This window comes from Oncorhynchus gorbuscha, linkage group LG16 (genome assembly GCF_021184085.1).
Source record: "Oncorhynchus gorbuscha isolate QuinsamMale2020 ecotype Even-year linkage group LG16, OgorEven_v1.0, whole genome shotgun sequence".
Taxonomy (NCBI): Eukaryota; Metazoa; Chordata; class Actinopteri; order Salmoniformes; family Salmonidae; genus Oncorhynchus; species Oncorhynchus gorbuscha.
The window spans coordinates 76,447,952-76,520,040 of NC_060188.1; the positions used below are offsets into that span (position 1 = coordinate 76,447,952).

Sequence of the window (72,089 nt, forward strand, 5' to 3'; positions counted from 1 at the left end):
AAATGTATTTAGATTAATCTTCTCTACAGCAACTAAAACATGACAACTTTATTCTAGTATTTAGATCAGGGTATTTTGTTTTAAGCATCTTAATTTATCATTTTACTGCAGTTGGCTAAATCAGGGTCAAACAGTGTTTCTTGGTAGTATACACCTCACACACATTAAGCCATTGTTAATGGCTTAAACAAGAAGACACCTGTACCATGTCAGATGTGCAGTATAGTTGGAATGTGTTAAATGTTGAGTTTGCATCACCATATTTGACACTTTATATACATTAAATAACATTTGACACAGAAATACTGGATTTTCTGCAGCTTTTCAAAAATAATGTTTATTAATTATTAAAACATAGAATGCCCACTCAGATCACACCCTAACCAAACAAAACATACAAACATACAAAGCAAACTATGGTCATGGTGTGACACCAATCTGGTCAGAGTCGTTGTCAGCCCATGAGGAAACTAGCATGTCACGTTGAGACATTAACTTTGGAGTTCCTTAACGGAGTTGCTCCATCATATGGTGCTGTGTTTTTGTTTTCTTCGCAGTTGCAGTAAAACAAAAACAAAAAAACACATAGATCAAATCCATTACCTGGTTGCTGTTTTTTTTGTCTGCCTTTTTTCCCACATGGGTCTCCCTCTGTGTTTGCAGAGGTACTGGGTAATTTATCCCTCACCGGGTTCCTATTCCTCCAACCGGGTCACAACATAGCTCTCCCAGGGAGTTGTACCCCTGCTCCGTGGCCTTGTTGGCTTGGCTGAGTTTAGGGCTTCCCTTTGTGACAGGTGTGATGGTGTCAACCGTCACCACCATAGGGACGTGCCTGGGGGACCCATGCGCTTGGGGCGACAGAGGAGAGACAGGCCCTGGCAGGTCCCCTGACACACCCTTCCCCGGCCTCGGTCGCTTCTCCTGGTCTCAAAGGACTAGGTGGGGGGCGTGTGTGGAGTCCACAATTGTGCTGTCCTCAATGCTTGAGGAATACTGACTCCAATTCCGGTACCGGTCTCCATTCTTCAGGGGCCTTCGTGTGACCACGGTGACAGACCCCCGGAAGAAAACCCTGCGGCTGGAGATTTCCTCACTCCTGGACAAGGGTGTCATCCACAGGATTGAGACATCAGAACGGCTAGATGGGTTCTACTCCCCTTATTTTGTGGTCCCAAAAGGAGATGGAGGGTTTCTACCTATTCTAGACCTCCTCAACCTCAATGAGGTGCGGACACGGTCAGTGAGAACACTTGAAGGTACTGAGGTTCCACATGCTGACCCCAGCCCACGTGTTGCAGGCCGTGTCCAGGGACCAGTGGTTTGTGACGCTGGACCTGATGGATGCATTCTTCCATGTTCCTGTTCACCCAGCTCATTAGCAGGGAGGGCTTACGAATTCATGGTTCTTCCCTTCAGCCTCTCCTTGGCACCCCACACTCTCACAAAGTGCATGGACGCAGTCCTGGCACTTCTCACGTTCCGAAGGTTGTTGATTTTCAATTACCTGGACGATTGGCTAATTGTGCCACGATCTGGACCCAGGTCCTGTTAGACAGAGATGTGCTCCTGACCCACAACGGTGGGCTGGGCATTACTGTAAATATCAGGAGTCATCTAAAGCCCACCCAGAGGGTGGCCTTCATTGGCATGGAACTGGACTCAGTCCTCATGAGAGCACACCTGCCCACCAGAAGGGTTCAGGCGATCTTATCTTGCCTCGACTACTTTCGGCAGGGGCAGGTGGTATCCGCCTGTTCGGCTGTTTGGCTTGCTGCTGACGGCAGCCTCATTGTTGATTCCCCTGGGCCTGCTCCATCTCCAGCCTCTTCAATGGTGGTTCAACTCCCACCAGCTGCATGCAAAGCGTCACCATCACCGCTAGCTGCAGGTGACTTCACAGTGCCTCAGGGCATTGTTGAGGTGGAGCTGTCACTCTTTTCTCTCAGATGGGGTAGAGATGTTGAGGATGTGCCGCCGAGAGCTGGTCAGCACAGACATCTCCCAGATTGGCTGGGGGGGGGGGGTGTGACCAAGGGCAGGTTGGCCAGCGGCTGTTGGCAACACCTTGGAGCGGCAGGCACATCAATACACTATTTCTCCGAGCTGTACTGCTGGCACTGCAGTCTTTCCTTCCACATCTGAAGGGAAGATATGTCCTGGTGAGAACGGACAACACCACAGTGGTGGCTTACATCAACCATCAGGGTGGACTGAGGTCCCACTGCCTCAGGGGAGCTCCTTCTCTGGGCTGAGGGACATCTAGCGTCTCTATGCGCAGCACACATACCTGGCATCCTAAATGTGGCAGTGAATATGCTCTTGAAGGAGGGCCCGCCACCTTGGGACTGGAGCCTACATCCCCAGGTGGTGCAGCACCTGTGGGACAAGTTTGGGAGGGTGCAGGTGGACCTGTTTGCCTCCCTGGACAATGCACACTGCCCCCTGTGGTACTCCATGTCGGAGCCACGAGGGCCTCTGGGCTTGGATGCTCTGGCTCACGATTGACTAAGGCTGGAGCTTATGCATTCCCCCCTTTTCCCCTGAACCAGGCTGTGCTGGACAGGACCAGGATGGGAGAGAATCATCTGCTTCTGGTGGCCCCATACTGGCCTTCATCAACCCTGGTTCAGCCTTCTCCTGTCCCTGTTGTCTGGGACACCTTGGCAACTTCCCCTGAGACCGGACCTGCTGTCTCAGGTCAGGGAAACTCTGTGGTATCTGAGGCTGCACCGCCTCAGTCTGTGAGCTTGGACACTGAACGGCACCAATGGTTCAGGTCAAGACTACAGGAGGGTGTAAAGAACATCATGCAGAGTGCAAGGGCGCTGGTTACAACCACGACATACCAGTTGCGCTGGTGGTTGTTCTGCTTTTGGTGCACTGGTATTGAGGTTGAGCCCGAGTCATGTGGGGTGCAGTATGTCCTCCAATGCCTGCAGTCTTGCTTGGATGAGGGCTTGGCAGCCTCTACACTGAGAGGGTATTTGTCCGCTTTATCTGCTTGCCATGCAGGGTGGATGAACAGGCCAGTGGGGCGCCATCCCTTGGTCTCCAGGTTTATGAAGGGCGTTCATCGCCTGAGTCCAGCTAGGACCCACTCAATGGCGAGCTGGGATCTGGATGTGGTCTTGGCAGCTTTGGCAAAGCCGCCTTTCAAACAGTTGGAGTCTGCCTTCCTGAAACACCTCTCTATGAAGGTGGTCCCTGTGAGGGCACTGGCTGTGAGGGCACTGGGCCCTGGCTGTGAGGGCACTGGCTGCCTATGTGGAGCGGACACGGTCAGTGAAAACAACAGACCAGCTCTTTGTCTCACTGGATCGTGGAAACGATTACGACGACATACCTTCTGGCTTGCAGTTCAGTCCTGGGATCTGTGGTGGCACATTCAACACAAGGTGTGGCTGCATCCTGGGATCTACTGAGAGGAGTGCCCCTCGCTGATATCTGTGCTGCGGCCAGCTGGCGCTTCCTCTTGTACCCTTGCTAGGTACTATTGGTTAAATGTGGTAACTCCCTCTGCGGTTGATTCAGCGGTCCTGGGCGTTGCCTCCCCTTCCGGGGGCTGTGCCGGGACCCCCCTTCCACATCCCTGCATCTCGGTCCCGCGCTGGGACTTTGCCGCTGGCTGGCCAGATCCCTCTAGCACCTACTAATCTGGTACAGGTATACCAATATATTGGAGTAATCCTATATACAGAAACATAGCGAAGGTTACGTATGTAACTATGGTTATGTGAGCTGTATGGATCAAGCCAATCCTCTACGGTGCTAGAGGCGCCTCAAAAATTATGTAGAGAATGTGTTGCTGCCATGGGGTTTGTATATAGGGGTGGACCCCAGCCGTGACACAGGTGTACATGGGAGTTAATCTGTAAATCCTCACCTCAGATGTATCCCTCCGCCGTGGAGTGATACCAATATATTGGAGTGATCCATATACAGTGCCTTGGGAAAGTATTCGGCTCCCTTGAACTTTGCGACCTTTTGCCACATTTCAGGCTTCAAACATAAAGATATAAAACTGTATTTTTTGTGAAGAATCAACAACAAGTGGGACACAATCATGCACTGGAACGACATTTATTGGATATTTCAAACTTTTTTAACAAATCAAAAACTGAAAAATTGGCTGTGCAAAATTATTCAGCCCCTTTACTTTCAGTGTAGCAAACTCTCTCCAGAAGTTCAGTGAGGATCTCTGAATGATCCAATGTTGACCTAAATGACTAATGATGATAAATACAATCCACCTGTGTGTAATCAAGTCTCCGTATAAATGCACCTGCACTGTGATAGACTCAGAGGTCCGTTAAAAGCGCAGAGAGCATCATGAAGAACAAAGAACACACCAGGCAGGTCCGAGATACTGTTGTGAAGAAGTTTAAAGCCGGATTTGGATACAAAAAGATTTCCCAAGCTTTAAACATCCCAAGGAGCACTGTGCAAGCGATAATATTGAAATGGAAGGAGTATCAGACCACTGCAAATCTACCAAGACCTGGCCGTCCCTCTAAACTTTCAGCTCATACAAGGAGAAGACTGATCAGAGATGCAGCCAAGAGGCCCATGATCACTCTGGATGAACTGCAGAGATCTACAGCTGAGGTGGGAGACTCTGTCCATAGGACAACAATCAGTCGTATATTGCACAAATCTGGCCTTTATGGAAGAGTGGCAAGAAGAAAGTAATTTCTTATAGATATCCATAAAAAGTGTCGTTTAAAGTTTGCCACAAGCCACCTGGGAGACACACCAAACATGTGGAAGAAGGTGCTCTCTTTGGCAACAATGCAAAACGTTATGTTTGGCGTAAAAGCAACACAGCTCATCACCCTGAACACACCATCCCCACTGTCAAACATGGTGGTGGCAGCATCATGGTTTGGGCCTGCTTTTCCTCAGCAGGGACAGGGAAGATGGTTAAAATTGATGGGAAGATGGATGGAGCCAAATACAGGACCATTCTGGAAGAGAACCTGATGGAGTCTGCAAAAGACCTGAGACTGGGACGGAGATTTGTCTTCCAACAAGACAATGATCCAAAACATAAAGCAAAATCTACAATGGAATGGTTCAAAAATAAACATATCCAGGTGTTAGAATGGCCAAGTCAAAGTCCAGACCAGAATCCAATCGAGAATCTGTGGAAAGAACTGAAAACTGCTGTTCACAAATGCTCTCCATCCAACCTCACTGAGCTCGAGCTGTTTTGCAAGGAGGAATGGGAAAACATTTCAGTCTCTCGATGTGCAAAACTGATAGAGACATACCGCAAGTGACTTACAGCTGTAATCGCAGCAAAAGGTGGCGCTACAAAGTATTAACTTAAGGGGGCTGAATAATTTTGCACGCCCGATTTGTCTGTTTTTGATTTGTTAAAAAAGTTTGAAATATCCAATAAATGTCGTTCCACATCATGATTGTGTCCCACTTGTTGTTGATTCGTCACAAAAAAATACAGTTTTATATCTTTATGTTTGAAGCCTGAAATGTGGCAAAAGGTCGCAAAGTTCAAGGGGGCCGAATACTTTCGCAAGGCACTCTAGCTCACATAACCGGGGTTACTTACAAAACCTTGACTGGAATAAAGTTTGACAAGAAACGCTGTTTTCTATAAAATGTGTAGACATTTCCGAGACTACTATAGAAGGCTAATTTGTTAGAGATGTATATGAGGATTGGAAGCACCTTTGCGATGCATGTTTCAAGCACCTGGCCAGGCTAGAAAACCTTGGAAGGCAGGCATGATATTATGTATAATAATTTCATTATTTTCATGCCTGAATTCCAATACAGTAGCATTTGTTCATTCAAAGTGAGCTATTCATTTCACACATGCTATCCAGTTCTGTATATAGACATATCGTGTTCACTGATAAAAGTAGGCCTACTGTATATCAACGGAAAGCATATTCCAGTGTCGAGTTGGTGTCTGGTCGATGCTTTGACCATGGTCCTGAATCGACCTGTTGTGCCTGTACTGTACTGTAGATCACTGCTTTAAGTAGGGGGCGTCGATCTGATATGATAATGTTGATTATTTCATGAGGTTGGACTGTCAGACTGAACACTTCATCCATTAGCCTAGTAGTTGGAGCGTTGGACTAGTAACAGGAAGGTTGCAAGTTCAAATCCCCAAGCTGACAATGTACAAATCTGTCGTTCTGCCCCTGAACAGGCATTTAACCCACTGTTCATAGGCCATCATTGAAAATAAGAATTTGTTCTTAACTGACTTGCCTAGTTAATTAAAGGTAAAATAAAAAATAAATAGTCTTATATTGTGACAGTATCATTTTTCCAATTGTATCACTGCACTTGCCTGCTGCTGTAGATTCTCTCTCACTCTTTCTCTCTTTTCTCATGTCCAGCCACACATACATTTCTGCCTGTGACACTGCTTATACCTATAGTAATGTAAAGCCATATGAAATACTGATGATCCATGAGAATTAGGTATGCCACAAGGATACTCTATCTGCTCTAGTTTTTTACTCCACCTCTCCTCAGTACATTCAGACAAATATCAAACGTAAGAGATGGGGATTGCGTTCCCCAAGTGCCCTGAGCGTTTTGGTCTGGGTCTTGGGTTGTGGACATGCCTCCTTCTGATTGGACAATCCCTTGGTAATGGTGTCATGCTTTATTAGCTCAAAGCAGCAGAGATTTGCATACTATTAAAGCCATTGGGGTTTTAGGATGGGTGTCTGTACAGCACTTTGAGATATCAGCTGATATAAGAAGGGCTTTATAAATACATTTGATTTGATTTGTTAAATTTCCTCCAATTAAAATAGGCCACTACAATGAAGGTGAGTAGACCACCACTACAATTTTAAACAAATATTTATGAAAAAACTACAATGAAGGTGAGTAGACCACCAGTACAATTTTAAACAAATATATATATATATATTTTTTTTAATCTAATCAAATTACACAACAATAACGAGGCTATATACAGGGGGTACCAGTACGTGTGGGAGTACAGGTTAGTCAAGGTAATTTGTGAAGTTACTATACATCGATAATAAACAGCGAGTAGCAGCAGCAGTGTAAAAACAGAGGGGGGTCAATGTAAATAGTCAGTGTGGCCATTTATTTGATTTTTCAGCAGTCTTATGGCTTGGGGCTAGAAGCTGTTACGGAGCCTTTTGGTCATAGACTTAGCATTCCAGTACCGCTTGCCATGCAGTAGCAGAGAGTCTCTATGACTCTATGACAGTCTATGATTTGTGAGTAGAGTCTTTTTTGGGGGCCTTTCTCTGCCTAGTATACAGGTCCTGGATGTCAGGAAGCTTGGCCCCAGTGAAGTCCTGGGCCGTACGCACTACCCTCTGTAGAGCCTTACAGTCAGATGCCGAGCAGTTTCCATACCAGGTGCTGATGCAACCGGTCAGAATGCTCTCGATGGTGCATCTGTAGAACCTTTTGAGGATCTGGGGACTCATGCCAAATCTTTTCAGAATCCTCTTCACAACTGTCTTGGTGTGTTTGGACCATGATAGTTCGTTGGTGATGTGGACACCAAGGAACTTGAAACTCTCGACCCGCTCCACTACAGCCCCATCGATGTTAATGGGGGCCTGTTTGGCCCTCCTTTCCTTATAGTTCACGATCAGATCCTTTGTCTTGCTCACATTGAGGGAGATGTTGCTTTAAGAAGTTAAGAAGAAAAATGTGTTAAGATTGTACTTGTGTGGCTGGATAATAGAATATAGCAGCCATGCCGGGTAAAGATCCTAATAAGCCGAAGGGAAAGACTTCTTCCTATGCGTTCTTTGTTGCGACGTGCCGGAAAGAACACAAGAAAAAACACTCAGGAACTTCAGTGAACTTTTCCGAGTTCTCAAAGAAATGCTCAGAGAGGTGGAGGACCATGTCTGCAAATTAGAAGGGGAAGTTTGAGGACATGGCCAAGGGTGACAAAGTCCATTATGACAAGGACATGAAGGGTTATGTGCCCCCTAAGGGATCTAAGGCAGCAGGAAAGAGAAAGAAGGACCCCAATGCCCCCAAAAGGCCACATTCTGCATTTTTTGTGTTCTGTGCTGAACACCGTGGAAGAATCAAGGCTGATAACCCAGGCATGGGCATTGGCGACATCGCCAAGCAGCTGGGTCTGCTGTGGGGCAAGTTCTTTTCCGCCCTATATTGATATTGTTTCCACTGCCGTTTTTAAGAAATACAAGAAAATGTGTAGACGTTTGCGACCCATTTTTAACGTGGAGTTTCAGTGTAGAATGATTTCTTTTTATAATAAAATGTTGTTTTGTATATTAAAAAAAAGAAGAAGAAAAAAATAAAATGTGTTAAGTAAAGAATAGATAAGTTTTAAAAAATTGAAAATAAAAGTAACAAATAATTAAACAGCAGCAGTAAAATAACAATAGCGAGGCTGTATACAGGGGGTAACAGTACAGACTCAATGTGCGTCTGCACCGGTTAGTCAAGGTAATATGTACATGTAGGTAGAATTAAGGTGACCATACATAAATAACAATGCCAGGTCTCTGACCTCTTCCCTATAGGCTGGCTCATTGTTGTTGGTGATCAGATCTACCACTGTTTTGTCGTTAGCAAACTTAATGATTGTGTTGGAGTCGTGCTTGGCCACACAGTTTTGGGTGAACAGGGAGTACAGCAGGGGACACCCCTGAGGGCCCCAGTGTTGAGGATCAGCGTGGCAGATGTGTTGTTGCCTACCCTTACCACCTGGGGGGCGGCCTGTCAGGAAGTCCAGGATCCAGTTGCAGTGGGAGGTGTTTAGTCCCAGAGTCCTTAGCTTAGTAATGAGCTTTGTTGGCACTATGGTGTTGAATGCTAAGCTGTAGTCAATGAACAGCATTCTCACATAGGTGTTCCTTTTGTCCAGGTGTGAAAGGGCAGTGTGGAGTGCGATTGAGATTGTGTCATCTGTGGATCTGTTGGGGCGGTATGCGAATTGGAGTGAGTTCATAAATTCCGGCATGAGGGTGTTGATGTGAGCCATGACCAGCCTTTCAAATCATTTCATGGCTACTGACGTGAGTGCTACGGGACGGTAATCATTTAGGTAGGTTACCTTCACTTTCTTGGGTACAGGGACAATGGTGGACAGTTCTAAACATGTAGGTATTACAGACTCGGTCAGGGAGAGGTTGAAAATGTCAGTGAAGACACTTTCCAGTAGGTCTGCGCATGCTTTGAGGACACGTCCTGGTAATCCGTCTGGCCCAGCGGTTTTGTGAATGTTGACCCATTCAAAAGGTCATTCTCACATCGGCTACAGCGAGCGTGATCAGACATTAGTCCGGAACAGCTGGTGCTCTCATGCATGCTTCAGTGTCGCTTGCCTCGACGCGAGCATAAAAGGCATTTAGATAGTCTGGTAGGCTCACGTCACTGGGCAGCTCGCGGTTTGGTTTCCCTTTGTAGTCCATAATATCTTTCAAGCCCTGCCACATCCATCGAGCATCAGAGCCAGTGCAGTAGGATTCAATCTTAGTCCTGTATTGACACTTTGCCTGTTTGATGGTTCATCTGAGGGTACAGCGAGATTTCTTATAAGCGTCCGGTGTCCCGCTCCTTGAAAGCGGCAGCACCTAGCTCGGTGCAGATGTTGCCTGTAGTCAATGGCTTCTGGAAGGGAAATGTGCATACGGTCACTGTGGGGTTGATGTTGTTGATGCCCTTATTGATGAAGCCGGTGACTGAGGTGGTATACTGATCATTACCCTTGGATGAATCCCGGAACATATTTCAGTCTGTGCTAGCAAAACAGACCTTTGGCGTAGCCTCCGCTGTCACTCCCTGACCTTAGAGAACCGTTTTATTTCTCTATTTGGTTAGGTCAAGGTGTGATTTGGGGTGGGCATTCTATGTTCTCTATTTCTTTGTGTTTGGCCGAGTGTGGTTCCCAATCAGAGGCAGCTGTCTTTCATTGTCTCTGATTGGAGATCATACTTAGGCAGCCCTTTGCCCTCCTTCTGTGTGGGATCTTGTCTTTGTTTGAGTGCATGCAGTTTGCACGACAAAGATTTTCGTTCATTGAATTGTTTATTGTTTTTTAAATAAAAGAATGTGCGCCTACCACACTGCACCTTGGTCTCCTTCCAACGACAAACGTTACATCCGCGTAATCTGACCAGTTCTGTATTGAGCGAGTCACGGGTACTTCTTGCTTTAGTTTTTGCTTGTAAGCAGGAATCAGGAGGATATAATTATGGTCACATTTGCTAATTGGAGGGCGAGGGAGATCTTTATGTGCATCTCTGTTTGTGGGGTAAAGGTGGTCTAGAGATTTAAGTTTGTTAAAACCTCACTGACGCTGTGCCACAGAATAAAAAGCTATGCGTTTGCATGATTAATGCCTAAACAAATACATTTCCCCGTGTCTTATCTGTGCTTGGAGTTCAAAACAGTTAACCTAAGTTAAGTGTTATTAAAAGTCTTACTGAAACAATCATTCAGTTTAAGTTAAGGAAGTTATTCATAAACCTCCAGATGACCTATTATTTCCGCTCTGAAGTCATTAATAAAACCTCCCAGTATAACTTTCAGTAAACCATATTAAAACGTTCTCTGAATCTCCCTGCAACCTAAAAATGTGCGTTCCCAGAACAAATGTGCTAGCTGGGATATGTATTGTAAAAACAAAAAATCCTGAGCTGAATTTAAACCATAGCTGTTGATGACTTCCAAATGCTATATAGGCCTAAATAGCATCATTGATAATATATGATTGCATGGTTACATTTGATTTGCTCTGTTGAACCTACCTTGTGGAATGGCTTCGATAGCAACAGGGAATCTATTCAAGTGGAGATTTCTCAATATTCATTCTCACAATAACTCATGGTTATAGTCAGTGACAAATATCAAAGCTAAGCAGGCATAAGTTTGGTTAAACCCCTGGACAAATTCAACATGTTTTATACAAGGTTAGTCCATGTTGAAAATTGGTTACCTTGATGACATAATCCTGTGGTTTAAATTTGACCCTCAAAACAACAACATTAAAAAATCCTATGTATTTTCCATGTCACAATATGATAACAAATGAAGTTGAAACTATGTTGATTAACCAGTTTGTGCCCAGTGGGATAGCGCATGTTCCTGCAGCCCCCCACATGATATAGTATTATTGCGACTCGCTGAGTCTGTGTGGCTGGGACAGATGTGCTGCAGTGCTCTGAATGCAGAACAACATTGATCAAAGAGAGCCTAGCACATCTGATAACATGAAAAACAACACCCACACAATCAATACCCAGAACCTGCTTCATGTCACGAACAAGCAATGACATCAACATACTGTGCACACCTCATGTTATAAGGATTATTGAATGAATGAGAGCTTGATTTCTATACCTGACGAAAAGCTGGATTTATTTGATCTGTTTATTTCTAATGGTGAAGAGGGGTAATTAAGCATTTGTATATCTTACCCCCGCTCTGCCCCACCCCCTGGCATCAGTGATTAGGAAACACCACCTCACTCTACTTGCTATTCCACTCACAAACACTTATATTTGAACTTTCACTTTGTATAAACAAACCCCCAGCGCCCATCTCATTTTATAATTCACGTCTAGCGATAATGATTAACTGCTGCCTCTCTCTCCTCTTTTTCTCCCCTCTCGTTCTTAATCCCCCTCTATCTCTCTCTCTCCCCCATCCTATATATCTCCATATCTCTCTCTCCTTTCATCTCTCTCTCCCCCCATTCTATATCTGTCCCAATCTCACTCTCCCTCCATTTCACATCTGTCCCTATCTCTCTCTTTCCCTTCCTCTCTCTCCCCCCATTCTATATATGTCCCTATCGCTCTCCCTCTCCCTTCCTCTCTCTCTCTCTCTCTCTCTCTCCCCCACATTTTATATCTGTCCCTATCTCTCTCCATTCCCTCTTTCCTTTCTCCTCTTCCTATCTTGTGACAGTTCTAGCCAACAGCAACCTTTCCAATGAATCCTCTCCCTTTTAACACTGCAAGCCCAGGCTGGACTTTCACAGCTTAATAAACATGAGTGTGATTCAAGGGGTTTCATATTTGTCACCTCCCTCTTCTACTGAGCCATGGTTTTTCCCAGTTCCCCAGGGCTAGTTAAGATGAGAGAATAGAGGAACTTCTTCAGTTGTTTCTAGGCAGCAGAGCCGCAGGTTCTGTGATGTTGGCATGGCCATGAAATCTATCTGAAAGAAGAACCAGAGGATGTCTGGAGGGAAGTGGACAGTGTTTAAGACCTAACACTGTCTTTGATCTAGATTTCCTTCATGAGCATGTTACAGTACCAGTCCAAAATGTGTACATACCTACTCATTCAAGGATTTTTCTTTATTTGTACTACTTTCTCATTTGTAGAATAATAGTGTAGACATCAAAACTATGAAATAACACATATGGAATCATGTCGTTAGCAAAAAAGTGTTCAACAAATCTAAATATATTTTATATGAGATTCTTCAAAGTAGCCACCCTTTGTCTTGATGACAGCTTTGCATACTCTTTCACACTTTCAACCAGCTTCATGAGGTAGTCACCTGGAAAGCATTTCAATTAACAGGTGTGCCTTGTTATAAGTTAATTTGTGTATATGAGCCAATTCATTTTGTTGTGACAAGGTAGGGGTGGTATACAGGATATAGCCCTCATTCCTAAAAGACCAAGTCCATATTATGGCAAGAACAGCTCAAATAAGCAAAGAGAAACAACAGTCCGTAATTACTTTAAGACATGAAGGTCAGTCAATATGGAACATTTCAAGAACTGAACTGTGTTTTTGCAGTCGCAACAACCATCAAGCGCTATGATGAAACTGGCTCTCATGAGGACCACCACAGGAAAGGAAGACCCAGAGTTACCTCTGTTGCAGAGGATAAGTTCTGAATTACCAGCATCAGAAATTGCAGCCCAAATAAATGCTTCAGAGTTTCAACCGCTTTGTCTTTGTGAGACGCAGAGTGTGGTAACGCATGAGCTCCACATGCGTGGTTCCCACCATGAAGCATGGAGAAAGTGTGATGGTGTGGGGGTGCTTTGCTGGTGATACTGTCAGTGATTTATTTAGAATTCAAGAAACATTTAACCAGCATGGCTACCAAAGCATTCTGCAGCGATACGCCATCCCATCTGGTTGGCGCTTAGAGGGACTATCATTTGTTTTTCAACAGGACAATGAACCAACACACCTCCAGGCTTTGTATGGGCTATTTGACCAAGAAGGAGAGTGATGTAGTGCTGCATCAGATGACCTGGCCTCCACAATCACCCGACTTCAACCCAATTGAGATGGTTTGGGATGAGTTGGACCGCAGAGTCAAGGAAAAGCAGCCAACAAGTGCTCAGCATATATGGGAACTCCTTCAAGACTGTTTGAAAAGCATTCCAGGCGAAGCTGGTTGAGAGGATGCGAAGAGTGTGCAAAGCTGTCATCAAGGCAAAGGGTGGCTACTTATATATTTGGATATTTGGATTTGTTTAACACTTTTTTGGTTACAATATTATTTCATATGTGTTATTTCATAGTTTTGATGTCTTCACTATTATTGTACAATATAGAAAATAGTAAAAATAAAGAAAAACCCTTGAATGAGTAGGTTGGTCCTAAGTTTTGACTGGTACTGTACATGGGTGGCAATGTCAGCTTTTTGTCTGAAGGCCATCATTGGTAAAAAGTATTAAAAACATTATACTGTATAGCAGCAGTGGTTGCGCTTATGCAACTTGCGACACTCTTGTTGTTTGGTCATAAATTATTTATAGAAGAGAGATAATGAAAGAGTGTTCTCACCTTCAATCTTATAGAAGATGTCCATAGCTCTCTAAATAGCACCCCCTCAGGGTGGGAATTGATTAACTTCAACACCTGACATCTCAATGGATACCAGGTCTGGCGAAGGGACATACATGTAGGATCTTAATTTGACCAGTATTGACATAGAAAAATAATTCTGCAGCAACAGTATTTGAACGATTAGTCCATAATATTGCTTGATCGGTGGTTAGGCTATTAGCTGGGCTACATGAAAATAGGATACATGAAAAGTGCACTACTGTTAAATTAACTGTGTGTTAGTGCGGGGTTTTCAGTTAATTTAAATCACAAGCACAACTTAAAAGTTATCAAATTAACATCCTATATCTACACTTAATGCAGAAAAAATGTGCGTGTCAATCTTATTTGAAACACAAAATGAAATCCTTTCTAAACCACCAACATGTAAAATGTTTGACAAAAACACCTCTGCCCATTGTGAACTTGTGACATCACAAGTGGTCCAGCATGAGAAAACATGTCAATTCTAGGAAGGGCAGAAGCCCTTAAGGAACAGCTTCTCTGAATTCAGCATAACACCAAGTAGGTAAGTAGGCACAATTTTATTTTATTTATTTATTTAACCTTTATTTAACTAGGCAAGTCAGTTAAGAACAAATTCTTATTTACAATTGACGGCCTACCAAAAGGCAAAAGACCTCCTGCGGGGGCTGGGATTAAAATGAAATACAAATGTAGGATAAAACACACATCACGACAAGAGAGACAACACAACACTACATAAAGAGAGACCAAAGACAACAACAAACAGTAGCATGGTAGCAACACATGACAACACAGCATGGTAGCAACACAACATGACAACAACATGGTAGCAACACAACATGGCAACAGCACAACATGGTAGCAGCACAAAACAGGGCACAAACATTATTGGGCACAGACAACAGCACAAAGGTCAAGAAGGTGGACAACAATACATCATGCAAAGCAGCCACAACTGTCAGTAATGTCCATGATTGAGTCTTTAAATGAAGAGATTGAGGTAAAACTGTCCAGGTTGAGTGTTTGTTGCAGCTCATTCCAGTTGCTAGCTGCAGCGAACTGAAAAGACGAGTGACCCAAGGATGTGTGTGCTTTGGGGACCTTTAACAGAATGTGACTGGCAGAACAGGTGTTGTATGTGAAGGATGACGGCCTTTAACTTCCCAAGAGACACAGACAATTAATTCGTTCTGCTTATATTTTCAGTAACAGCTTAACCAATAACTTTTACTTTTCATACCATAACATAATAGTATTAGAATAAATGGTTCTAATCAATAATGTATACATAATTAATAATCTCAACCACAATTTCCTCTAACAGTCTGCTACCTGGCTTAGTACCACACCTCGTCTGCCCCCCCCCAAAAAAATAATTTGGGTCTGCCTCTCGTACCCGTCGCACTGCCGTGCTGGCTTCGCCAACCTCATTCTCCTGTAACCTTCCTTGCACTGCTCCATCGAATCCCAGGCGGGCTCCAGCACTCTCCCTGGGTCGACCGCCCACCTGTCTATCTCCTCCCAAGTTGTGTAGTCCAGATTCTGCTCCCATGTCCCGAAATCCTGACCTCGCTGTTGCTGTTCCTTCACCTGCTGCTGCTTTTGCTGCAGCTGCTGTTTACCACGCCGCTTGGTCCAGTTGTGGTGGGTGATTCTGTAAGGGTTTTCCTGTGGTGAAGTAGAGGAGGACCAAAACGCATCGTGGTTATATTGATTCATGTTTAATAAAAACAGATAAACATGAACACTACAAAACAATAAACGTGGAAAACCAAAAACAGCCCTATTTTTTAAATATTTTTTTTATAAAAAATAATTTATTATCTTCAATACCATTCATTCTTTACAACTCATAATTTACATACATACACAAATAATGGTATTTTAAATAAACAAATTAAACTAAACATAAACCCCAAACAAAACCTCAGGGGAGCATCTTCCCTCCCCGTCACCCTACAAAATACCTCTCCCTATCTCCCCGTCCCTAATCTATCCTCTTACAAATCTAAATAACACCCAGCCCTAAACCCCCCCTTCCACCTCTCCCGAGCAGCATGCTGCCCCCACTTCCTCTCCTCCCTCTTCATCCTCCCCCTCAAATCTCCTTCCACCCTCATCACTATCCCTTCCACCCCCCCAATCTCTCCCTGTCTTCACCATGTTCTGCCTTGCTTCCCACAGCCCCCGTTTAAAGAGACTCATGAGAAGCCAGAGCAGAAACCTGTCCCTATCCGTCCCTCTCGCTCTCCCTACACCCCTCTCTAACCTGGCCCACGTCAATACAAAATCCCCCTTTACCAAACCTAACAACACCCGTGCCCTAGCCCATACTACTCCGGCAAAGGCACAGTCCCAAAAGACATGGCGCACAGTCTCCTCCCTGCCACAAGAGGATCTTGGACAGGTGGGGGATTGCACCAAATTATACCGGTACAAGATGGAACGTACCAGCAAACACTTATGAAGGCTCAACCAATTCAGGTCCTTGAGCCTGTTGTCCAGACCCCGCGCCTGCACTCCCTCCCAGACCAGGCGCCGGACTCCCTGCCTTTCTGACCTCCTCGTACAGGTGCCTATGATCTAAACCTACTCAGGCAACTTCAACCTCAGGGTGCGCACGCAGCCACTTGGCCGCATGACCAAAGTGCCACGGCAGCTGTTCCGCCCGAGGACCCGTGTTAGACCACACCATTATGCTTCTCGCCTGATACGAGAAAAACACCCGCAGGAGGTAAACGGACGGGTGTATCACTGGCTGAGCAAGCTCCGTTAACAAGAAAGAAACAAAAATTGTGTCCAGCTTGAGGGGGAAATGTGGTACCCCCCTACCTCCCTCCCCGATGGGACAGATCATGCGTGCCCTGGCGACCCACTCGCACCTGCCACTCCACATAAACTGAAACACAAGCCTCACTAGAGGCCTCCTCAGACAAGCCGGCAATGGGTAGATGTATGCCAAATACAAAAGAGACGGCAACACATCCACCTTTAGGACCAGGACTTTGCCCATAAAAGACAAATACCTAGCTTACCACATTGCTAGCTTCCTCTGTACCACTGCGATACGCATGTTCCAGTTTAGCGTCGCTGAGCCAGAGGTCTCAAAATGGAACCCGAGAATTCTCAGGGCCCCCTCACAGAGAGATAACCCCGCAGGCACATCCGTTCTACCGCGCCATCTTCCGAAAAACTTGACGGAAAACTTTGCATGGTTCAGAACTGCTCCCGACGCTCGGGTGAAATCCCCAAAGATGGCAAGGGACCTTGTCAGGCACGAGTCCTTGCACAACAGCAAGGAAGTGTCGTCGGCGTACTGCGTCATCTTTACACGCAGCCCACCACTTCCAGGGATCAGCAAACATTCCACCCCTGTGTCTGCCCTAATGGCAGCCCCCAGAGGCTCCATGTACAGAACGAAGAGGAGAGCCGAGAGTGGGCACCCCTGCCTGACCCCAGACGAGAGGTCAAAAACGTCACCCAAGTGACTATTTACACTAACTCGGCACCCCGGTCCGACATATAATGTACGAATCCATCCTATAAACTTCTCCCCAAATCCTAATCGACCTAACACTCTGGATAAAAAGGATCTATTCACGGGATCGAAGGCTTTCGCCTGATCTAGCGCTGCTACCATTAAAGGCAGTCCTCTATCTTCAACCCAAGCGATGGAGTCCCTGATTAACTGTAGGTTCCATCTAATAGAGCGGCCCTCTACCCCGCACGTCTGATCCTCATGAACGACGTAGGGAAGGGCTGTGCGCAACCGGTCTGCTAAAACCTTTGCAAGTAGCTTGTAATCTACACACAGCATGGTCAACGGCCGCCTGTTGCCAAGGTCTGTTACTTCCCCCTTCTTATATAAAAGTGACAGCACACCAACAGCCATTGATCCCCCCAGGACCCCCGTCTCAAGGATGGCCTTCAAGACTTCGAGGACCACTGGTCCAAGTATACCCCAAAACTTGAGATAAAACTCAGCCGGCAGCCCATCCATCCCAGGCACCTTCCCTTTTCCCATCCTCCTAAGAGCGCTCTCAACCTCTTCTAGTGAGATCTGGGCCTCCATCACTTCTCTAAAGTCCTCCGGCAACCGCCTGGACAAGTGTTCTAAAAACACATTTCCCTGCTCTACATCTATTTCCCTTTCCTTAAATAAACCTCAGAAATAATCAGTTGTCACCCTGACCATATCCTCTGGTTCTCTAACTATACTACCATTTTCTTCCCTAACACCATGCATTACCTTCCTACTCTGTCTTGCCCTAACCAACTTAAAGAACATAGCAGAACAAGTCTCATTATGTTCTAGAAAGCCACTATGCGCACGCTCCAGGAAAGCTCGAGCCTTCCGCTCCTGCAACTCCCTGAGCTGCGCCTTTAGGGTTGCGGATCTCTCCCAGTCAAACGACCCGCCGAGGTTGCCTGCCTCGTATTCGAGTTCAATTAACCTTTGGATACGATCCACCTCCCTCCTCTCCTCCCTTTTTTTCCTCTTGCAATACCCTATTATAAAAGCCTTAATCCTCACCTTAACTAATTCCCACCACTCTAACACCCCCTCGCACATGGACCGGAGGCCCTCAAGCCTCCAAAAGAAACCATAAAACCCGTCAACAAAAGCCTGCTCCTCCAGCACATCCCGATCTAGCTTCCAGTACCCCCTACCAAAGAGGCAGACTGGTGACCCCCCTGCAGGAGCACCCTGTCGTGATCCGAAAAGAAAAACAGGCAACAGCCGCCCAGACAACTTACCCAAAGACCTGGGTACAAAAATATAGTCGAGCCTCCGCTCAACCCCCCTGGAGTTGTGCCATGTAGGACCGTCCATTTTCGGAGTAGTGTGCAGACCACCATCTACCAGACCATGGCAAGCCATTAGCCTGGCAATGGCGCCTGCACTGCTATCCCCCCTCTTCCTAAATCTGTATTAAAATCCCCCCCTATCACTAATTTCCTATTTGTGACACACAGGGGCGTCAGACAGTCCACCATCTCCCTCCTGTCTGCCACCACCTGTGGCCCATACACCACCACTAATTTAAATTTACAATCCCTTATCGTGACATCCACCCCTATAACCCTCCCCTGCATTACCACAAAAGAATCCTCCACTTTTACCTCCCTGTGCCCACACAAAATCCCTACCCCGATGAGTGCACCCCCAACACCCCAAACCGACTCCCCCTTGTCCCACTCCCTCTTAAACCTACTAACATCCCCTCCATCCCTCAGGTGAACCTCCTGTAAAAAAACAAAAATCAAACCCCACACCCTCCAAATAACTAAAAACCGCCCTCCTCTTAACAAAATCCCTTAAACTCCTTACATTTAAACTAACAAAAGTAAAATTAGACTCCATTAAAAAATAAAAACATGTAATACACTCAAATTCTAAACCCAGACAGAAAAAAAGACTCACCCGATGCTCCCCTGCTCCATATCTACCGGTGAGAACACCATCCGTAATCCCGACATCCCCCCCTCTTCCTCCATCACACCATCCCAGGATGCAGGAATAGTGTTTGGCTCCGGGGTGCCCTGCACCCCTCCCCCCGCCAGCTCCTCCACCATACCCCTCATCTCTTCCACCAGGGCACTTTCCCCCCAGTCCACTTGATCTTCCACCGTCTCCTTCTCCACCACTCCTCCCTCGCTTTCTTCTCTCTCATGCTCATCCACTCGGTTGCCTTCTTCCGCCGCTTTTCTTGGTTCTCCTACTCCCGTGCCTTCCGTTTCCTTCTCTCTTCCATCTGCCACTTCTGGCTCCTCCTCCTTCCTTGTGGCCTTCCCCTCTGGACCTGTACTCTGGTCATGAGGCGTGCTTCCTTCCCCTCCTCTTCTTCCCCCATCCCCCGCTCCTGCTCCCCCCCCAGCCGCAGACGCATATGACCTCTGACGGGGCGGGCACCCCCGCCACAGGTGTGCTGACGAGCCACACCCATGGCACGTCTTAGGCTTGTCACAATCTCTCGCCTCGTGATCCTCAAAATCTGCATTTTCTTGTACTGCACGAGGCGAATATGTGACCGTAGGCCATACAGCGCCTGCAAAATGGGGGCTGACGTGCATAAAACAACGTCCCCCTGTCAGCCCCTAGTGAGAACATAGCAGGAGGATGGAGGTAGCCACCATGTCCCTTTGGGTCCTCTCTGAGGAGGGTCTGGAAGCCTCTCCTCCCATTCCAAAACCCAAGGGAGTCTTTGAGGTGCCTTGCTGAGGAGACGTTATCCATGTATCTCCGCAGAAAAGCTCTCACCTCTTTGTCCTTAACGTAAGGGTTGTAAATGTTGACAGTTACAACCCTAAAGTTATTCTTCGCCAAGCTTGTTATATCGTAGTGGCACATCGGCCTCTCACCTCCCACTGCTCTTGCCCTTCTCAGGATATCATTGTGTTTTTCCTCTGTATATAGTGCCACGTCGTATGCTCCTTCCAACGAGTTGCCTTGGAAACAAAACACGTCCTTCACCGTCAGCTTTAGAATCCCCATCAATATTATCCTTCCAAAAGATTCCTGTCCTAAAGGCTCCAACTCCTTTTCCTTCCAAGCAAACCGGATCGTGTTGGCCAGCCCAATCCCAGGGACCGACCGTGTTGATGTATTTAGCACCATCTCCGCAAGGAGAATGGAGCTCGTTCTCTTCTTCCAAAACAAGTAAAAAAGAAAAACCAAAGTGACCGAGCCTATCTGGTGAAACTACACAGAGACAGGAACAATCACCCACAAACACACAGTGAAACCCAGGCTACCTAAGTATGATTCTCAATCAGAGACAACTAATGACACCTGCCTCTGATTGAGAACCATACTAGGCCAAAACATAGAAATACCCAAATCATAGAAAAACAAACATAGACTGCCCACCCAACTCATGGCCTGACCATACTAAATAATGACAAAACAAAGGAAGTAAAGGTCAGAACGTGACATTGGTGTTCAAAACAATTAACCTAAGCTAGCAGTGTTATTCAGGAAAAGCTTAAGGAAGTTATTAAAACAACTCGAAATTACATATAATTTCTGTTCTCAGAACATTAATAAAACCTCCCAAAAAAACTTTCAGGGAACCATAGTAAAACCTTATCAAGAACCTCCCTGCAACCTAAAAATGAAAGTTCCCAGAACAGGACCTGAGAGACTCACCAGTTCCCATTTGGGAACGCGCCCCCACCCCCCCAAGTAAAATAGCTCAAATGAAAGATAAACAAGTTGTTTATCTAGCCAGCAAGTCAGATTTCTAAAATGTTTTACGGCGAAAACATAGCACATATTTACGTCAAACCACCACCGCAGACATAGCTCATTAGCATAGCCAAGTAGGAAAAAATATGCAATCAACAAAAGCAGGATTAAAAGAAAAATCATTTCACTAACCTTTTGAAATCTTCATCAGATGACAGTAATATAACATGTTACACAGTACATTCATTCTTTTTCAATAATATGCTATATATATCCATAAATCTCTGTTTACAATGATGCATCGTTCAAAAAATGCTACCCAAATGTCCTGAGAAATGACGATAGCCCCGGCAGATAACGTCAGCTAACAAGGAATACACATCATAAACTTTGACTAAATATGCATGTTTTACATATGTATAGCAAGATACACTTCTTCTAAATGCAATTGCATTGTTACATTTAATTTTAACGTTACATTTTGCGTTCACTTCGCTATAATATGGAGTCGGCGCTCCCACAGTAGCATAATGACTCCTCTATCTTGGAGTCGACAGAAACCCAAAATTAATACATTAAATATTCCCTTACCTTTGTTGTTCTTCCATCAAACGACCTGGAAGGGATTATACTTACCAAACCAGCGTTTAGTTTTCAAGTCTACGTCTTTCGGTTCTCAAAATACCCACATTTCGGTCTAAATTTACGCAAAATTGAAGTGATTGCGCACCAAAACGTTGAAATTATATATTATATGTCTAGTTAACTTGTCAAACTAACTTCATAATCAAGCTTTAACATGTTATAAAGGTGTACAGCAATTTTGAGAACAAACAGAAACACAGGCACCGTTCAATCGATCTTGGAAGAAAGAGAGGACTTGACCACTGCGCACAGAAAAGTGACAGCTGTTTTTGATTGACTGGGAGCTTACCGCGTGCTCAAACTCTCTCGAGCGGGCGATTCTCACAATGACAAGCCCTATTGAAAGCTGAGATCACGCTGAACACGTGGAGACTGTTCCGGGAGCTGTAACTGTTTGGGGAGGGTGTTTGTGATGACGTCAAAGGTGGCCCAAGTTTTCAGATGAGAAGAGATAGTTTGGGAGAATGCATATTTTGAGAGTTCTGCTTTACACAGAGACACAATTTAAACGGTTTTAAAAGCTTTAGAGTGTTTTCTATTCAATAATATTTTTTATTTGCATATATTAGCAACTTTTGACAAAAAATAATTATGTTTACCATGGGCACGCAATTACTCCAGCGGGGGCAGTAGACAGCCCTATCCCTAAAAGGTTAAATGTTCACTTCCATTCTCAGAATGCTCAGTTTTACCAATCAGGAAACGTATGGCTTAACCAATGGGAAACCAAGACGTACGTTCCCACAACTTCCAAGTGTCACGCCTTGGTCATTGTATTTTGTGTTTTTGTTATATGTTTGGGTAGGCCAGGGTGTGACATGGGTTTATATGTTGTTTTCGTATTGGGGTTTGTATTATTTGGGATCGTGGCTGATTAGGGGTGTTGTTAGGCTTGGCTGCCTGAGGCGATTCTCAATCAGAGTCAGGTGCTTATCGTTGTCTCTGATTGGGAACCGTATTTAGGGAGCCATAGTTTCGCTTTGTATTTCGTGGGTGATTGTCCCTGTCTTTGTGTAGTATTCACCAGATAGGCTGTAATAAGTTTCACGTTCCGTTTGTTGTTTTCGTCTTTATAAGTTATTTCATGTACCGCGATTCATTTCATTAAAGTCTTGAGTAACCAACACGCTGCATTTCGGTCCGACTCTCTTCTTTCAACAGACGAACGCCGTTACACCAAGGATCCAAATGTACTAACTGGAAACCTATGTAGTTTAGGTTATTGTTATCTTTGCGCTGATAAAAATGGTGTTTTACCGGAATAAAAGTAATCTACCGGAGACACAACTCTCATCTGGCTATACCTCCTGAACAGGGCTAACAATATATTTCTCGGTTCATCATCAGCAAAAATGTTGGTAGTTTTGCTTTAAACAATCAGTGTACATGGTCATTTTTACTTATACAGGGTAAAGTTGATCATTTCATAACGAGGACACAAATCCCTTTTGTGAGGCGCACTTGCATAGACGAAGCGAGAGGAGAAGAGAAGATCTCTACCTAAAAACTTCCAAACGGTCAAAACCATTTAATTTTGAGATGGGGGGTGAAATCCAAGGTATTGCTATATATTAATTGGTTATGTCGTAGTTAATTTGTAAACAAAACATTTTGATATATTACTGTGTAACGGATGTGAAACGGCTAGCTTAGTCAGCGGTGCGCGCTAAATAGCATTTCAATCGGTGACGTCACTTGCTCTGAGACCTTGAAGTAGTAGTTCCCCTTGCTCTGCAAGGGACGCAGCTTTTGTGGAGCGATGGGTAAAGATGCTTCGTGGGTGACTGTTGTTGATGTTGTGCAGAGGGTCCCTGGTTCGCGCCCGGGTATGGGCGAGGGGACGGTCTAAAGTTATACTGTTACATTGGTGCTGTTGACCCAGATCACTGGTTGCTGCGGAAAAGGAGGAGGTCAAATGGGGGGTGAGTGTAACAGATGTGAAACAGTTAGCGGTGCACGCTAAATAGCGTTTCAATCGGTGACATCACTTGCTCTGAGACCTTGAAGTAGTGGTTCCCCTTGCTCTGCAAGGGCCGCGGCTTTTGTGGAGCGATGGGTAATGATGCTTCGTGGGTGACTGTTGTTGATGTGTGCAGAGGGTCCCTGGTTCGCGCCCGGGTATGGGCGAGGGGACGGTCTAAAGTTATACTGTTACACTAGCTCAATCACTTAATCTGCAAAAATGACAAGTTAATTAGCAGGTGATGGTAATTTCTGAACAAAATTGGAGGGACAAAACATAGGCTACATTGAATTGTATAGCATCGAACCAAATCACATCGACTCGTTTTCTAATCAAACTGAATCACACTGAATCGTTTCAAACTAAAACTTATTGTAAAAATGATCGTTCCATGTACAGTATGTTATACCCATGTATCATATTCCACGTATCGATTCGTCTTGAAAGGGAAAGATGCACATTCCTAGTCCCTAGATTGGGAGTTCCAAAGGGCGGCGCACAATTCATTGTAAATAAGAATTCGTTCTTAATTAACTGACGTGCCTAGTTAAATTAAAGAAATATTTAAAAAATGGCATGATCTCTTTATTACCACCAATAAAATAGCCCCATAGATACAATACTTATAGGGTACTATTTAATTCTGTGAACACTCCATCATCAACACAAAGCTGTGGTCAATGTGAGTCTGACCAGTGAACACCCATCAATAATATACATTTCACTATGGCTTGGCAGATTACAGTTCCTTCAGGTGTTATTTACACACACTTCAAGGGAATCAACAATATCTGCAAGTGTCGGAATTGAAATGAACTGGTTTTGCAGAGGCAAGTCATCAGTGACTCTGTCAGGGAATCTTCTTATTTGTGTCACTCACCCGGCGCACGTTCCCTGTCTCTCTTCTCTGAGCAAAGGATCACAGCCACCCATCAACAGCCCTGTGTTACCTGCAGCTCTGTGTTACCAGCAACAGATACAATTCTTATTTACCTAACTGACATAACAAAATGGCACTTGTATGGCGTTTCAGTAGAACTTCCAATATTACCAAACAGAAAGAGTTACAGTATATGAATATCAAGGTCCATGGACATGAAGGAGTATACACAAGATAATACAGAGATAGATATTGATATAGAGATTCTAGAATTAGACGTAAATGTGAACTGAATAGATATGACCACTAGAGAATAGAGGGAATAGGTGTGAATGCTGGAATGAGGTGAGATACGAGTGCAAACTGAATAGATACAGATGTAGGATCTTAATTTGAGTCAGTTTGCTACAGCAGGAAAATAATCCTGCAGCAACAGGATATGTGATTTATTGTGTGGATTATTATTAATGGACATTTATTGTAGGGCTTGATAACATTTTCGTTAGGGCAAATCAAGTCTGACATTTTAAAGTGGAAATTGCAAACTTCAGAAGCCTTTTTCAATCCTTGTATACACAAGTTTGCATTTCCTGCTGTGCAGAAATATTCTCATCAACAAAATAGTGGTGAAATTAAGATCCTATATCTGTATGAGCACCAGTGTTCTGGAATAGATCTGAACGAAGAGATGCAGGAGTGATTTCTGCCACTATAATGCAGTGACGAATATTAAAAACAACATCCACAGAGAGAGCAAACATTGTGGGCTCTCTCACCCACTCAACAGCTTCACCAATTTCGCTCATTTAATCAAATTGTTTTTTATCCGCCTCTCCAGCTTGAGCCACTAAGTTCAGCTTCACAGCTCTTTAAGGAGCATCTATTAACCAAAATAAAAGGAACCCGCGAGTCATGTCATCCAGAGAAAAAAATGGGAATAGTAATTTGTTGAAAAGCCGAGAATTAACTCAATTTACTACAAAAAAAGAGACCCTGATGCATAACGAATGCAGGCATAAAATTAACCTATAGTGACTCATTTGAAACAAATAACTCTTAATAAATGTAAAATGAGTGTGATTATTTGGTTGTCCCCTTTTAGATTTGATAATCTGTTGCAAATTGTGTGCTGTGTCTAATTGATCGATGTTGGCAATTAAGCAGGTCTTTCTAGGGCTGTCAGTTGATCCATGTCCTCCATTTATTTTCTGCCTGATACAGTTTAATGCAACAACAAAGGAATATGGCGGAAGGCCAGCCTTTTCTCAGGTAACATGTTAAGAGCGGAGTACAGTGCATTCTGAAAGTATTCAGAACCCTTGACTTTTTCTACATTTTGTTATGTTACAGCCTTATTCTAAAATGGATTAAATAATGTTTTCCCTCATCATTTTACACACAATACCCCATAATGAAAAAAGCGGGGAAAAAATGGAAATACCTTATTTAGGTAAGTATTCAGACCCTTTGATATGAGATTCAAAATGTTGCTCATCTGCATCCTGTTTTCATGGATCATCCTTGAGATGTTTCTACAACTTGATTGAAGTCCACCTGTGGTAAATTCAATCGAGTGGTCTTCATTTGGAAAGGCACACACCTGTCTATATAAAGTCCCACAGTTGACAGTGCATTTCAGATAAAAAATCAAGCCATGAGGTCAAAGGAGCTGTCCGTAGAGCCCCGATACAGAATTGTGTCGAGGCACAGATCTGGGCAAGGTTACCAAAACATTTCTGCAGCATTGAAGGTACCCGAGAACATAGTGGCCTCCATCATTCTTAAATGGATTGAACTCTCTGAATGCCAAGGTTGAACTCTCTGAATGCCAAGTGTCACGTGTGGAGGAAACCTGGCACCATCCCTACGGTGAAGCATGGTGGTGGCAGTATCATACTGTGGGGATGTTGTTCAGCAGAAGGGACTGGGAGACTAGTCAGGATCGAGGGAAAAATGAACAGAGCAAAGTACAGAGAGATCCTTGATGAAAATCTGCTCCAGAGTGCTCACAACCTCAGACTGGGGTGAAGGTTCACCTTCCAACAGGACAATGACCCTAAGCACACAGCCAAGACAACGCAGGAGTGGCTTCAGAACAAGTCTCTGAATGTCCTTGAGTGACTCAGCCAGAGCCCAGACTTGAACCCGACTGAACATCGTTGGAGAGACCTGAAAATAGCTGTGCAGCGACGCTCCCTATCCAACAAGACAGAGCTTGAGAGGATCTGCAGAGAAGAATGGGAGAAACTCGACAAATACAGGTGTATCTAGCTTGTAGCAACATATGCCAAAATACTCAAGGCTGTAATTGCTGCCAAAGGTGCTTCAACAAGGTACTGAGTAAAGGGTCTGAATAACTACAGTACCAGTCAAACGTTTGGACACACCTACTCATTCAAGCATTTTTATTTCTTTGTGCTATTTTCTACATTGTTGTCACACCAGCCTTAGCTTTGGCTCCCCCTCCTGTCCAGCTCAGACATTTCCCGCGTCGCTGGCCTTCTAGCTGCAAACGCTCTTCACTCATCAACCCCGGACTTGTCTCGTCATCATTACACACACCTGGTTCCAATCCCCACTCTATCATTGTATGTATATATTTACTCGCTCTGCCAATTGTTTTTGTTGGTCATTGTAAGGGGTGTCTCCTGCAGTGTGACCTCCACCTGGCCCGTCATGCAGGGACGGCCTCCAAGAAGGACAAGGTGGCCTTGGTGATCTCGGTGCTGACAGGCAGGGCTCTGGAGTGGGCGTACACCCTCTGGGAAAGGGACGGACCAGAAGTGCAGTCCTATGAGAACTTCATCCATCTCTTCGACCACCCTACAGAGGGCCGAGAGGGAGGTGAGCGTCTCCTCCGTCTACGCCAGATGTCCAGGATCACGTTGGAGTACGCTCTGGATTTCCGGACGTTGGCTGCGTCCACTGGCTGGAACGACCAGGCCCTGTTGATGAATTTCCGCAGCGGGCTACAGGCGGACGTCCAGACCGAGCTGGCCTGTCGTGGCCCATACTGGAGATTCGGGTCTCTCCCAGGAACCTCAGCGAGACTGAGCCCATGGAGGTGGGCACGACGCGTCTTCCCCCTGAGGAAAGTCAATGCCGCTATCAACAGGGTCTCTGCTCCTACTGCATGGAGTCGGACCACCCCTGGAACACCTGTCCCAGAAGAAGAACCAGGAGAGGAAGCGACAGGAGCGCTCCTGCACCTTCCCAGGTAGGCAAGATGAGCCTTGCTCCTCTCTGACCACCAAGCCCGTCCGCCTCCCTGTCACCCTCCCTGACTATCCTGGCCCCCCACTGAGTCCTGCCCTAGTGGACGCAGGTGCTGCAGGCAATTTCCTAGAGCGGTCAGTGGTCTTATCATTACACATTCCTCTAGTCCCTTTACAACCCCCTATCCCAGTTCTTGCCCTAGACAACCGTCCCTAGGATCAGGACTGGTGCGCCAGACCACGATTCCCATTTCCCTCACAGTTGCTCACAACCACCATGAACGCATCACTTTCCTCCATCTTAGACTCTCCAGCACACCCCATAGTTTTAGGTTTCCCCTGGCTAAAGTTGCATAACCGCAGTATATTGTGGACAGAACAGAGGTTGTTGGGTTGGTCACAGGAGTGTCAGGGGAGGTGTCTCTCTGTGTCAATCTGTGCCACAACCGTGGAAAGTCTGGAGCAGGCCATCCACGTCCCAATCCCAGAGGAGTACCGGGACCTACAGTTGGCCTTTGCTTGCCCCCTCATCTCCCATGGGACTGCACTATCGGCCTACTGCCTGGTTGTACCCTCCCGCGAGGGCACATCTACCCTCTCTCGCATGCAGAGACCGAATCCATGGAGGTCTATGTCCAGGAGGTGCTGGCCCAAGGATTCCTCCATCCGTCCACCTCTCCGGCCGCCTACAGGTTCTTTCTCGTGAAGGAGGGAGGTCTCCACCCCTGTATCGATTACCGGACACTGAATAAGACAACTGTTAAATTCAGTTTTCCCTTACCTCTCATACCCACTGTGATCGAACAGATGCACGATTCTAAGTACTTTACTAAATTGGATTTACACAGTGCCTAGAACCTGGTGTGCATCAGAGGGGGGGATGAATGGAAGACCGCCTTCAGCACCTGGCACTATGAATACAGGGTAATGCCCTACGGCCTGACAAATGCACCCTCTGTGTTTCAAGCCTTCATTAACAAGGTGTTTAGAGACATGTTGGGTCGCTGTGTAGTGGTGTACATAGATGACATCTTGGTGTACTCCACTACACGCGAGCAACATGTCTCTCATGTCAGGTCTGTTTTGGAGAGGCTGATAGGGCATCACCTGTACGCCAAGGTGTATAAGTGCCTTTTCTTTCAGCAGGCGGTCTCCTTCCTGGGCATCGGATATCCACCTCGGGAGTGGAGATGGAAGAGCAGAGCGTCAGTGCAGTACGGTCCTGGCCCATTCCATCCAACATCAAGGCGATGCAGAGCTTCCTTAGTTTTGCCAACTATTTCAGGTTGCTTCATTAGGGGTTTCAGCACAGTGGTGGCCCCTCTCACCTCCCTCCTGAATGTTGGTCCTCGACAGCTGCGCTGGACTGGGGAGGCCAACGAAGCCTTCCGTGCGCTAAAGGAATGTTTTACTAACGCCACCTGTTCTGGCTCGCCCTGACCCGTCTCTGCCCTTCATCATGGAGGTGGACGCCTCAGAGGTTGGTGAAGGGACTGTTCTCTCCTAACGGACTGGATCGGCACCTAAACTCCATCAATGCGCCTTCTACCCAAGGAAGCTGTCTCCCGCGGAGCTGAATTACGACCTGGTGGGATCGTGAGTTGTTGGCCGTCAAGAATTGGCTGAAAGCATGACTGCACTGGCTGGAGGGTGCTAAACACCCATTCATTTGCTGGACTGACCACAGGACCGGACCAAACGTGCAGTGTTTTGAGCATCTATGAATCCCAGTTTACCACCAAGATATATATGTATCATGCTCCTGGGCTACAATTACCCGGGCCCACGGCCCACAACCGGTCTGTCGATGTCACCGCATGAAGAGGAATAAACAGACTCACCCCATCGCGACGTCCCCCAAAGGTTTACTCTCTAGCCCTCGCTATCTCCCTGCTTGCTAATTCGGCCTGCTAACGGCTAGCTTGTCTAGCCCGGGCCTACGAACTGTTAGCTTGATAGCACAGGCCTGCTAACCGTCTGAATCACCGCGTCCCAAACACTCTCTGAACCCATTTACTTTCTATCTCTTTTTGATTTTTATTTTGTTTATACCTTCCGGAAACCTGCCTCACCCACTGTGATACGGAATCGCTATTACTTTTCATTTTAATTTTATTTTTATGACTCACTCAAGAACCTCCAGACGCTAACCAGCTAACTAGCTACAAGCTATTTAGTCATTGTTAGTTTCTTTTTAAACCTGGATAACACTCGCCAGTCCAGCTTCCCTGCCCATCCACCGCTTCCACCTGGACACTGATCTCTTGGCTACATAGCTGACGCACACTGGACTGTCCATTAATCACGGTACTCCATTCTGCATGTTTGTTTTATCTGTCGGCCCAGTTGCCTAGTCAACGCCATTTTACCTGCTGTTTGTTGTGCTAGCTGATTAGCCTCGCCTACTGTTTTTAGCTAGCTTTCCCAATTCAACACCTGTGATTACTGTATGCCTCGCTGTATGTCTCTCTCAAATGTCAATATGCCTTGTATACTGTTGTTCAGGTTAGTTATCATTGTTTTAGTTCACAATGGAGCCCCTAGATCCACTCTGCCTACCCCTGTTACCTCCTTTGTCCCACCTCCCACACATGCGGTGACCTCACCCATTACAACCAGCTTGTCCAGAGATTCAACCTCTCTCATCATCACCCAGTGCCTGGGCTTACCTCCGCTGTACCCGCACCCCACCATACCCCTGTCTGCGCATTATGCCCTGAATATATTCTACCATGCCCAGAAACCTGCTCCTCTTATCCTCTGCCCCCAACGCTCTAGGCGACCAGTTTTGATAGCCTTTAGCGGCACCCTCATACTACTCCTTCTCTGTTCCGCGGGTGATGTGGAGGTAAACCCAGGCCCTGCATGTCCCCAGGTACCCTCATTTGTTGACTTCTGTGATCGAAAAAGCCTTGGTTTTATGCATGTCAACATCAGAAGCCTCCTCCCTAAGTTTGTTTTACTCACTGCTTTAGCACACTCTGCTAACCCTGATGTCCTTGCCGTGTCTGAATCCTGGCTCAGGAAGGCCACCAAAAATTCAGAGATTTCCATACCCAACTATAACATCTTCCGTCAAGATAGAACTGCCAAAGGGGGCGGAGTCGCAGTCTACTGCAGAGATAGCCTGCAAAGTAATGTCATACTTTCCAGGTCCATACCCAAACAGTTTGAACTACTAATTTTGAAAATTACTCTCTCCAGAAATAAGTCTCTCACTGTTGCCGCCTGCAACCGACCACCCTCAGCTCCCAGCTGTGCCCTGGACACCATTTGTGAATTGATCGCCCCCCATCTAGCTTCAGAGTTTGTTTTGTTAGGTGACCTAAACTGGGATATGCTTAACACCCCGGCAGTCCTACAATCTAAGCTAGATGTCCTCAATCTCATTCAAATCATCAAGGAACCCACCAGGTACAACCCTAACTCTGTAAACAAGGGCACCCTCATAGACGTCATCCTGACCAACTGGCCCTCCAAATACACCTCCGCTGTCTTCAACCAGGATCTCAGTGACCACTGCCTCATTGCCTGTATCCGCCACGGAGCCGCAGTCAAACGACCACCCCTCATCACTGTCAAACGCTCCCTAAAACACTTCTGTGAGCAGGCCTTTCTAATCGACCTGGCCCGGGTATCCTGGAAGGACATTGACCTCATCCCGTCAGTTGAGGATGACTGGTCATTCTTTAAAAGTAACTTCCTCACCATTTTAGATAAGCATGCTCCGTTCAAAAAATGCAGAACCAAGAACAGATACAGCCCTTGGTTCACTCCAGACCTGACTGCCCTCGACCAGCACAAAAACATCCTGTGGCGGACTGCAATAGCATCGAATAGCCCCCGTGATATGCAACTGTTCAGGGAAGTCAGGAACCAATACACGCAGTCAGTCAGGAAAGCTAAGGCCAGCTTCTTCAGGCAGAAGTTTGCATCCTGTAGCTCCAACTCCAAAAAGTTCTGGGACACTGTGAAGTCCATGGAGAACAAGAGCACCTCCTCCCAGCTGCCGACTGCACTGAGGCTAGGTAACACGGTCTCCACCGATAAATCCATGATTATCGAAAACTACAATAAGCACTTCTCAACGGCTGGCCATACCTTCCGCCTGGCTACTCCAACCTCGGCCAACAGCTCTGCCCCCCCCCCGCAGCTCCTCGCCCAAGCCTCTCCAGGTTCTCCTTTACCCAAATCCAGGATAGCAGATGTTCTGAAAGAGCTGCAAAACCTGGACCCGTACAAATCAGCTGGGCTTGACAATCTGGACCCTCTATTTCTGAAACTATCTGCCGCCATTGTCGCAACCCCTATTACCTGCCTGTTCAACCTCTCTTTCATATCGTCTGAGATCCCCAAGGATTGGAAAGCTGCCGCAGTCATCCCCCCTCTTCAAAGGGGGAGACACCCTGGACCCAAACTGTTATAGACCTATATCCATCCTGCCCTGCCTATCTAAGGTCTTCGAAAACCAAGTCTACAAACAGGTCACTGACCATCTCGAATCCCACCGTACCTTCTCCGCTGTGCAATCTGGTTTCCGAGCCGGTCACGGGTGCACCTCAGCTACACTCAAGGTACTAAACGATATCATAACCGCCATCGATAAAAGACAGTACTGTGCAGCCGTCTTCATCGACCTCGCCAAGGCTTTCGACTCTGTCAATCACCATATTCTTATCGGCAGACTCAATAGCCTCGGTTTTTCGGATGACTGCCTTGCCTGGTTCACCAATTACTTTGCAAACAGAGTTCAGTGTGTCAAATCGGAGGGCATGCTGTCCGGTCCTCTGGCAGTCTCTATGGGGGTGCCACAGGGTTCAATTCTCGGGTCGACTCTTTTCTCTGTATATATCAATGATGTTGCTCTTGCTGCGGGCGATTCCCTGATCCACCTCTACGCAGACGACACCATTCTATGTACTTTTGGCCCGTCATTGGACACGGTGCTATCTAACCTCCAAACGAGCTTCAATGCCATACAGCACTCCTTCCGTGACCTCCAACTGCTCTTAAACGCGAGTAAAACCAAATGCATGCTTTTCAACCGATCGCTGCCTGCACCCGCATGCCCGACTAGCCTCACCACCCTGGATGGTTCCGACCTTGAATATGTGGACATCTATAAGTACCTAGGTGTCTGGCTAGACTGCAAACTCTCCTTCCAGACTCACATCAAACATCTCCAATCGAAAATCAAATCAAGAGTCGGCTTTCTATTCCGCAACAAAGCCTCCTTCACTCACGCCGCCAAGCTTACCCTAGTAAAACTGACTATCCTACCGATCCTCGACTTCGGCGATGTCATCTACAAAATGGCTTCCAACACTCTACTCAGCAAACTGGATGCAGTCTATCACAGTGCCATCCGTTTTGTCACTAAAGCACCTTATACCACCCACCACTGCGACTTGTATGCTCTAGTCGGCTGGCCCTCACTACATATTCGTCGCCAGACCCACTGGCTCCAGGTCATCTACAAGTCCATACTAGGTAAAGCTCCGCCTTATCTCAGTTCACTGGTCACGATGGCAACACCCATCCGTAGCACGCGCTCCAGCAGGTGTATCTCACTGATCATCCCTAAAGCCAACACCTCATTTGGCCGCCTTTCGTTCCAGTACTCTGCTGCCTGTGACTGGAACGAACTGCGAAAATCGCTGAAGTTGGAGACTTTTATCCCCCTCACCAACTTCAAACATCAGCTATCCGAGCAGCTAACCGATCGCTGCAGCTGTACATAATCTATTGGTAAATAGCCCACCCATTTTCACCTACCTCATTCCCATACTGTTTTTATACTGTTTTTTATTTATTTACTTTTCTGCTCTTGTGCACACCAATCTCTACCTGTACATGACCATCTGATCATTTATCACTCCAGTGTTAATCTGCAAAATTGTATTATTCGTCTACCTCCTCATGCCTTTTGCACACATTGTATATAGACTGCCCATTTTTTTCTACTGTGTTATTGACTTGTTAATTGTTTACTCCATGTGTAACTCTGTGTTGTCTGTTCACACTGCTATGCTTTATTTTGGCCAGGTCGCAGTTGCAAATGAGAACTTGTTCTCAACTAGCCTACCTGGTTAAATAAAGGTGAAAAAAAAAAATAATTAAAACAACTATAAGGGGCTGGACACTGCACGTTTCCATGGTAACCAGCTCACAAAATGAGTTTGTCTTCTCCCAACTTCCTTGTTGCAATACTATAGATCACAGGAGATGGAGTCCGATACAGTCTTCTCATTACAGAGGCCAGGATCTACTTCCCTTCACAACCATTAATAGTATTTTATCAGACTATCCACGTAGGATTATCAGACTGCACCAGTGGGTTAAGTGGGATGAGAGAGAGGGATCCTCTTTTAGTGAAGTTTCACCATACATGTCATGGCTGCACATTTTTACCACCCCCAATATGAACCTAAGTTTTACAATTTAGTTAAACAAATGTATGTATATTGTTTTATTATGCGATAATCCAGTTAGAACATTTCTGTCTGAATCAGATTCTGCATGGTGTTTATAAGTCTTCATTATGAAGGTGCTTTACTGCCCCCTAGCAGCCAACAAATACACTACCATTGCCATACAGCATTTGATATCACCGTGATAACAACCAAGCCACTAACGAAATTGTCCCATAATTGAATTGCATACCTCATTTCCAGCTACAGCTCTATCTCTATCAACGGCTGCAGTGCAATTGGAGATTTATCAGACAGAATGACTTTCAATTACTCTAGTTCAACACTGGCTCAGTTTGTTGCAGACTGCAATATGTGCACAGCTTCTGTCTGCCATTGAGAAGTATCCTCATTAAACAGTTCTGTGGGCTTAATCTTCTTTCTCTCATTAGTGGGACAAAATAGTGTATTGCAAAAGAACTGAATCTATGCATCATTAACTAGTACTGGAAATTGTAAGGGACCTCACGATACGATATCAGGATAAGTTACCGCCCGCAAGGAACGGGATACGGACATGGACAAGAAATCCCACTACGACCTTTAACGAGACATCAAACATGCAAAAGGAAATTATATGAGGAAGAAGGAATACTACCTATTACACCGGCTTCGACACTCGTATGTGGTAGGGCTTGCAAACGCTAACAAATTTCAAAGAGAAAGTCACGCACGACTTCAACACATCAACAAGTTTGTTGACGACACAACGGTGGTGGGCCTGATCACCGACGGCGATGAGACAGCCTACAGGGAGGAGGACAGAGACTTAGCAGTGTGGTGCCAGGACAACAACTTCTCCCTCGACGTCATTAAGACCAAGGAGCTGATGGTGGACTACAGGAGCAATAGGGGAGTGCGTCGATATCGACAGGGCTGTAGTGGAGTGGGTCGAGAGCTTCAAGTTTCTTGGCGTCCACATCAATAAGGACTTAACATGGTCCAGACACACCTGTACAATCGTGAAGAAGGCTTTCCCCTCAGGAGGCTGAAAATATTTGGCATGAGCCCTCTGACAATAAAAAGTTATACACCATCGAGAACATGCTGACAGGCTGGATCACCGCTTGATATGGCAAATGCACCACCCTCGACCGCAAAGAGCTACAGAGGGTGATGCAGACAGCCCACTATATCACTGAGGCCGAGCTCCCTGCCATCCAGGACCCCTACATGAGGCAATGTCAGAGGAAGGCCCCCAAAAAATTCAAAGACTCCCACCACCCAATCCATAGACTGTTCACGCTGCAACCATCCGGCAAACGGTACCGGAGCATTGGTTGTCGGACCAACAGGCTCCGAGGCAGCTTCTACCCTCAAGGTATAAGACAGCTAAATAGTTAATTAAATGGTTACCTGGACTATCTGCACTGACCCTGTGCAAACTCACAAGACAAGACTATATATACACACTATATACACTGACACTCCCACACACATTCACATACACACACACACACACACCGACACAACGCAAACACACATACACACTTTTACACTCATCATATGCTGCAGTCTTATTATTATCTAACCTGATGCCTAGTCACTTTACCCTGTCTTCATGTACATACTTTACCTCAAATACCTCTGCACTATCTGGTACTGATACTCTCTGTATATAGCTTCATTCTTGTGTATTTTATTCCTCTTGTGTTATTTCTCTTTACTATTCTTTTTTGACTCTGCATCGGTGGGAAAGGCTCGTAAGCATTCCACGGTAATGTTTACCCCCGTTTTATTCGGCGCATGTGACAAATAAAAATCTATTTTGATTTGATACTTAGGTGCTGATACGATATGTATTGCAATTCTCACAATTCAATATGTATTGAGATTTGATACTGTGTTTTTATTGTGATTTGATGTTCCAAGCATATTGCTCACTATATATATGTCTGCTGCAGAGAGAGAGAGAGAGAGAGAGAGAGCATGAGAAAATGTGTACTAAAAGTGCTGAAAACATGTTGGCTCACTATAAAGAAGATGGAGAACAAGCTATAGGATGGAAAAATACCCGTTTTGGTGGAAGCTTGACTCATTTAGAAAATAATAATGACCAAAGCACTTGAATCATGTCTTGTTTTAATGAACATCGACTGTCATTACAATTGTGAAAGAAGATTTTCACACTAATTTATACACCTTAATACTGAATAACATACTTTGGCATCTTCAGTATGAGAGGAAGGGATAAAGGATTTCATGCAGGCTTCAAGTCAAGCTCTGAGAGTAATATACTGACTTCGAAAAAACGAATATGTAAAATTTAGAGATTAATCAGCACATAGCTGTTGTGATCCTCTCTTTCACTTATACATCAATGCAATAAGATAGCATTGCATAAGGAGTCAGTCACAAAGTGTATCTTTATTTGCAACCACAAGTTATTTAACACCCCTACAGTTGATTTCCAAGCCCCCGTGAAAAAGCGAATTAGCATTGTAAAAAAATGTGCCATCAAAATACGTCTGTTTAAGCTAGAAATAGTTTTTTGCAATCCACCGCATCTGCCAATGGCGGCCTTCCACATCTGCGGTGGAAGGTGGCCGAGCTACAGCAGTGTTTGTCAGATCATGAGACAAACACTGCAAACTAATATGACCACTCGGGGAAAATGAGACTCTCACGAACACGGGGGTGTTCTCCGTTTTGCTCTATGACCCCCACAAGCGTCATGGGACTTGTCTGAATTCAGTACCGCCGATCTGCCAACTTCTGTCTGTAGCGTCCAAACAGTTTGGGCTACACACTAATATGACCACTGTATGGAAAAGTGAGGCTCACAAACACGTACATGTTGTTTGCTCTAGGATGCCCACAAGGCTCACAGAAGTCGTCTGAAGGTAGCCCGGTAGCAGTTGAACAAAAATGTATGGAAGTCAGTGGAGGCTGCTGAGGGGAGGACAGCTCATAATAATGGCTGGAAGGAAGTCAATAGAATGGTATCAAACATAGGGAAACCACGTGTTTGGTATCAGCAGCCTCCACTGATGATATAGGACAGACATAGGACAAACACTTTAAAACAAACTTCCTTATGAATTATTTTTAACTATCTGTTTTTCCATGTATGAATCTGTCATTCAATGTGTTTCTATGGGCTAATAGCCATAAGGCCAAAGGGGTTCTGCAATTTAAAATAAAATAGCTAAATGATCCTTGGTATGACCATAAAAAAACTATTCCATATATTATACTAGTAGCACCCACCGCCCCAGTTTATACTCTTAAAAATGTATCCAAATTGTTCCCATAAATTTGTTTCTAGCTAGAATATAGTATCCTTTAACCAACCCCATAATCTTGTGAGCCACAAGTTGACCCCTAGCTCTGATAGGTACTGCATTTCAGGTGTAAGCATTTTCCGACAGAGTTCCCTGTATTTGGGGTCAATGTTTTTCCTTAAATTGTAACCCAGGATTGAGTTATCTCCAACTGGCTGCCAGGGAAGCAGATCTGTGTCCCGAATCAGCCCAGCCTCCACTGCTCCCCCACCCTCAATGCACATGGCAGCCATTTCTGCATTCCTCCTCCTCAGCTCCTTCACTTCCTGCTCCATCCGTGTCCACCCGTATGCCTCCACCTTGGCCCAGAATGTGGCGTTAAAGTGCTGGTAGAGCCTCCAGTCGGCCCCGTTCCACTCCCGGGCCTTGGCCCTTAGTGCAGGGGTCAGTCGTGACACAGATGAGTCCTTGCGGGCATTGAGCTTGAAGAACAGCATATCTTCCATCGTCCAGCAGAGTGTATCTTTCAGCAGGATGAGAGACTCCTCAAAATGTTCCGCCATCAGGACCAGCTGGAAGCGTTGGGACAAGGTCTGAATACCCCTCTCCACCAGAGGGTGGTCAGGCTCTAAGTTGTTATCAAATCCAAAGTCAAAGAAGAGCAGGTTCTTGAGGTAGAATGAGTTGTAGCTCCCTGGGGTGTAGTAGTTCATGGGTTCACGCAGAAACTCAGCCAGTTTGCCATCTCCGTGGATCCCCCAAGTGAGGGGAATCGTTCGGCTGTAATAATGGAAGGATGACTCAAACAACTCTGCCGGGTCTCGTAGGATGGTGAAATAGGCAGCGTCTGCTGGGAGGAGCTTTGCCACCTCATGCCCATTAAAACGCATGTGGTTACATAAGATGTTGAAACATACCCCAGACTGGAAGTCTTTGACATGGGAGCAAAGGAAAGGGGATGGGTAGGAGAAGTCATTGCGACCTTTAGGAAAGGCAAACTTTAAACCGTGCTTCTCACCGAAGCGGAAGATGATGTTGAGTAATGTGCTGCTGGCAGTCTTGTGGGTCTTCATGAACATGATGTCCACCGTGGGCACACACTCCCCTGACAGACTTGTTCTGCTTTGAGAGTAGTTGGTCAAATTGTGGACCCATGTTTGAGACAAGTGGTGAGAACACGACAGGGCCAATGTAACCCTGTAGAGAAAAAGTGAAAAAAGAGTAAACTGACATTTATTTTACATTTTATGTTACCTATTTATGTCGAATAAATTGATTTAAAAGTATATCACATCGTATAGCAAATAATAGATAGAGACTGTATTTCACAACAAAAGTCCAGCCTACACTTACTTTTGTTGATTGACTTGTTGGACTGGTGGGGTAGATAAGCAGTGCAATACCACCATGAAACTGGTCAATAGAACTCCTACAGCCAGTCTTCTTGCTGTTGACTTGCACAGTCTTTTCCTCACACCAATTCCAAGCATTCCTGCAACGTCAAGCCAACCTGGAATGAAAGGCAGAGTTGACGCAGATGTCAAAGTGAACTGTTCTTTGTCATCAAGTGGTTTGGGCTCTACTCATTTGCCTAATTAATAGGCACATACTGTGTGAAATTATTCCCATGTGCACTTTTCCCTACACATGCTCCCGTCAAAATGTTTATGGAAACGCACAGCCTGTCCCAGTCACCCTCATGGAAATCTCTCTGAATAGGTTTAAATTCATCAATTAACCCTGAGTAATGTCATGGGAAAAACCAAATAAAACGGCCAATCCGTGTAGAAGACAGTCATCGTGAATAATGTTTTTTTGCCATACTTTAGCTAGATAATAAAGAAGTCCGTACTTACTATAATGATTGGAACAGGTACTTCCACGGGTATTTCATGGCCATCACAGACATTGTAGGAACAAAATATCATTTGAATAGCACAGTGAATCTTGGAGAGGCCCTGTGATAAAATAATGCAGGGAAATAGAGAAACCATCTAGCGAAAGAAGAGTCTGATAAGCCCCAGGAGAGTGAATGTGTCATCATCCTTTTTCCAAACAACAAGACACTGCCCCCATGTTTACACATCAAACACGTTTTAGCTTTTGACATTTTCCTTTCTCAGCAGCAAGGGCATTTTTCCAACTCCTCAGATTGTTCCTGCTGTGAAAGGAAAATGTCAAAAGGGCATTCATTCAGGACTTCGTAATCATGGTATCATGTGCTACCATGCTTACGAAGTGCTGAAAGAATCGTGAATAATGCGTGAGATAGTTAGACTCATAAATATCATACCCCCCAAAATGCTAACCTCTCCTGCTATTATTGTAATGGTTTGGGTTTGATAATGTGGGTTTGATATTTGTGAGTCTGTAACTTTCTCACTCATCATTATTTTCAATTCATTCAAGATTATCCATGAGCATGGTTGCATTCACAACAATTTAGACATTTTAGCAGGGAAGCAAACTAGTCACCTTTCGGCGAAATTCACCGTTTTGAATCCAAAAGAGGTAACCTTCGTGACTCGTGTAGATCCGATGAGAAAATTTTATTTGGGGGGGGGGGTGATGCAAGTTTGGCGCGATGCACGTTTGGCGCTATACCGGCTGTATGCAAGGCTCAACCGTCGTTCACATAACAACAGAACGCAGCACGCGACGAAAGAGAAGGTACAATCATCAGCGCGCTCACGAGAAAGCTACAGCAGCGCGCCTGACTACGGGGGTGAGAAGGTGAATCTGTAACCAAAAAACAACTGGCATTTGGAAAGTTTGAGGTAAGGGAGTAAGTGCGGTGGAACAAGAATTGTTAGCATTGTTAAGTACCTCTTGCTAGCTGGATCGAATTCTCCCTGTACATTAACGTTATGTGGTTAATTTTCAGAATGAGAGAATTAGGTGAAAATGAGCCGTTGCTTGTTGAACAAGTGGATTCAGGGATAAATTAGAGTTTGAGCTGGGCCTGGTTTAAACTGGATATCACTATAGAGGTGTAAGGGACACAACACACTTTCCCTCTTTCTCACTTTTTCAATGCTGTAGATAAAAAGGGGTATGCCAGGTTTACTCTGCCTGAAAGAGATCAATTATGCCAACAGTTGGGTTTCATGCTCTGCTGCTGGCACATTGTAGAACAGATGTCCACAGGCAGAAAGTGTACAATGTAATAACGTGCAGTGTAGCTCAAAGGGGGGGTATTTTAGTTTTTGCTCAGTGAACGTTATTTTTGCACACATAGCCTTGTGCACTTGATCACCGTGGCCACAATAGTATAGAAAAAATAGAATGCCTGTTTGTTTCATTCTATTTCTACTTTAAGATCTGTTTTCCCCAAGTGCAATATTTAAATGTGTGTGTGGTCATTGCTAACTACAATATTAGTGTATTGTTTTTTTTATCTGGACTTGTGTCATTTGCAGTAATGTCTAGGCAACAAATAACATTGGATTGCTTTCCAATTTTTTTTTTGTGAGTTCAGTGGCGATTTTAGCATGTAAATCTTGGTGGGCAACACAAAAAAAAGTGGGATGCATGCCAGCAAAGCCACTACACAACACAACACAATACATGAATTGCACTGTAACGGTGACAAACGGTGCCCACAAACGGTTAGGCCCTACATAAAGCTGTCCCTTACACCTTACCTCTGCTACACCTGGCTATCAGCAGAGCCTTGTGTGGCAGCGAAACAGTTCATCCAGCCTCATTTACTGCCTTTACAAAAAACTTAGCTGATATGGCTGACTTGCTTAAATAAATGTGGTTTCTACTGACAATTGAGATGTACAAACTATGGCATAAGGGGACGACAAGTGGATAAAAGGCAATCTGTAATTGCGATTAAGACATTAATGAGCGAGCGACGACGGACGTAGTCAATAACTATTTGTTCAGCACTTTTGAAATGTACAGCTACAGAATTCAGAACATGGGTAGTTCTTACAGTGTAATCCCTGTAGACCAAGTCAGAACCGTAGGATAAATAAAGGGGGCATATAAACAGACAATGAAAGCTCTTACAATATTCAGTGATTACATTTTTCTAAAACAGGTTATAGGCACCACCAAGTTAGAACAGTAGGCAAAATTAAGAGGTGAATATAGGCCAAATTATTAGGGTGAGGCATATTGAATTTTTATTTATTTATTTCACCTTTATTTAACCAGGTAGGCAAGTTGAGAACAAGTTCTCATTTACAATTGCGACCTGGCCAAGATAAAGCAAAGCAGTTCGACAGATACAACGACACAGAGTTACACATGGAGTAAAACAAACATACAGTCAATAATACAGTATAAACAAGTCTATATACAATGTGAGCAAATTAGGTGAGAAGGGAGGTAAAGGCAATAAAGGCCATGGTGGCAAAGTAAATACAATATAGCAAGTAAAACACTGGAATGGTAGTTTTGCAATGGACGAATGTGCAAAGTAGAAATAAAAATAATGGGGTGCAAAGGAGCAAAATAAATAAATAAATTAAATACAGTTGGGAAAGAGGTAGTTGTTTGGGCTAAATTATAGGTGGGCTATGTACAGGTGCAGTAATCTGTAAGATGCTCTGACAGTTGGTGCTTAAAGCTAGTGAGGGAGATAAGTGTTTCCAGTTTCAGAGATTTTTGTAGTTCGTTCCAGTCATTGGCAGCAGAGAATTGGAAGGAGAGGCGGCCAAAGAAAGAATTGGTTTTGGGGGTGACTAGAGAGATATACCTGCTGGAGCGTGTGCTACAGGTGGGAGATGCTATGGTGACCAGCGAGCTGAGATAAGGGGGGACTTTACCTAGCAGGGTCTTGTAGATGACATGGAGCCAGTGGGTTTGGCGACGAGTATGAAGCGAGGGCCAGCCAACGAGAGCGTACAGGTCGCAATGGTGGGTAGTATATGGGGCTTTGGTGACAAAACGGATTGCACTGTGATAGACTGCATCCAATTTGTTGAGTAGGGTATTGGAGGCTATTTTGTAAATGACATCGCCAAAGTCGAGGATTGGTAGGATGGTCATTTACAAGGGTATGTTTGGCAGCATGAGTGAAGGATGCTTTGTTGCGAAATAGGAAGCCAATTCTAGATTTAACTTTGGATTGGAGATGTTTGATATGGGTCTGGAAGGAGAGTTTACAGTCTAACCAGACACCTAAGTATTTGTAGTTGTCCACGTATTCTAAGTCAGAGCCGTCCAGAGTAGTGATGTTGGACAGGCGGGTAGGTGCAGGTAGCGATCGGTTGAAGAGCATGCATTTAGTTTTACTTGTATTTAAGAGCAATTGGAGGCCACGGAAGGAGAGTTGTATGGCATTGAAGCTTGCCTGGAGGGTTGTTAACACAGTGTCCAAAGAAGGGCCGGAAGTATACAGAATGGTGTCGTCTGCGTAGAGGTGGATCAGGGACTCACCAGCAGCAAGAGCGACCTCATTGATGAATACAGAGAAGAGAGTCGGTCCAAGAATTGAACCCTGTGGCACCCCCATAGAGACTGCCAGAGGTCCGAATGCCATGTGGGGCTTTGTGTGATAAAAAATATATATGTCAAATAACACTTTGACTCATTAAATAAGCTTTTAATTTGACACGTCAAATAACACAATTCTATTATAGAATGTTATATGTGCTGAACTTGCACGTGCGAGCCAAGTGCCACCACTACTATTAGTAGCACTGTCAAAACTGTACAAAAAAAGTCTGCTAACAATCACACAACGGCCACAAATAATGTGTTTACCATACTGTGTTGGTGAAAACAGACCAAATTATTAGGGTGAGCCACATTGGCTACTAACAGCTTACTACACAACATACACTTAGTATTACTTTCTTAGCTAGAGTATACATATCTACCTGGCATATTACATAATTTATGCAGAAGCATACAATACATTTTTTGACTCACCATGCTCACTTAAACAGGAAGGTCCATTTTGACAAATTTGTCATCGAAGTCTGGCATTCTCTGGATTTATGGTGGGAACTCGGAAAAAAGAACACACAGCCACTCCACTGAATAGCAGTTGCAATGCTTGCAGTTAGCCAATGATTCCTTCCAAACCACTCACTGTTGAATTAGCAATATCCAACTTCTTGTGGAATGGGTATGTCCAATGGCCGATGAGCACTGATACGTTTTATCTATATTTTCACTTCATTATTTCTCTTCATATGACAAGGATTGAAAAGGATTTGCCATTAGATTGTCGACTTGATTCGTAATGATGACTGTTAGCTAAGATTTTGAAAGTAAGGTGTTGACATGATCAGTCCAATCAAAGCTACTGTACATATAACGTGATTTGACGTCATTTTATCTGTGCCCAATGACCTTGAGCCTTCTTGGAAGGGCATTTTAGATTTGCTAACTTCTTAGTAATGACTCGGGATGTCGGGTTTGATACGAATGCTTCTTTTAGTAAGAATACTTGTTTACGTTACATTTAACAACAATTGTTTTGGTACAGAGCAATGCAGGTAAGATGCTGTCGGAAAAGTCAGCCACAATCACTAGCACCTGCACATAATTGGCGCGTTATCACTCATTCCTCTCGCAAGGCATTCTGGGACTTGCAGTCAAAAAGCGTAATTCAACACAACCCAATACAATTACATATGCAAATAAATCTAAAGAAATATCTTTACAGATACAGCTCAAAGAATAAACTTAAACATTAACTCTAACACATTAAAGTTACAACAGGGCACTTAGAATGTAACTCTATGGCAGGGCTGAAATGTTCGATGTCTACCCATACTAAGGACTTAAGACTTGGCCTGTGACGTAGTGTCCCCATGAGTGAGAGAACACTGAGCCAATCAGGCGCAATGCTCCTATTTTCTGCTGGCTTGCCCCACCACCACCAAAGAAAGCACTGAGCTAGGCTGAAACACCTGCATTTAGGAGCTGCCTTACTCATGAAAGCAAAAAAGAGGCCATATTTGTATGCGGCTTTATTAACTCAATTATATACAGTGCCTTGCGAAAGTATTCGGCCCCCTTGAACTGTGCGACCTTTTGCCACATTTCAGGCTTCAAACATAAAGATATAAAACTGTATTTTTTTGTGAAGAATCAACAACAAGTGGGACACAATCATGAAGGGGAACGACATTTATTGGATATTTCAAACTTTTTTAACAAATCAAAAACTGAAAAATTGGGCGTGCAAAATTATTCAAAAATTAATACATCTTCCCCTCTTAGACTTGCCCAGAAAGACTCACAGCTGTAATTGCTGCCAATACTTATGTATGTGAATACTTATGTAAATTTGATATTTCTGTATTTCATTTTCAATGTTTTTTCTTTGTTTTGTCATAGGTTAATGTGTGTAGATGGTTGAGAATTTTATATAATACTTTTTGAATTCAGGTTGTAACACAACAAAATGTGGACTAAGTCAAGGGGTATGAATACTTTCTGAAGGACCTGTAGATACATTAGAAGCAAACCCTGCAAAATCCCTAGATCCAATCCTCAATTGAGAAACCTCTCCATATGAATGTTTGTAAAGGTAAAGGATTTCATCTTCACTTTGCACACTTATGGGACTCCCATTTCTGTACGTCACATTTACCCCAGATTCATATAATTCTTAACCTGTCGCAAAGATGGGTCACTCCATGAATAAAGTGCCTTTTTGCATCCTTTAGATATTAGAAATTGTGAACGAATATTGCATTTAAAAGCATGTTGTATTAAATTAAGTGCCTTTTAATATAAACCACATAAAAACATTCTAAATCTGATTTTTCACATGAATAAGACTTAAAATGCCCAAAAATCTTCCTTTTGACATGTTCCTCATGTTTTTCTGACTTCTAGAAAGATTTTAACACATATAACCCCAACATTTCCCCAAGTTTTCACCATCTGTCACGCCCTGATCTGTTTCAACTGTCTTTGTGCTCGTCTCCACCCTCCTCCAGGTGTCGCCCATCTTCCCAGTTATCACCTGTGCATGTATACATACCTGTGTTCTCTGTTTGTCTGTTAACAGTTCCTTTTGTTCTTCAAACCTACCAGCATTTTCCTCCTTGCTCCTGTCTCGTCTATAGTTCCTGTTTTCTAGTTTTCTAGTCATGAGAGGAGTTATGGCAGATTAAAAATGACATTGTCAACCCTGGTACCGTCATCACTGTTACTTTCATTTGCTCTTTTCCAGGCACTTGAATTGGATTCTTTCTTTTTTAACTCTTGAGAAGGGAACATGTTTTTTATGAAGTGGAACACTATAACATAATGTAAAAATTCAGTGAATTAGGTGTAATTTTCTACACTGTCCAAATGCACTCTTTTCGTGGAACAACCCAGTAAGTAGTGTTTTGCCACCTGTATGGTCTACAATTATTCCTGTTTACTGTACACATGAATGGAAGGTTGAGTAGTTTAGGTAATAAAATCAAATGTGCCAAATACAACAGTGAAATGCTTAATTACAAGCCCTTAACCAACAATGCAGTTTTAAGAAAATACCAATAAAAAGTAAGAGATAAGAATAACAAATAATTAAAGAGCAGGAGTAAATAACAATAGCGGGGCTATTTACGGGGGTACCGGTGTCGAGGTAATTATGTACATGGAGGGCGCGCAATTCAAATAAATAATCATACAAATGATGGATATTAAACATTTAGGTGCATACAAGTTAAAAGCTTAAATTCTTGAGTAGGGCCTGAGTAACAGGTAGTTTACTTTGGGCACGTCAGTCAGACAGGAAGTGGAGGACAATAGACCCTAGCCTGAAGAAGATCTATTAGTGGCTATGCATAGATAATAACAGAGAGTAGCAGCAGCGTAGAAGTGGGGGGGGGCAATGCAAATAGTCTGGGTAGCCATTTGATTAGCTGTTCATGAATCTTATGGCTTGGGGAAAGAAGCTGTTTAGAAGCCTCTTGAACCTAGACTTGGCGCTCCGGTACCGCTTGCCATGCGGTATCAGAGAGAACAGTCTATGACTAGGGTGGCTAGAGTCTTTGACCATTTTTAGGTCCTTCCTCTGACACGGCCTGGTATAGAGACCTGGATGGCAGGAAGCTTGGCGCCAGTAATGTACTGGGCCGTATGCACTACCCTCTGTAGTGCCTTGCAGTTGGAGGCCGAGCAGTTGCCATATCAGACAGTGATGCAACCCATCAGAATGCTCTCAATGGTGCAGCTGTAAAACCTTTTGAGGATCTGAGGGCCCATTCCAAAACTTTTCAGTCTCCTGAGGGGGAATAGGTTTTGTCGTAACCTCTTCACGACTGTCTTGGTGTGCTTGGACCATGTTAGTTTGTTGGGGATGTGGATGCCAAGGAACGAGAATGTTGGGGATGTGGATTTGTTGGGGATGTGGATGCCCCGTTGAGAATGGGTGCTCGGTCCTCCTTTTCCTGTAGTCCAGAATCATCTCCCTTGTCTTGATCACATTGAGGGAGAGGTTGTTGTCCTCGCACCACATGACCACGTCTCTGATCTCCTCCCTATAGGCTGTCTCATCATTGTCGGTGATCAGGCCTACCACTGTTGTGTCATCAGCAAACTTAATGATGGTGTTGGAGTCGTGTTAAATGGTGCCGGAGAAGAAGGCTGACGTTCTACGTGTCCACCACCGATTGTGTTTTTTTGTTAGTTTATTTGCTTTGTTTGTAACTTCTTCTTTTACTTATTTTGTACATAATGTTGCCGCTACCGTCTCTCATGACCGAAAGTAACTTCTGGACATCAGGACTGAGATTACTCACCACGGACTGGCAGAATACCTTTTTTCCTTTAACTAGGCCGACGAGCCTGACGCAAATGATATACTGATTTCTGGGGAACAGGCCCAGATCTCAGTGATTTGTGTGAAGAGGAGGCGGAGAAAAAGAGGCCAGAAGGCGGGCTGCCTTCTGAGAATTTGTAGGCGATCGAATAAACCCCCACTTCCTTCCATTCTGCTAGCAAACGTGCAATTTTTGGAGAATAAAATTGATGACCTACACGGAACAATAAACTACCAACGGGACATTCAAAACTGTAATATTTTATGCTTCACGGAGTCGTGGCTGAACGAAGACACTATCAACATACAGCTGGCTGGTTATACACTGTACAAGCAGGATAGAACAGCGGCGTCCGGTAAGAAAAAAACTCTGCACCACCTTTACTCCACACACAGAGACGCATGCAAAGCTCTCCCTCGCCCTCCATTTGGCAAATCTGACCATAATTCTATCCTCCTGATTGTCGGTGATCAGGCCTACACTACACTGCACTACACTGTTGTGTCATCGGCAAACTTAATGATGGTGTTGGAGTCGTGCCTAGCCGTGCAGTCATGAGTCAACAGGGAGTACAGGAGGGGACTGAGCAAGCACCCCTGAGGGGCCCCCGTATTGAGGATCAGAGTGGCGGATGTGTTGTTACCTACCCTTACCACCTGGGGGCGGCCCGTCAGGAAGTCCAGGATCCAGTTACAGAGGGAGGTGTTTAGTCCCAGGGTCCTTAGCTTAGTGATGAGCTTTGAGGGCACTATTGTTTTGAACTCTGAGCTGTGCTTAATGAATAGCAGTCTCACATCTTCCTTTTGTCCAGGTGGGAAAGGGCAGTGTGGAGTGCAATAGAGATTGCATCATCTGTGGATCTGTTGGTGCGGTATGCAAATTGGAGTGTGTCTAGGGTTTCTGTGATAATGGTGTTGATGTGAGCCATGACCAGCCTTCCAAAGCATTTCATGGTGCTACGGGTCGGTAGTCATTTAGGCAGGTTACCTTAGTGTTCTTTGGCACAGGGACTATGGTGGTCTTCTTGAAACATGTTGGTATTACAGGTTGAAAATGTCAGTGAAGACACTTGCCAGTTGGTGAGCACATGCTTGGAGTACACGTCCTGGAAATCCATCTGGCCCAGCGGCCTTGTGAATGTTGACCTGTTTAAAGGTCTTACCCACATCGGCTGCAGAGAGTGTGATCACACAGTCGTCCGGAACAGCTGGTGTTCTCATGCATGTTTCAGTGTTACTTGCCTGGAAGCGAACATAGAAGTTATTTAGCTCATCTGGTAGGCTCGTGTCACTGGGCAGCTCTCAGCTTTGTTGTCTGTAATTGTTTGCAAGCCCTGCCACATCGGAGCCGGTGTAGTACGATTCGATCTTAGTCCTATATGGACGCTTTACCTGTTTGATGGTTCGTCGGAGGACATAAGCTTCCGGCTTAGAGTCCCGCTCCTTGAAAGTGGCAGCTCTACCCTTAGGTCATTGCGAATGTTGCCTGTAATCCATGGCTTCTGGTTGGGGTATGTACAAACAGTCACTGTCGGGAGGACGTCCTCAATGCACTTGATATATATATATATATATATATATATATATATATATATATTGATATAGCCAGTGACTCAATGATATAGCCAGTGACTCAATCCAGTGACTCCTTGTTCTTGTAATTTCTTGTCATTATACCTGATCGGACCAAATCACAAGTTTGGATAGCACAATACAGTAGAGCACAGCAGAGTACAGTACATTACAGTACAGTAAAGAAAAGTAGAGTATAGTACAGAACAATACAGTAGTGTACACTCAAGTACAGTAAAGATAAGTATAGTGTACTGTATTGTACCCTACTTTACTCTACTGAATTATACTGTACTGTACTTAACTATTGTACTTTAATCTACAAAATTGAACTCTACTTTACTGTACTCTACAGAAGCTAATTAGAGTAAAACCCAGCATTCTTTTTTTTAACTAAGGAAATCAACAACATGTCACAGTCATAGCATGAAAATTAAAAAAATCTGTAGCCATTCCTCAAAATGTTATTGGTGTTGAAATGGTCTGTTGGTTTATTCTGTACGTTGGTGTAAAGAGCGTCTGCTAAATGACTTAAATGTAAATGTAAATGTGTAAGGACCGATGCTAGAGTAGAGAAGCAGGTACGGGGAGTTGGACATTTAATGCGGAACAGACATGTAACAGGACAGGAACAGCGTCAGCACACGGATAACACAACGACACGCGCACATTAAAGCAGCAGTGGGGAACAGAGCTGGGGAACTGACAAATATAGGGGAGGTAATAAACAGGTGATGGAGTCCAGGTGAGTCCAATAATTTGCATGATGAGGAAAGGCAGGTGTGCGTAATGATGGTGGCTGGAGTGCGCAATGCTGGGAAGGGGGACCGGGAGCAGGCGTGACAGTACCCCCCACCTGGGCGAGCCGGTGAGGCCTGGGTGCTGGACCAGTCGGTTGGGGCGTAGGAGCCCGGCATACCGGCTGAGGCATGGGAGCATGACGATCCGGTTGAGGTGTGGCAGCCTGACAATCTGGCTTAGGCCTGGCGATCCGGCTGAGGCTTGACTTGGGATGGGTCCCTGCCGAGCCAACCGTTTAACCTCTCGAGCCAGCTAGGGAGGGGGAACGGGAGCAGGCGTGACAGTTGGACTATTTTGAAAATCAGCGCTGAAAGTTTTAAAGCTAACATGCTAGATGGGAGCAATAATAAATATTTTGTTGCAAACTTAAGTTGGCTCATCTTTCCTATTAAGAGGTGTGAACAAAATATGATGGTGATATAATGCTTACTTATTGAGAATGTATAGCAGTGGAAATTTGCCCATAAAGTCAATGAACGAAATATGTTTTTTCAATGTCTGTAAATTACATGTTTTCAACTTCCAGAAGATACCTATTTTCTGGACATAAAAAATTTGTATTTTTACTTTTCATTCATCACCTATAATGCACCTGATTTAAATATTCTGAAAATACGTTTTTTCATTGTCTGGACAGTTACCAGGCCTCTCTCTCCCACAGAGGTGGGAGGGGGAGCTGCTGGATGGTCAACCGTTCACACTGTTCACACTGAAACCCTATGCACGGTCAAACGTGGATAATGGAACAATAATTCTTACATAAAGAATGTTGGGAATGGTCAGTGAGGAGATGTAAAAAACGAATGTCATATTATAAATACTGTAACTTGGAAAGGATACCCCCTTTATCTGTAAAGTTTCCATCCAATACGATATTAAAATGATGAAAGTATATATATGTTAAGATTTGAATGTGGTTTTAGTAGTCATGAAATCAAATCAAATTTTATTTGTCACATACACATGGTTAGCAGATGTTAATGCGAGTGTAGCGAAATACTTGTACTTCTAGTTCCGAAAATAGAGTAATAACCAACGAGTAATCTAACCTAACAATTTAACAACAACTACCTTATACACACAAGTGTAAAGGGATGAAGAATATGTACATAAAGATATATGAATGAGTGATGGTACAGAACGGCATAGGCAAGATGGAGTAGATGGAATCGAGTACAGTATATAGATATGAGATGAGTAATGTAGGGTATGTAAACATATAAAAGTGGCATTGTTTAAAGTGGCTAGTGATACATGTATTACATGTACATGTACATAAAGATGGCAAGATGTAGTAGATGGTATAGAGTACAGTATATACATATGAGATCATGTAGGGTATGTCATGTAGGGTATGTAATCATTAGATTAAGTGGCATTGTTTAAAGTGGCTGGTGTTACATTTTTTACATGCATTTTTCCATTATTAAAGTGGCTTGGAGTTGAGTCAGTATGTTGGCAGCAGCCACTCAATGTTAGTGGTGGCTGTTTAACAGTGTGATGGCCTTGAGATAGAAGCTGTTTTTCAGTCTCTCGGTCCCTGCTTTGATGCACCTGTACTGACCTCATCTTCTGGATGATACCGTTGGTGAACAGGCAGTGGCTCGGGTGGTTGTTGTCCTTGATGATCTTTATGGCCTTCCTGTGACATTGGGTGGTGTAGGTGTCCTGGAGGGCAGGTAGTTTGCCCCCGGTGATGTGTTGTGCAGACCTCACTACCCTCTGGAGAGCCTTACGGTTGTGGGCGGAGCAGTTGTCGTACCAGGCGGTGATACAGCCCGACAGGATGCTTTCGATTGTGCATCTGTAAAAGTTTGTGAGTGCTTTTGGTGACAAGCCGAATTTCTTCAACCTCCTGAGGTTGAAGAGGCGCTGCTGCGCCTTCTTCACCACGCTGTCTGTGTGGGTGGACCAATCCAGTTTGTCTGTAATGTGTGCGCCGAGGAACTTAACTTACTACCCTCTCCACTGCTGTCCCGTCGATGTGGATAGGGGGGTGCTCCCTCTGCTGTTTCCTGAAGTCTACGATCATCTCCTTTGTTTTGTTGACGTTGAGTGTGAGGTTATTTTCCTGACACCACACTCCGAGGGCCCTCACCTCCTCCCTGTAGACCGTCTCGTCGTTGTTGGTAATCAAGCCTACCACTGTAGTGTCGTCTGCAAACTTGATGATTGAGTTGGAGGCGTGCATGGCCACGCAGTCGTGGGTGAACAGAGAGTACAGGAGAAGGCTCACAACCCACCCTTGTGGGGCCCCAGTGTTGAGGATCATCGGGGTGGAGATGTTGTTACCTAACCTCACCACCTGGGGGCGGCCCGTCAGGAAGTCCAGTACCCAGTTGCACAGGGTGGCGTCGAGACCCAGGGTCTCGAGCTTGATGTCGAGCTTCATAAGAGAACTTCTAATCATATCCTTTGCACATTAAGTAGCCACACCCTGAGTGAGGTCAGAAGAGCATGTCAGTTATTTTCGAACCAGAGTGCTTAAAAGGACTTGCTAAGAATTAAGTTATCAGACCAGGACATTGGCAGGTTGCTGCTGTGCGTGTAAAGTGGTCTGAATCCTGAATAATCAACATGAGGTGTAGGCTAGAAGCTCACTTCCCTGACAATTACTGGTACGGCTGATTAGCTGTCCTAAGTCAGATTTTGAAGAAAGCGAATCGAAGTCATACTTCATACTACACTGCAAACCATCCCATCCTACTGCGATTCTCAAATCACCGTATTCTCCGACTATCTTCATCCATGGGAATCGTCAACACAGCTATAGAAGAGCCGTAGAAGAACAACAGCAGAAGAAACAGGTCCTGACCCTTACAAGCGTGCTTCTGAAAGGGCAACCCATCTCCTTCCTCAGAAGGCCTGGTTCTGACAGATATAGACGGCAAACAAAGTTATTCAATGTAAATACATTGATGATTTCTTATTCCAAACAGGCGGCGGTTCGTGTGCAAAGCATATGATTAATGTGAGGAATAGTCCTAAAATGTATCCACGATAAGTGTCTCACTTTTTCCCCCTCTCCATCTCTGTGTAATTAGCCGTCATATTGTCAGTCCGTTTGGGACTTTCTTCTCATGTATTAAGTGTGTATGTTATCCTGTTTTCTCATTTTAGTTAGCTAGTAAATAAATAATTAAACCAATTCGTGTAGTCCTGAATCATGAGTAAGGTTTTTGCAGATGCAAGGAGTAGACAACGTTCAGAATTATGATATAAGAGGTAATGATTAATAAGATGATGGTTTATTGATGAAATAAATATATATCTTATAGAGTTTAATTCGGGAGATGGTAACTCTTTAAACAAACTCTTCCGTGGCGCCCAAATTCCTAATGAGTTAATTGTTACATGATTAATTTAATTGGGTAACAATTAAACATTGTTAGTGGATTAAATAAATAACAGTCGTCAGATTAATGAAAGTAAAGTCACGACACAGCCTTATTTAATATAATAATAATAATAATATAATAATATATGCCATTTAGCAGACGCTTTTATCCAAAGCGACTTACAGTCATGTGTGCATACATTCTACGTATGGGTGGTCCCGGGAATCGAACCCACTGCCCTGGCGTTACAAGCGCCATGCTCTACCAACTGAGCTACAGTTGGTTTAAACTGTTTTTTTTTGTCCTCGTCAATCTACACACAATACCCCATAATGACAAAACGAAAACAGGTTTTAAAAATAAAAAACAGAAATACATTATTTACATAAGTATTCAGAACCTTTGCAATGAGACTCGAAATTGAGCTCCGGTACTACCTGTTTCCATTGATCATCCTTGAGATGTGTCACGAGTGGCGCTCGGCGGTCGTAGTCACCGGCCTATTAGCTGCCACTGATTGTCTTTCCTCCCCCTCCTTGTATGTTGATTGGTAGCACCTGTTTATATATGATTAGTTTGTCTTTATTAGACAGCCGGCCCGCCTGGTTGTTGTGCGGGATTATTTCAGTGTAACCTTCGGCTCTGTTGTAGAGGTACGTGTTAGTGCCTGGTCGTGATTTTTCCGTCGTACATTTTCATTCCCTGTGTTTGGGGCCGTTACTATTGTGAGCACCCTGTGGTGCGTTGGTGCTATTAAAGATGCACAGAAAGACTCTCTGTTTCCTGCGTTTGACTCCACACCCACGACACCCGCAGCATTACAAGATGTTTCTCCAACTTCATTGTCCACCTGTGGTAAATTAAATTGATTGGACATGATTTGGAAAGGCACACACCTCTATATTTTTAAATGTTTTACATGTATTTTATTTATTTCACCTTTATTTAACCAGGTAGGCAAGTTGGGAACAAGTTCTCATTTACAATTGCGACCTGGCCAAGATAAAGCAATGGCGTAAAATGGAGTAAAACAAACATACAGTCAATAATACAGTATAAACAAGTCTATATACGATGTGAGCAAATGAGGTGAGATAATAATATATAATAATAATAAGATAGGGGAGGTAAAGGTTGAAAAAAAGGCCATGGTGGCAAAGTAAATACAATATAGCAAGTAAAACACTGGAATAGTAGATTTGCAGTGGAAGAATGTGCAAAGTAGAAATAAAAATAATGGGGTGCAAAGGAGCAAAATAAATACATTAATTAAATACAGTAGGGAAAGAGGTAGTTGTTTGGGCTAAATTATAGGTGGGCTATGTACAGGTGCAGTAATCTGAGAGCTGCTCTGACAGTTGGTGCTTAAAGCTAGTGAGGGAGACAAGTGTTTCCTGTTTCATAGATTTTTGTAGTTCGTTCCAGTCATTGGCAGCAGAGAACTGGAAGGAGAGGCGGCCAAAGAAAGAATTGGTTTTGGGGGTGACTAGAGAGATATACCTGCTGGAGTGTGTGCTACAGGTGGGAGATGCTATGGTGACCAGCGAGCTGAGATAAGGGGGGACTTTACCTAGCAGGGTCTTGTAGATGACATGGAGCCAGTGGGTTTGGCGACGAGTATGAAGCGTGGGCCAGCCAACGAGAGCGTACAGGTCGCAATGGTGGGTAGTATATGGGGCTTTGGTAACAAAATGGATTGCACTGTGATAGACTGCATCCAATTTGTTGAGTAGGGTATTGGAGGCTATTTTCTAAATGACATCGCCAAAATCGAGGATTGGTAGGATGGTCAGTTTTACAAGGGTATGTTTGGCAGCATGAGTGAAGGATGCTTTGTTGCGAAATAGGAAGCCAATTCTAGATTTAACTTTGGATTGGAGATGTTTGATATGGGTCTGGAAGGAACGTTTACAGTCTAACCAGACACCTAAGTATTTGTAGTTGTCCACGTATTCTAAGTCAGAGCTGTCCAGAGTAGTGATGTTGGACAGGCGGGCAGGTGCAGGTAGCGATCGGTTGAAGAGCATGCATTTAGTTTTACTTGTATTTAAGAGCAATTGGAGGCCATGGAAGGAGAGTTGTATGGCATTGAAGCTTGCCTGGAGGGTTGTTAACACAGTGTCCAAAGAAGGGCCAGAAGTATACAGAATGGTGTCGTCTGCGTAGAGGTGGATCAGAGACTCACCAGCAGCAAGAGCGACCTCATTGATGTATACAGAGAAGAGAGTCGGTCCAAGAATTGAACCCTGTGGCACCCCCATAGAGACTGTATATGAAGATCCCACAGCTGACAGTGCATGTCAGAGCAAAAACCAAGCCATGAGGTTGAAGGAATTGTCCATAGAGCTCCGATACAGGATTGTGTCAAGGCACAGATCTGGGCAAGGGTCCCAAAAATGTCTGCGGCATTGAAGGTCCCCAAGAACACAGTGGCCCCCATCATTCTTAAATGGAAGAAGTTTGGAACCACCAAGGCTCTTCCTAGAGTTGGCCACCCAGCAAAACTGAGTAATCGGGGGAGAAGGGCCTTGGTAAGGGTTACTCTGACAGAGCGCCAGAGTTCATCTGTGGAGTTGGGAGAACCTCCATAAGGACAACCATGTCTGCAGCACTCCTCCAATCGGGCCTTTATGGTAGAGCAGCCAGACAGAAGCTGCTGCTCAGTAAAAGGCACATGACAGCCTGCTTAGAGTTTGCCAAAAAAGCACTTAAACTCTTTGATCTGAATGCCAAGCGAGGAAACCTGGCACCATCCCTACAGTGAAGCATGGTGGTGGCAGCATCATGCTGTGGGGATGTTTTTCAGCGGGAGAAACTGGGAGACGTGTCAGGATCAAGGGAAATATGAACAGAGCAAAGTACAGAGAGACCCTTGATGAAAACCTGCTCCAGAGCGCTCAGGACAACAGACTGGGGTGAAGTTTCACCTTCCAACAGGACAACGACACTAAGTCTCTAAATGTCCTTGAGTGGCTCAGCCAGAACCCGGACTTGAACATCTCTGGAAAAACCTGAAAATAGCTGTGCAGCGACGCTCTCCATCCAACCTGACAGAGCTTGAGAGGATCTGCAAAGAATGGGAGAAACTCCCCAAATACAGCTCTACCAAGTTTGTAGCATCATACTCAAGAAGATTTGAGGCTGTAATCGCTGCCAAAGGTACTTCAATAAAGTACTGAGTAATGGGTCTGAATACTTTTGCAAATGTAATATTTCAGTTGTTTATTTTTGCTTTGTCATTGTGGGGTATTGTGTGTCGATTGTTGAGGGGAAAACTATTTAATCCATTTTAGAATAAGGCTCTAATGTAGCAAAATATGGGAAAAGTCAAGGGGTCTGAATACTTTCCCGAATGCACTGTATTTTCAACATAATTTTGCTTACTGGGAAGGCATAACAGAAACATGGACAGAATATTGACGGAAGCATAAAATGTCTTGAGTAGGCCAGTCAAGGAATTTGACATGAAATTAGTGTAAATTATCTGATAGACAGCACAGGCCTATAGAAGTTCAATATCATCAGATACATTTTTTGTCAATCTTATGTACTGTCATTTAATCCATAGCTTCTAACTGTAACTTAATTTGAGAGTGATTATTCGCCAGCCCCATCCAACCATCAATTCACTACACAAAGTGGCAGGGTCAGTTTGTCGAAATTACAGATTGTGCCATGCCTTCAAAGGGAAGATTTTTTTTTATTAGCCTGCCCTATGCAAATTCGTCTGTCTCAAAAGTGGGCGGGTATTTCTGACGTAACGAACCAGCGACAACTCGAGCTGACTTCCTGCTTTGAGGCTAGGAAGAGACTGCTTGATAGCCTTCCACATATTTTCCAAAAATTACTCTGAGGTATGTCTGAAATTGTGTTTTTAATAGCAAATCATTTGTTTTCCATAAAGGTTAATAACCGATCTAAATACTTGTTGCTATTTACACTTTAAAATTAAAGAGGGGAGTAGATTATAGCTGACGTTAGCATGGACGGAAACAACAAAAGAGGACTAAAGTTAGCTAGCTAGCTCGAACTAGAGTTGAACGTCGCTACCAAGCTAGCCAGTTAATCATTCACGCATTGTAGTGTTTTAACACATGTTCGGACCTAGCGAACTGTAGATATAATAACGTTGTCTAGTTAATCGAATTCAATGGGGGGGGTATATTCAAAATCATGTTTTGTCAAATGCAAACACATAGCTAGCTAACGAACATTAGTATTACGACTCCATTGGGTTCTCGAGAGCTAACACATAGGTAACCATGTTCTTAGCTTAGCATGCTAACTTTTTAGCGGGCTAACTTGTTTCTGACTGTACTTGTAACTGCCAGACATTGGCTGCATTCCAAACACTTAAGACACACCCTATCCCCTCAGCCCTCAAAGTAAGTGGACACTTCTGATGACGTCTGACGAGTATACACTTGCAGGGTGAGGGGGGAAGGAATTATTTTTAAATGGACCGCCCTTGCCCTGAAATTCGTCAATTATTCTTGCGGAGAAGATTGTGTTTTCAGCCACGTGTGGGTGCTTTATATACGCTACGGTCATTTATTACTGCATGTCATTAACTATATAATTAGTATTATACGCCTACTGTATGACTGCTAGCAAATTAATTAGCTAACTAACGTTAGCCTGCCTAGCTACTTCTGAAGAAAGAAAATGTATATTTCTACAATTTCCTAAAGCTAACCTAACAAAATCATCATTACTTTTATGAAACGTGTGGGCATTAGTAGCACAATTTTTAACTTATTTACATTCGCGTTTACTTACTCTTGTATGTTCACTCCATATTGACGTTGAGGTTTTAAGTTTTGGCAGACTTTTCTTAGCTGATGTATAATTATAGAAAATTGAATTATGGGGCGTCAGGCCCCGAAGTGAACATAATTGTACACTCGCAGACTCCATTAAAAACGAGGACTGGGCGGATTACTTGCAAATTTCCCCTGCTAGACCGCGGGGATTCTTCCAAGGGCTGAGGGTTTAGGGCTGTCTACTTTGAGTTTGAAGCGCAACCTTTCTTTAGAATTTGCGTTCTAGTAAAATAACTGTAGCCTGCCTCTTTTTGCTACAGAACCTATTGAAGTGGTTTGTTATATGTCATATTGAAGAAAGGTCAGTAGTACCAGAAGTACATGAAATGTCTTAATGAAAGTATTTCTGGTAGTACTAGCTAGTTAGCCACTAACTAGTGCATGTTCAAAATACTTCTGATAGATGGTTGAATAATTTGAGTCCAAGGCATTCATCAGCATTACCCTGTGTTCTAAAGCTTTCAGACTCTGGTCCAAGGTGCTGTGCAGATTATATTGAACTCAACATGTACTACTCCTGCTCCACAAAGATTCTAGATTTTTCCAAATTAAAGCATTAGAAGAGGATGGATTGGGACTAGGATTAGGATACGGATTCCATACAATTTTTTTTGTATGCAATTTAAAAGCATTAGAAGAGGACGGACTAGGATTTGGATTAGGATACGGATTCTATAACTTTTTAAAATTAATTTAAAGCATTAGAAGAGGATGGACTAGGATTAGGATACGGATAATCTCCACCATTGTTCTTGGAATCGATCAGTGAGTTTGAAGCCTGCAGGTGCCTTCGGTTTATTTTAGCAGGGCCTAACCAAAACCAACAATGACTGATGGAAGGATCTACGTGGGAAATCTTCCAATGGACGCCCAGGAGAAGGACATAGAGGATCTCTTCTTCAAATATGGAAAAATCCGGGATATCGAACTAAAGAATAACAGGGGAACCATCCCTTTTGCTTTTGTTCGCTTCGATGATCCACGGTGAGTTCCAGGGATGATCTAGTGCGTGTACAAGTCCAATCACAATTCCTGGCTGTTTGGCAAGCTGTTCTCCTCTGATTTAGTAACATCACCAGGGACTGACCTCAGGGAACGGATGGAGAAGGCGTTGCCAAGTGTATTTCCCTTAGGCAAGTAAGTAAGGAGTTCTGTGCTCTCTTCTCTTAGGGATGCGGAAGACGCGGTCTATGGAAGGAATGGATATGGATTCGGAGACTCCAAGCTACGTGTAGAATACCCTCGCTCCTCTGGTGCCAAATTTAGTGGCCCTATGGGAGAAGGAGGTCCTAGGGGGAGGTTTGGGCCCCCAACTCGGAGATCTGAGTTCCGGGTGATAGTGACTGGTAGGTGGACGTTCTGAGTCGTAGGAAGTGTTATTTTTGTCTCTCTCTCTCTCTTGGCGGACTGGAAGTCAAGGGGACTAAGTGGAGATCAAGTCAGCTGCCCAAAACAAACACGAGCAAAACAATAAAAACTCAAACTGATCATGTTGACTGCATAAACCCAAACACCTGGCCATAGTGACTGGTAGGTGTATGTTTTATAAATTTTAGTTTTTGCCATTGCTTGGAGGTATTTCGCTATTGTATCTAGGGCCTGGGACGATACCAGTATCGCGGTACTCATTCGTGTTGTGGCAAGGAAACAACGCAAAGCGGATCTTTAGGGAAACAGCCAGAATGTTGAAAACAAACATCATCACCCAGAGTCACATTTATTTTCCTAGCTATAGCACACTATTTTATATACAGCAGGTTTTTTAAAGGACTAAAGAGTTATCTGGTTACTGGTATCGTCCTGACCCCAACTTTATCGGTGTTGTATAGCTAGAAGAGCTTATTTCTTAGGTTTCAACACAACTGGCAGTCAGATAGTACTTTTCTTTCAAATCAAGGGAAAATATCAGTGACTGACTATTTGCATACTTATACTATCCCTCAACTTTGGCTGAAATGTAAATACAAATGTTAATTGGGTACTTGCCACCTGAAACAGGTCTATCGAAACTTGATATTCGATGGCATCAAAAATATCACTCTTCCACTCCAAAAAGCAAGAGCTTTTGGTAAAAGGACAATGTGCTGTTTCCCCTCCCAGGCTTGCCCCAAACCGGGAGCTGGCAGGATCTGAAAGACCACATGCGTGAAGCAGGGGATGTTTGTTTCGCCGACGTGCAGCGAGATGGTGAAGGAGTGGTGGAGTTTGTTCGTCGGGAGGACATGGAATACGCCCTGCGCAGACTGGACGGGACTGAGTTCCGTTCCCATCAGGTGAGTACAGCTTTCCACGGTAAAACAAGACAAATATGAGTGCATTTGAGAGTCAAATCAAGCTTATTCAAGCTCATGAAGGAAAATGGGTCATCTTTAATTTGCTCTGTCTCTCAGGGGGAGACTGCAAATATTCGTGTCCACGGAGAACGTGGCGCCAGTTACGGTCGCTCGCGGTCTCGCTCCAGATCCCCCCGAGGGCGTGGCTACTCACCACCTCCTTACCAAAGCAGAGCGTCCCCTCCACAGCGCTACCAGTCACCCCCACGCCGCCTTGTGTCGCGCCATAGCCCCCCAGCAAGGCGACACCCAGTACCGTACCATAGCCCGCCCCCACGCCACTATCGATAGACCAGCTGGCCATTCACAAGAGGGCACTGATGATTAGGCGCAGTTTAATTATTATTTTTATCCCAGATCTCAAATAATTGTCCCCCTTTTGCTTGCTATGTACATTCCTTTATCAGTCACCCCTGCCCTCCTGTTGGCCTTAATATTGTTGATTTCCTTAAGCTTCAGCTCCCCATGTCAGCTCAGTTCTGATGTCTGGTGAGACCATTTTGTTAACATGCCAATTAACTGGTCTTGCTGCTCAAGTACATGTATGAACATTATCAGTTTGATGAACACTGCCCTGAGAAGTGCGACACCCAACAAAAACTAAATGTGAACATCTGCCTGCATCGTCTATTCCTTTTAAATGAATTGTAAGTGTGTGTGAACCTCTAAGAATGAATGAATATGTTTGGAAATTGATTTTGATTGTAATCTGGTAAACCTCTGTGAAAATCCCATGTTTTATTTTAAAGAAATATTGAACATTAGCCAGTTCATTCCTCTGTTTTTGTAACCTGTGGTGTCTATATGCAAGCATTTTGTTTTCAATTAAAACACTGAAACAAACCCAACACCTGTACTCAATGGTTTGTCACATTGCATATTAGGTTTCCTGTGACTCATTGATGTCCATCCACAGAGCTAAAAATATTACTTGGCAGTAATGGAACATGATTCTCTCCTATTTATTGCTTTGTCAATGTACATGTCAATCACAGCATAACATTGCATCATACACAGAGAAAAAACACTGAAAACTGAAGTGCAATGGAGCTAAGAGTGAGAGACAAAACATCTGCTCTTCCACAGTGTAAACCAAATAAACGTCCTTGTATGATGTTTGAGCTTTCTCTTCTAGCCCAATGCTGCTGCCTTCAGTTGTCTTGCGGGACATTAAGCCAGGTCACTCTTACAGTATACATCAACAATTTTATAACTGAAAAAAATGAAACTCCCTTTGCAAAGCATCAGTCCTTTACAATGAATGTGACCACCACTTTACATGCATCTTGTGACCATGGATATTTATTGGCCTGACCCAAATGACTGGATTCATAGCTTCCACCTGTAATCCATGCCCAACATACAAATCACAATACCCATCGTCATGTAATTTAGCATGTTGGATCCTTCATATGAATGCTCAGTCTCCACATTAGGACGGCGACCTTAAACAAAACCCAATCCAATATAAAAGGGTGGAAACCCTGTACATGGTCCATGGCAAGCCCAGTGAGCAATGCAAGTGTGACAGAGCACAAAGTTGTTGGGGAGCTCCTCCATCACATCCGTCAGCTGTCTGGTTTCTCTTTATTGGGGCCCATGAATTCTACACCATCAATGGGAATGTTCTTTTCTTTGATGGCCTTCTGAAAATACAAGCACAACATATGTAGTTTTATCATTAGATTAGACACTTGCATCCAACATTTAAAAAATACTAAATAATGGATTCTGAGAAGACAATAGGCCTATATCATGAATTGAGGATATTTATTTCCAATACATATGTCCTTAAAACAAAGTAGCTAAATGTCCCCTTGCGTCTGTGCTCCAGTCCTTTGAATAATATACATTTACATTTAAGTCATTTAGCAGACGCTCTTATCCTTCTTCTGGGGCCTAATATGACAGCTGACACGATGTTGCATCATGGCTGTTTTGGTTACCTAAAAGTAAGGTACAGCATCAATGAGTGGTGATTATGAGCAGATAGATGGCTAACATTTGTCGGTGTTTGATAAAATGTATTTACCTGGACACAATGTTGATATTTCTTGAACATTTCGGTACAGGGATCACCGCTTCGATCTTCCTTCAAGAACTTCTCAGCAAACCAACGGTTAAAACACTGGTCATATTCCCGTTTTAGGTCAGTGCAGCCCTCTCCAACACTATTCATCTTCAAGACAGAATAAGCATAGAACATATGAGAATAAGAAATACTGAAGGAATAAAGTTTACGGTCAATTATTTCAGCTTAAAGTGTCTCTTCCGTACAACTCGCTTGACTTTCCTTGAACCATGTGGTCTGATTGGCCAGACATCACTGCGTATATTAATGACGTAATTGAACAAGCGACACATTGTAAATATAGACCACAGACAGAAGGGGCTAATTTTGTGGAAGCAAAAGCTCCAACTTCAATCTTCGACGTACTTATTATTATTATTAATTAGCACGATACTCCTCTTACACAGTTCAAACTAGAAACGCCGTTCAAACTTTAAAACGTGCAGGGCTGCCATGCCTGAGTTTATTGTATACTGTTTTTTTTTTAAACATATTTTTTTAAATGTTAAACATTTGCTCTTTTTTTTTCATCCCCTTGTATGGGACTTCCTCAAGATTCTAAAAGGCCACATTGTGAAATCAATTACAATTTACATTCACTGTAAATGCAATAATGGAACTTTTGACACAAATCAGCTACTTTGACCATTTTGCAACGACTTAAACAAAAAGTTAGAGCATTTACATCTTTGTCTACTTCTCTGCTGCTCAAATCTGGCGTATGAAAGTAAAATTATATTCGAATAAAAAGGTTACAGCATGTTTTAGTAACCACATCAACATTTTCTCTAACTTGTGTAAACTGCTGTTTCGACCACTACCCCAACAAGTTAGACAAAACAAATTAGATGGTGTGAAATCTTTGTCTACTTCTGTTCTTCATATCCATTCTCGTAACCATAATATTCACATTACCAGATTTTCTCCCAACTTTTCCCAAGCAACTGACATTTTGACCACTCAAATCAAATCAAATTTATTTATATAGCCCTTCGTACATAAGATGATATCTCAAAGTGCTGTACAGAAACCCAGCCTAAAACCCCAAACAGCAAGCAATGCAGGTGTAGAAGCACGGTGGCTAGGAAAAACTCCCTAGAAAGGCCAAAACCTAGGAAGAAACCTAGAGAGGAACCAGGCTATGTGGGGTGGCCAGTCCTCTTCTGGCTGTGCCGGGTGGAGATTATAACAGAACATGGCCAAGATGTTCAAATGTTCATAAATGACCAGCATGGTCGAATAATAATAAGGCAGAACAGTTGAAACTGGAGCTGCAGCACAGTCAGGTGGACTGGGGACAGCAAGGAGTCATCATGTCAGGTCGTCCTGGGGCACGGTCCTCCGAGAGAGAGAAAGAAAGAGAGAATTAGAGAGAGCATATGTGGGGTGGCCAGTCCTCTTCTGGCTGTGCCGGGTGGAGATTATAACAGAACATGGCCAAGATGTTCAAATGTTCATAAATGACCAGCATGGTCAAATAATATTAAGGCAGAACAGTTGAAACTGGAGGAGCAGCATGGCACTCCCCCAGCAAGTCAGACAAAAACATTGAGGGTATGAAATCTTTCCCTACTTCTCTGCTTTTCAAATCTGAAAAACGATTAGGAAGTGTCTACCAATCTGTAGATATAGCTTTTTTTAAACCCATCAACTGCTCTCTTTCTAGCTGCAGTAAGTCAACAGCTGCAAATTCCAGTTCCAGATTATTGAGAGGACCAAAAAAGCCGATGCCGATTTCTATTTATTTATTTGTAATAATGACAATTACAACAATACTGAATGAACACTTTTTTAAACTTAATATAATACATCAAAACAATCAATTTAGCCTCAAGTAAATAATGAAACATGTTCAATTTGGTTTAAATAATGCAAAAACAAAGTGTTGGAGAAGAAAGTAAAAGTGCAATATGTGCTATGTAAGAAAGCTAACGTTTCAGTTCCTTGCTCAGAACATGAGAACAGATGAAAGCTGATGGTTCCTTTTAACATGAGTCTTCAATATTCCCAGGTAAGAAGTTTTAGGTTGTAGTTATTATAGGAATTATAGGACTATTTCCCTATATACCATCTGTATTTCATATACCTTTGACTATTGGATGTTCTTATAGGCACTTTAGTATTACCAGTGTAACAGTATAGCTTCCGTCCCTCTCCTCGCTCTTCCCTGGGCTCAAACCAGCAACACAACGACAATAGCCACCATCAAAGTAGAGTTACCCATGCAGAGCAAGGGGAACAACTACTAGAGGGCTCAGAGCGAGTGACATTTGAAACGCTATTAGCGTGCGTTAACTAGCTAGCCATTTCACTTCGGTTACACCAGCCTCATCTCGGGAGTTGATAGGCTTGAAGTCATAAACAGTGCAATGCTTGACGCACAACGAAGAGCTGCTGGCAAAACGCACAAAAGTGCTGTTTGAATGAATGTTTAAGCGCCTGCTTCTGTCTACCACCGCTCAGTCAGATACTTAGATGCTTGTATGCTCAGTCAGATTATATGCAATGCAGGACATGCTAGATAATATCTAGTAATATCATTAACCATGTGTAGTTAACTAGGGATTCTGATTTGAATTTTTACCCCTTTTTCTTCCCAATTTCGTGGTGTCCAATTGTTTTTTTTAATAGCTACTATCTTGTCTCATCGCTACAACTCCCGTACGGGCTCGGGAGAGATGAAGGTTGAAAGTCATGCGTCCTCCGATACACAACCCAACCAAGCCGCACTGCTTCTTAACACAGTGCGCATCCAACCCGGAAGCCAGCCGCACCAATATGTCGGAGGAAACACCGTGCACCTGGTAACCTTGGTTAGCGTGCACTGCACCCGGCCCGCCACAGGAGTCACTGGTGCGCGATGAGACAAGGACATCCCTACCGGCCAAGCCCTCCCTAACCCGGACGACTCTAGGCCAATTGACCTCCCGGTCGTGGCCGGTTACGACAGAGCCTGGGCGCGAACCCATTCTCTGATGGCACAGCGCCCTTAACCACTGCGCCACCCGGGAGGCCAACTAGTGATTATGATTGATTGTTTTTTATAAGATACATTTAATGCTAGCTAGCAACTTACCATGGCTTACTGCCTTACCTTGGCTTACTGTTCGCGTAACAGGCAGTCTCCTTGTGGAGTGCAACGAGAGAGAGGCAGGTCGTTATTGCGTTGGACGAGTTAACTGTAAGGTTGCAAGATTGGATCCCCCGAGCTGACAAGGTGAAAATCTGTTGTTCTGCCCCTGAACGAGGCAGCTAACCCACCGTTCCTAGGCTGTCATTGAAAATAAGAACGTGTTCTTAACTGACTTGCCTAGTTAAATAAAGGTATATTAAAAAAAAGGCAAATCGGTGCCCAAAAATACAGATTTCCGATTGTTATGAAAACTTGAAATCGGCCCTAATTAATCGGCCATTCCGATTAATCGGTCGACCTCTAGTTTGGACACACCTACTCATTCAAGTGTTTTTCTTGATTTTACCATTTGAACTATGAAATAACACATGGAATCAGGTAGTAACCAAAAAAGTGATTTTAGATTATTCAAAGTAGCCACCTTTTGCCTTGATGACAGCATTGCACACTCTTGGCATTCAGGGGATGAAGGATTTTGGGGGATGAAGGCTAGAGAAGAAGGGAACAGAACATCTTTCAGCTGCCCTTTTACATTTATCGATGGAAAGAAAATTGATTGCCAGGACCTCAAGTGAATGTCATGAGACTACTGAATGTTTTGAAAACACTGTGCTCAGGTATATAGCCAAATTGACTTGAAATCTATGTTGTCCTATTCTTTCTAAGTGATATGAAAACAATAAGTTGATTTTCATTCTTACATTCACCCCGTTTTATATCACCAGGTTCATAAATGTGAATACAGGTTCATCATATTGATTCTTTCTTTCTCTCTCGGAGGACCTGAGCCCTAGGACCATGCCTCATGACTACCTGGCCTGATGACTCCTTGCTGTCCCCAGTCCACCTGGCCGTGCTGCTGTTCCAGTTTCAACTGTTCTTCCTGCGGCTATGGAATCCTGACCTGTCCCAGACCTGCTGTTTTCAACTCTCTAGAGACAGCAGGAGCGGTAGAGATACTCTGAATGATCGGCTATGAAAAGCCAACTGACATTTACTCCTGAGGTGCTGACCTGTTGCACCCTCGGCATCCACTGTGACTATTATTTGACCATGCTGGTCACCTATGACCATTTGAACATCTTGGCCATGTTCTGTTATAATCTCCACCAAGCACAGCCAGAAGAGGATAGGCCACCCCTCATAGCCTGGTTCCTCTCTAGGTTTCTTCCTAGGTTTTGGCCTTTTTAGGGAGTTTTTCCTAGCCACCGTGCTTCTACACCTGCATTGCTTACTGTTTGGGGTTTTAGGTTGGGTTTTTGTACAGCACTTTGAGATATCAGCTGATGTAAGAAGGGCTTTATACATTTGGTTTGATTTGATCACCACTACCTTGGTTTATTGTAGTCCAGTTCTTTCTCTAAGCTCAGGTTACCATACTAGCTACCTAACTTACTAGTTCAAATAGTTAACAAGTTATTCATATCACTACACTATTTGTTTTATTATTGTTCTTTTTTTTCTTTAAGTTATACATTTTGAATTCAATGCACTAAATATTGTATCTCTAAATGCCAGGGTTTTACAAAACATAACTAAAAGAAAAACACTTTTTTAATGTTCTAAATACTCTAATGCATATCTCATTCTACTCCAGGAAATTCACTCCTGCGATTCAGATTCTAGTTTTTGGAAATCACAATGGGGAAATCATGTTTATTAGTCATGGGTCTATTCACTCAGCTGGTACTATGATATTGCTTCATGTAGAGGCAATATTTCAGAGTCATGTGTGTCCAGAGATGGGAGATGGGTTATATTGATCTCCAAACTAGATAATGCTTGTTTTATTATATGCCATGTTGGATCTTGCTGATAAGCTTACTGAGCTGCAAAACAAGTATACAAATGCATGGCTTATAATAGCTGGAGACTTTAATTAAACTCCTGATAACTTTTTTAGATAGATTTCCACCTAGAATAGCTTAAAGATAGCTTGAAGTGACATTATCACTTCATTTTGCAGTAAACTGACAGTGGTTGATACATGCCATTACTTTAATTCAATGATCATGATCAGATCCAAAATGCATCTGTTTCTCATTTCTCCCCCACTTTTACAGTATATACAGGAAGTAAATCATAAACATTCTCCTTCGACTGATCATAAAATGATATTATTGAAGTTAGAATGTTCTTAAAAACCCAGTGGCATTCGAGCATACTGGAAACTTAATAATTCACTCCTAAATGATCCAGCCTTTAACAAGAGCATAAATAACTTCATCATTGTCACGTTCTGACCTTAGTTCTTTTGTTATGTCTTTGTTTTAGTATGGTCAGGGCGTGAGTTGGGTGGGTTGTCTATGTTAGTTTTTCTATGATTTGGTATTTCTGTGTTTGGCCTGGTATGGTTTCTCAATCAGAGGCAGCTGTCAATCGTTGTCCCTGATTGAGAACCATACTTAGGTAGCCTGTTTTTCACCCTTGAGTTGTGGGCGATTGTTTCCTGTTGGATGTTTGGTTCACATTTCAGGACTGTTTCGGGTTTCGGTTGTATCAGTCACTTTGTTGTATTCTTTAGTGTTCAGTTTTAATAAACTAAAATGGACACTTACCACGCTGCACATTGGTCCGACATCTCTTACTCCTCGTCAGAAGAAGAGGAGAACAGTTACAATCATACTCGTTTAATTCAAATGATTTAGAACTAAAGCATGGAAGTAACTGGGAAATATTTCAATTCAAAGTAAGCTCTTGCCATTACACGCCGTAAGGAACTAAAGAGTCAAAACTGTTTGAAAGAACATGAGCCTATGAATAAATTGAATGTTCTTTTAGAAAAGAATACCCTTACAGCAGAGAAAGAAACAGATTAGAACTAGTTAAAATGTACATTGATTTAGCTAAAGGGGGCTTTATTAGATCTGGAGCAAAATGGGTTGAGGAGGGTGAGAAAAACACTAGTTGTTTTTTTGCACTTGAAAAAAAGGAACTATAAGAGAATCTCTTTCTGCCTTAAATATTGACAATCGATTGTGTAAATACCAAGATCATCTCTGGCTATGTGTATTCTTTCTATGTAAATCTGTATAAATCTAATTTGAATGGGATTGAATATGAATGTTTTATGAAACATGTCCATGGTCATGTTCCAATTATTTCTGATGAGTTCGAGTTCAAGTCCATATGTCAAGATGAGTTTTCTATAGAACAGATTAGAGATGCGCTTCAATCTATGAAGGGCAAACACCTGGAACAGACTGTGTTTCTGTGGAATTGTATTAACACTTCTGGGAACATTTAGAGGGACCAGTATTCAACATGTTCCAAGAATGCCTAGCTAATGGTGAGATGATTACTACCATGAAACAAGGGGTTATTTCCTTAATAACAAAACCTGATAAAGATCCCCTTTTCATAGATAATTGGATCCCTTTTCAATTATTAAATACAGATTATAAATGGATAACTTTTCACATTCTAATGAACTTTAAAAATGGGCCTAAACCACCTTATTAATGAAACCCAAACTGGTTTTGTGAAAAGGTCTCCAAATGAGCTGTAACAGGTTAGTTTTAGACTTGATTGATTATGCAGATTCAATTGACTCAGAGGCTATAATTTTATTCCTCGACTTTTGTAAAGCATTTGATACAATTGAACATAAATTCCTAATACATTCGTTGAACAATTTTACTTTTGGGACTAGCTTTGTCTCGGTTATCAATACTTTTTATAAAGATATTAATAGTTCTATTATGATTAATCATAATGCATTTAAAATATGTAATATTCACCGTAGTGTACACCATGGTTTCCCTATTTCAGCTTTCTTATTCCTTTTAGTTGTAGAATTACCATCTATTAGCATTTTAAACAACCCTGAATTAAAAGACATTTCAATATTTTGAAAATAAATTTAAAAATCTAAATTAGCAGACGATACAGCTCGATTTCTAAAAGACAAGGATCAATTTGCTGTTGCACTTAATATTATCAAATCATTATCTTCTGGTCTGGAACTTAACTTCATTAAATGCGAAATATTGTCAATCTGTTGAGAATATTCCAGTGTAAAATCTTGTCAAATATTTAGGGGTGCACATGGCATAAAAAAACATATTGTCCATCAACATCTCAATTTCTCTCAGAGATGAATGAAAACAAAATCCATCATTAATAACTGGCTCCAGCGTGACCTCTCTCTGAAATGCATTTTTAAAAATAAGTAAATAATAGTGGACACTCCGTGCTTTTAGGACACATGATGCAATTCTTCAGAAAATGGGCGTGCCTTTAACAACGTTTTCCGATTTGAAGAAAATAGCTGAAAATATGCACCCGAAGTCCAACGAGAGCGGATACAAATTCATTGCTTTCACTAATTATGACAAATGTTAACAAAATGTTGAGCAATGTAATAAATGAATGACTTTTCAAATAAGTGACGTAACACGTTATGTTGGCTGACAATTAGTTAGCTATGCTATCCTTACGAACTGTGTAGCATTCCAGCAGTATGTACCGGTACGTTAACTCGTTACCTTTATTTGATCATAAATGCCTGATTGGGGGAGTGCTGCAGAGATTGATTTCCCTTCTGGAAGGTTCTCCCATCTCCACAGAGGAACTCTGAAGCTCTATCAGAGTGACCATTGGGTTCTTGGTCACCTCTGACCAAGGCCCTTATCCCCCGATTGCTCAGTTAGGCGGCCACCTCTAGGAAGAGTCTTGGTGGTTCCAAACTTTTTCCAATTAAGAATGATGGAGGCCACTGTTCTTGGGGACCTTCAATGCCGCAGAAATGTTTTGGTACCCTTCCCCAGATCTGTGCCTCGACACAATCCTGTCTCAGAGCGCTACGAACAATTCTTTCAACCTCATGGCTTGGTTTTTGCTCTGACATGCACTGTCAACTGTGGGACCTTTATATAAACAGGTGTGTGTCTTTCCAAACCATGTCCTATCAATTGAATTTATCACAGGTGGACTCCAATCAATTTCTAGAAACTGATAAATGGAAACAAGTAGCAAGCACCTGAATTCAATTTCGAGTCTCATAGCAAAGGTTCTGAATACTTTATGTAAATAATGTATTTCTGTTTTGTTTTTTTATACATTTGGAAACATTTCCAAAAACCTGTTTTCACTTTGTCATTATGGGGTATTGAGTGTTGATTGATGAGGAATATTTTTTATTTAATCAATTTTAGAATAAGGCTGAAACTTAACAAAATGTGGAAAAGGGGAAGGGGTCTGAATACTTTCCGAATGCACTGTAGTTGGACAGTTTTGAACAAAACAATTTCTTCCAAAATGAAGAAGTAGCAAGAGAGAGATTTCACTTTCATTTTCACTTACTGAGCTAGCAAATGCAGCTAGCTAGTTTTGCCTACTCAAATACCCTGCTCAAACAGAGGGATGCTATGTTAGCTAGCTGGGTATGACTATCCAAGATAACACTGGAACTCTTCCAAGTTAAGGTAAGCTTTTGGTTTTACTAATTTATTGCCACCGGGGCCCATGTAACTGCTTACTGGCTGTACACCGTAACTTTACTGCATGATTGTAGTGGGTTTAATAACGTATTAGTTCTATTAGCTAAGTTGACTATGACTTTACTTTAGCTAATATAGTGACAACATGTAGGCTATGTGTAGCAGTTATGATATGGTTTGGCTTGGAAAGGTTTTTTCACCTGGTCACATACAGCTGATGTGTTGTGCATTGAAGTCCACAAGCGATGGGACAATGTGAGGGGAGGAGAGTGCATAGATGAGAGAATGAATACAACATGGCTGCAATGAAAGTGAACTGTGTTTACACGAGATCATGGGTGTATTCATTGCGCCAATTCTGTTGAAAAACATTTCTCAATTTGTCCAATAGACACTCTCTTTTGCAACTGTTGGACTAATGATTACACCCCGTATCAGCTAGATGCAGGCAAGAGTCTGCAAGGCGGTATTGAATGTGTCAACGCTTGTCCATGTCTCACTGTCTGTGACCTCAATTCTTTTCTCTCTACCTGTGTCCACCTACTTTGTAAACTTTCCTTCGTGGAAAATGTGAGTTCCATGTAGTAGCCTAAACCAATAGCTGTTACATTGAAGTAACTGGGTGAATGGAATATGAATGATAGTCATCCAATATGCTGTAAAAGGCCATGCTCATGAAGAAAAAAATTAAACGGCACTGACCCCGTGTTGCCAACTTAGCTACTTCGTCGCTATATTTAGTGAGTATTCAGACCCCTCTAGCGACACATTTTCAAAATATCTACTAGCGACAAATCTAACAACTTTTTATGGTGTTATCGGAGACAGGTGAAAGCACTTATTGTTCTTACTCTTCTCAACGAGCAGCGGGTGCTGCCGTGGGCCCCACCCCCGTCCCAAGTCCTCGCGCAGCAGTCCCTCCCAGCTGCAGTCAGAGCAGGAGATGTTCACCCCTCCGTGTCCAGACTGCAAATGAATCGCGCATACGGGAAGCCGCCGCTGGCTGATCCCACCCTGGTTTACATTCAGGGCGGGATGTAAATGTAAAATGTTCTTTGTCTAAAATAAATCGCTGCATTTGACTCACACAGCCTCAGTCATTCACGCACCTTGCCCACTGTGTATGTGCCTCTCTGTGACATAAGCTAAACATCTAGCTGGCTTGCTCATCATGTCTCAGTCTAAACTGTATACTGAAAAATACAGAAAGGAGTGGGAATCAAACCCTGAATTCAAAGGCTGGTTGAAGCTGTTTATTGGAGATGATACACGGGTATCCTGCCTGTATTGTAAAGGCTGGTTGAAGCTGTTTATTGGAGATGATACACGGGTATCCTGCCTGTATTGTAAAGGCTGGTTGAAGCTGTTTATTGGAGATGATACACGGGTATCCTGCCTGTATTGTAAAGGCTGGTTGAAGCTGTTTATTGGAGATGATACACGGGTATCCTG

The 72,089-nt window shown here is 43.6% G+C and overlaps 3 protein-coding genes and 1 pseudogene across 7 annotated transcripts; 2 read left to right on the top strand and 2 right to left on the bottom strand.

The window, feature by feature from the left end:
- The first annotated feature begins 7,696 nt into the window (after window positions 1–7,696).
- On the top strand, window positions 7,697–8,294 carry LOC124000224 (annotated as a pseudogene).
- Window positions 8,295–36,239: 27,945 nt separating this feature from the next.
- LOC123999422 (galactosylceramide sulfotransferase-like) lies at window positions 36,240–43,579 on the bottom strand. 2 transcript variants are annotated; one of them, XM_046305203.1, is made up of 4 exons: window positions 39,868–39,961; window positions 39,249–39,350; window positions 38,746–38,902; window positions 36,240–38,589 (listed from the first exon to the last, which is right to left on the bottom strand). In XM_046305203.1, the coding sequence occupies exons 3-4, from the start codon at window positions 38,880–38,882 to the stop codon at window positions 37,437–37,439; spliced, it is 1,290 nt and encodes a 429-aa protein (XP_046161159.1). In that variant the 5' UTR covers window positions 38,883–38,902; window positions 39,249–39,350; window positions 39,868–39,961; the 3' UTR covers window positions 36,240–37,436. The 2 variants fall into 2 exon arrangements, with proteins under 2 accessions (XP_046161159.1, XP_046161160.1); XM_046305204.1 differs by lacking the exons at window positions 39,249–39,350; window positions 39,868–39,961 and adding an exon at window positions 43,282–43,579.
- Window positions 43,580–56,570: 12,991 nt separating this feature from the next.
- LOC123999423 (serine/arginine-rich splicing factor 9-like) lies at window positions 56,571–60,840 on the top strand. Of its 4 annotated transcripts, none has more exons than XM_046305205.1 (5): window positions 56,571–56,690; window positions 58,464–58,643; window positions 58,830–59,005; window positions 59,760–59,932; window positions 60,050–60,840. In XM_046305205.1, exons 2-5 carry the CDS (start codon window positions 58,486–58,488, stop codon window positions 60,281–60,283), a joined length of 741 nt encoding a protein of 246 aa, XP_046161161.1. In that variant the 5' UTR covers window positions 56,571–56,690; window positions 58,464–58,485; the 3' UTR covers window positions 60,284–60,840. The 4 variants fall into 4 exon arrangements, with proteins under 4 accessions (XP_046161161.1, XP_046161166.1, XP_046161162.1 ...); XM_046305210.1 differs by having other exon boundaries at window positions 56,604–56,690; window positions 58,118–58,643; XM_046305206.1 differs by having other exon boundaries at window positions 56,610–56,690; window positions 58,467–58,643.
- Window positions 60,841–60,930: 90 nt separating this feature from the next.
- Window positions 60,931–62,321, bottom strand: LOC123999424 (TP53-regulated inhibitor of apoptosis 1-like). The gene is made up of 2 exons (XM_046305211.1): window positions 62,025–62,321; window positions 60,931–61,638 (listed from the first exon to the last, which is right to left on the bottom strand). Exons 1-2 carry the CDS (start codon window positions 62,196–62,198, stop codon window positions 61,561–61,563), a joined length of 252 nt encoding a protein of 83 aa, XP_046161167.1. The 5' UTR covers window positions 62,199–62,321; the 3' UTR covers window positions 60,931–61,560.
- Between the last annotated feature and the right edge of the window lie 9,768 nt (window positions 62,322–72,089).

Coding starts and splice junctions, on each gene's coding strand:
- LOC123999422 (XM_046305204.1), bottom strand. CDS start 38,882: ATGCTTGGAATTGGTGTGAGGAAAAGACTGTGCAAGTCAACAGCAAGA. Junction 38,590..38,745: donor CAACAAGTCAATCAACAAAA/GTAAGTGTAGGC, acceptor TTTTCTCTACAG/GGTTACATTGGCCCTGTCGT.
- LOC123999423 (XM_046305205.1), top strand. CDS start 58,486: ATGACTGATGGAAGGATCTACGTGGGAAATCTTCCAATGGACGCCCAG. Junction 58,644..58,829: donor GTTCGCTTCGATGATCCACG/GTGAGTTCCAGG, acceptor CTCTTCTCTTAG/GGATGCGGAAGACGCGGTCT. Junction 59,006..59,759: donor GTTCCGGGTGATAGTGACTG/GTAGGTGGACGT, acceptor TTCCCCTCCCAG/GCTTGCCCCAAACCGGGAGC.
- LOC123999424 (XM_046305211.1), bottom strand. CDS start 62,198: ATGTTCTATGCTTATTCTGTCTTGAAGATGAATAGTGTTGGAGAGGGC. Junction 61,639..62,024: donor AATATCAACATTGTGTCCAG/GTAAATACATTT, acceptor TTGTATTTTCAG/AAGGCCATCAAAGAAAAGAA.